The sequence below is a fragment of the Arachis ipaensis genome, chromosome B6 (genome assembly GCF_059453495.1).
Source record: "Arachis ipaensis isolate K30076 ecotype BB chromosome B6, ASM5945349v1, whole genome shotgun sequence".
In the NCBI taxonomy this organism is placed as follows: Eukaryota; Viridiplantae; Streptophyta; class Magnoliopsida; order Fabales; family Fabaceae; genus Arachis; species Arachis ipaensis.
This window is the reverse complement of record NC_142441.1, coordinates 123,068,956-123,131,028: the sequence shown is the minus strand read 5'-3', so window position 1 is coordinate 123,131,028 and position 62,073 is coordinate 123,068,956. Positions and strand designations below refer to the sequence as shown.

General features: G+C 34.8%; 3 protein-coding genes and 4 pseudogenes across 10 annotated transcripts; 5 read left to right on the top strand and 2 right to left on the bottom strand.

The window, feature by feature from the left end:
• Window positions 1–1,983: 1,983 nt before the first annotated feature.
• Window positions 1,984–3,984, top strand: LOC107647229 (protein FAR1-RELATED SEQUENCE 5-like). Its single transcript, XM_016351336.1, has one exon. It carries the CDS (start codon window positions 1,984–1,986, stop codon window positions 3,982–3,984), a length of 2,001 nt encoding a protein of 666 aa, XP_016206822.1.
• Window positions 3,985–7,152: 3,168 nt separating this feature from the next.
• LOC107647228 (katanin p60 ATPase-containing subunit A1-like) lies at window positions 7,153–8,130 on the bottom strand (annotated as a pseudogene).
• Window positions 8,131–9,499: 1,369 nt separating this feature from the next.
• On the top strand, window positions 9,500–11,479 carry LOC107604806 (pentatricopeptide repeat-containing protein At3g29230 pseudogene; annotated as a pseudogene).
• LOC107647227 (pyrophosphate-energized vacuolar membrane proton pump-like) lies at window positions 11,110–13,990 on the top strand (annotated as a pseudogene). The gene is made up of 6 exons (XR_015885739.1): window positions 11,110–11,249; window positions 11,699–12,273; window positions 12,368–12,739; window positions 12,824–12,910; window positions 12,997–13,324; window positions 13,414–13,990. The product of XR_015885739.1 is annotated as a pyrophosphate-energized vacuolar membrane proton pump-like (transcript).
• A 6,998-nt stretch (window positions 13,991–20,988) lies between these two features.
• LOC107604805 (arogenate dehydrogenase 1, chloroplastic) lies at window positions 20,989–29,414 on the top strand. Of its 6 annotated transcripts, XR_015885738.1 has the most exons (7): window positions 20,989–21,674; window positions 21,763–21,870; window positions 21,990–22,146; window positions 24,025–25,327; window positions 25,531–26,526; window positions 27,609–27,772; window positions 28,221–29,414. XR_015885738.1 is itself a non-coding variant. In XM_088489555.1 (5 exons), the coding sequence occupies exons 4-5, from the start codon at window positions 24,210–24,212 to the stop codon at window positions 26,495–26,497; spliced, it is 2,085 nt and encodes a 694-aa protein (XP_088345681.1). In that variant the 5' UTR covers window positions 20,989–21,674; window positions 21,763–21,870; window positions 21,990–22,146; window positions 24,025–24,209; the 3' UTR covers window positions 26,498–26,663. The 6 variants fall into 6 exon arrangements, 5 of the variants coding, with proteins under 5 accessions (XP_088345681.1, XP_016161987.1, XP_088345679.1 ...); XM_088489555.1 differs by lacking the exons at window positions 27,609–27,772; window positions 28,221–29,414 and having other exon boundaries at window positions 25,531–26,663; XM_016306501.3 differs by lacking the exons at window positions 27,609–27,772; window positions 28,221–29,414 and having other exon boundaries at window positions 24,016–25,327; window positions 25,531–26,663.
• On the bottom strand, window positions 27,886–30,430 carry LOC107604807 (heparanase-like protein 3; annotated as a pseudogene). Its single transcript, XR_015885740.1, has 7 exons — window positions 30,058–30,430; window positions 29,713–29,749; window positions 29,409–29,592; window positions 29,140–29,283; window positions 28,665–28,896; window positions 28,382–28,570; window positions 27,886–28,268 (listed from the first exon to the last, which is right to left on the bottom strand). The product of XR_015885740.1 is annotated as a heparanase-like protein 3 (transcript).
• A 4,442-nt stretch (window positions 30,431–34,872) lies between these two features.
• LOC107647226 (uncharacterized) lies at window positions 34,873–36,838 on the top strand. The gene is made up of 4 exons (XM_088490918.1): window positions 34,873–34,924; window positions 34,978–35,193; window positions 35,480–36,472; window positions 36,546–36,838. The coding sequence occupies exons 1-4, from the start codon at window positions 34,873–34,875 to the stop codon at window positions 36,836–36,838; spliced, it is 1,554 nt and encodes a 517-aa protein (XP_088347044.1).
• Window positions 36,839–62,073: the final 25,235 nt, after the last annotated feature.

The window sequence follows — 62,073 nt, the reverse complement described above, 5'->3', positions numbered from 1 at the left end:
TTCAATAGCAAGTCATCCATCAAGGCCAGCGTCCACGTTGGGTCCAAAGGCGAAGCAATAATTGTGGCTTTCCTTTCAAGTAATTTTGTTTAAATGCTCAAATCCTTGATTGTTAGTAGTTAGAGTATTATTGAACGATGATGTATCATCTTGTTATATGGTTAGTAGTTCGAGTGTGATTGAATGATGATGGCCATATTGTGATCTTTTATTTTTATTTTGGGCTGGAATTGAGCATTAGTGATTACTGAAGCAGGGATTGTATGCTATATTTGTTCTGTTCTGTGCTACAAGCATGTTGGTGTAGCTAAGATTCATGCCAATTTAGTCGTTATATGTAGCAATTATAATTCTCCATTATTGTGCTACACTTTTTTCTTTTTTTTTTATGCTTCGGAGGAAAGGGGGGGTTTCAATGCTGTAGTGGTTTGAATAAACATAGATAATTGAAGAGTGCGTGTATAAACAATGAGATGGAGACAATACGATGGACCTTTATTGAAGTAGGAACTAGGAAGCTCAGGTTGATGGTTCCAATAAACTTGTGCATTTTGTAATCTACACCATATTGTGTTGGCATAACTGATTAAAAAAATCAATAACTGCTGCTTAGCTTGATGTTATAATACCCAATCTTAAGTATATGCAGGTTTTTTAGCTTTGAGGGAAGCATATCAAAGAAATCTGATAATATATCTGAGTGATTCTCATGACTACACTAATATGGCTGATATGACTTTACTGATATTTTAACAAGATGTATATCCTGAATATTTTGTTGCACTAGGTTATCTGTATATTTTTGCTAGTGTTTTTTGGTTACTTCTAAAAAATCAACCCTTTTTTTTTTATTTTGCCTGTAAAATATGCCCAGTTGAACATATCTAAGTTACTGTATAGTGCATGTTTGAAGTAGATAGTCATATTAGATGAGTGGAAGAGGAAATAAATGGGAAGATAGAAGGGTGGAGAGAAGCTTTGGAAGCAGTTTTCTTTATCTTATATCATTTATATTTTATATTAATAGAAGTAAAACAAAGTATACAGAATTTAAAGTTTCACAGAAAGCTTATGATTCCTAGCTTAGAGGTGCAAATTGGGAAGATATACTAACATCACAATTCAAACAGTTTGTGTTTCTTGGTTTTTATCTAAGATACTTGTTTTCACACTATGTTTTCTCTTCCCTTTTCACAGAACCCACCTCTACTGCCAATTTATTTGAGAATTCCTTTTTCAGCTTCAAAGTATCGTCGTTCTTTCTGCTTTCATCATGCACCACGTCTTCCCGTCGTCCTCGGTGTCGTCTCCCCCTTCATCGCTACACTTCAAGAGTTTCAATGGAGCGTCAGCCTCAGGTATGAACTTGTTTCATTTAGCTCATTTTTTTATCCCTTTATGTTCTGCTGCATGAACCTATTTCGTTGAATTCATGATTTCAATTTATGGGTTTATGTTTCTACTCAAATCTGGTATTTATTTTTATGATTCTGATTTCAATTTCTGGGTTTATGTTTCTACTCAAATCTGGTATTTGTTTTTATGATTCGGATTTCAATTTCTGGGTTTATGCTTCTGTTCATGCTGTTCTATTTTTTATTTATTATTGCTGTTTGATTTCTGTTCATAATTTTAATTTTTGAGTTTATGTTTCTATTTAAATTTGGTATTTGTTCTATTTTTTATTTGTTATTGTTTTTTGATTTTTTTTAGTGTGTTTGTAAATTCAGAAATTAGTATTGTGATTCTTTTTGAAAATTCAATGGTTATTGGTTAGTTTTTCTTATTCGATTATAAATTGTACCTAATTTATGCTATAAATTGCAGGAAGCATCAAATAGTCAAAGACACACAAGTGATCAAAATGTGCATAATGTTAGTGATCATGTGGATGAAGACGCAACTTCTGATGCGGTGGATATGAATCAATATCGCATAAACTCTTAGGAAGATATTGGTAAGATCGATTTCTCAGGTCTATCTATGGAAAATATTTGTCAATTGCACTTTGCTGATCTTGGCTTGGCATTCGAATTTTATAATTCATATGCCAAGACGAGGGGCTTCAGTGTGCGAAAGAGTAGGAGTAGAATAGTTGATGGAAAAGTTAGAGAAAAAACATATGTTTGTTCTTGTGAAGGGTATAGATTAGAAAAATGGAACCATATGAAAAATCGAGTTAGGGAGCCAAAATCAGAGGCAAGATGTGGTTGTATGAGTAAACTTCATGTGATCTTCAATGCGGTAACTGAGAGTTGGGTAGTGAGAGATTTTTGTGATGAACACAACCATGAGCTTGTTGTTCCAAAGTTAGCAAGAATGTTAAGATCTCACAAGAAAATGACTGAGCCCGACATTAGTCAAATGAACCATATGAAAGAGGTGGGGATCAGCATGCCAAACATATTTGGGTCATTAGCTAGCCAGTGTGGTGGGTACGAGAACGTTAATTTTTCAATTAAGGATATGCACAATCAAGTTGCGAAGCAAAGAAGACAATTACCTGATGATTTAACCTCTGCAATGGCTTACCTGGAAACGCTAGCAGCAAGGGATCAAAACTTGTTCTATAGTGTTGAAAAGGGAAGAGAAGGAGTGTTTCGGCAAATTTTTTGGTGTGATGGCCGGTGTCAGTTGGATTACGATCTGTTCGGGGATGTGCTAGCATTTGACGCCACATATAAGAAGAATAGATACAGATTGCCGGTGGTAATATTCTCGGGAGTTAACCACCATAATCAAACCGTTGTATTTGGTGCTGCGATAGTTTCAAATGAGAGGAAAAGCACCTATGTGTGGTCACTAAAACAGCTTCTCATAGCAATGAAGGGAAAGACACTGACTTCAGTAATTACGGATGGTCATCCATCGATGGCTATCGCTATTCAGGAAGTGTTTCCGAATGCACATCATAGGTTATGTGCATGGCACTTGATGCGTAATGCAACAAGCAATATTCACAAACCTCAGTTTACGAAAATGTTTACAAAGTTAATGCTAGGTGATTACGAAGTTGGTGTGTTCGAACAAAAGTGGGAGGAAATGGTTGGATTCTTTGGAGTGGAAGATCGGGAATGGATAGTAGATATGTATGGGAAAAGAAACATGTGGGCTATCGCTCATATCCGAGAAAAATTCTTTGCTGGGTTTAGAACGACTTCGAGGCGTGAAAGTCTACATGCTGTCCTCAAAAGATATGTTAAATCACGCCATAATTTGACAGAATTTGTTCAACACTTCCAGCGTTGTTTGAGCTACATGCGGCACAGAGAGGATTTGGCAGACTTTAAATCATCAACTGGACAACCTGTGATGCAGACACACTTTCAACAATTAGAAAGGTCAGCAGCTACCATTTATACCCGACAAATTTTTGTGTTGTTCCGTTCAATGCTCCACAAGGCCAGCACATTAAAGGTAACATATGAAGAGGAAACGAGTTCTTGCAAGATTTATCAGGTGTCAAAATTTTACAAGCCTAACATGATATGGCATGTGTCTTTTCACGGAGAGCAAGATGAATTTAAATGCTCATGCATGAGAATGGCCTCGATAGGTATTCCATGTAGTCATATACTTGTTGTTTTGGGTTTTCTAGACATTGCAGAGCTACCAAAATCATTAGTGCTGCGAAGATGGACTAGAAAAGCGAAGGAAGGCATTAGTGGGTATGATGACATGGGCGGCTTGATGGAGGATTCCTTGGCTATCAGTCGGCGTGCATGTTTGGCACATTGGTATAAACAAATTATGAACGAAGGGTGCCTAAAAGGGGATCTTTTTAATGAATCACGAGATGCATTGGTAAATATACTTTCATGTATTAGGGCTCATAGCGGGGACAATAACATCATGGAGGGGCATGCGGAATACATGTATGAAGACCTTGCAAAGAATGGAAGTACTGAGATAGAGACCATAAGGAAGCCTAAGCATTACAGCTACTGTCGCAGGGGGGGCATAACATTGCTATGTGTTCCATGAAGAAAATGGATGAAAGGACTCCCAAATTTGATGATGATGCTGAGGAGAATATTGAGGGTGAAGACTACTCCTTCGTAGATGCTGAAAGTGATGAGTATATTCACACTGAATGGTTTGAGGAGGAAGATGTAAGTTCAATACATTTAAGTTCAAGTATATTTTGTTACATATAATATTGTATGGCTAGCTCATAAGCCTTCCTATTTACTATTTTGATCCAAGAATATTTAAATTCCTCAAGGTATTATGAACAGAGTAGTGGCAATTATATCCATATTTGTAATTATTATTATAGATTCATAATAAATAAAATTATATCAATATTTTAAAGATTAAACGTTTTAAAAAAAATTATTAATAACTTTCTATTTTTAATTTTCTTTCCTAAATACAAGTACTTTTGTATTTATTTCAACAATACTTATACTTAAAACTTCTTAATAAAACGGAAAAATAAAATATTTATACTACTGACCTAGTAGATAACTCGTGTACATTTTCATGGTGCACTGTTGAGGCACGCGGTTTATATTGCTACGTTCGAACTAACAGCTCTGAAAATTTGATAATTAAAGTTAGAAATAATTCAAGCTAAGCTAGAATAGACCAAACTCAACATTAACTCACTAAAATCTCACAAGGTAAGTCGATTATTTGGACATGAAAGAATAATAATAAAAGTTATATTAGGCTAAGTAATTTTAGTTAAGCCAAACCAAACCAAGGTCAAGTTTGACTGAAAGCTCAAAAGTTGCCTCGAGCTCATGAGCTTAGCGGATCGAGTTGTTAATGACTTACTAGTTGTTTAAATAGTTAGATGAACTTCCAGTATTTTTTTAAAATTAATTACTATAGTGTAATTGATAAAAATATTTGATATTTGTTATTTATACATGTTTAATAACATTTATATTAATAATTATGAATAAAAATATGTTATATAGTTTTACCATATAACTAATAAGTACCACATAGAATAGTATAAACCCGTAAAATTATATAACTAATGTGCTATATAGTTTTACTGGTTTATTGGTTTCATCGATGACTTACTAGTTGAACTCGTAGAACCGTTCCCACGTAAATAAAAAATATAAATTGATAAAAAAATAAAAATATAAAATTATAAAATAACATACATTCACTAATATTTTAAGAACAATCAAGTCTCAACAAATTACAATCAACATGTTATAAACCGGTTGTTGTTAAGTAGTTAGATAAACTTCCAGTATTCTTTTATAGTACAAATTTTTAATTTTTTTTAACACTAAGCACCTATTTTTTATTTTAATGAGTAACTAATTAATTTAATATTATTATATTAGTGTATATTATATGTATTTATTCAGAAAATAATATTAATAAATATTGTATAGTCATAAAAAAATTACTAGAGTGTAACATAAATAAAATATTAATATTTATTATTTATACATATTTAGTAATATTTATACTTACCTCCAACTTCATGATTCTTCAATTTCATCCTCACAACCATAACAATTATATAAAAAATCTACAAAAAAAACAGATACAACATAACCATCAATATCACCATGCCTAGACAGAACACCATGGTGCTATTCTTTCTTAGTTACACTAATAATCAAACTCAGCATTATTACATCTTTTTCTCATAAACTACCAACACTACCACCATTGCCAATTCTGCCACTGCCCATCATATTCACAGTTAAAATGGCAACAAAGGGAGATCATAATGTTCCTCCATTTTGGAGTCAACACATTCACAGATAGAGAATGAAAAACAGGCCATGAAAATCATGTAGTATTTAACCCTTCTGGACTCACAAAACATTGGGTCAAGGTGGCAGCAGAGGCAGGAATCTCATTGATGACACTAATTAATTTTTAAGTAGTTAGATAACCAACTAATTAATTTAATTTTATTATATCATTTATTCAAAAAATAATCTTAATAAATATCATTTATTGTATCATGCGCTTTAATAATATCTGATGTGTATTGTTGGATTTGATTTTAACTTTATATTATGTGCTTTAATTAAATGATCTCATTACTTGTAATAAGTAATCAAAATCTATGATATTGAATCATTCTTAGTGCATAATCATTAATATGCAAATTTTGTCCTCTTTCTTGATCATTCATTCTGACTCTTTTAACAGATATCAAGGCAAATCCTCAAATGCATTAAAACTATAACAAAGTTCAAGTTTTATTCATTTTATTGAAAATTATAAATTTGTATCCTGGAATTGAGAAAAATAAAATAAAATAAAAATTTTTATTCAAGTTTTTAAGCCTGTCTTGATATAGTGCAGACCGTTTATGCAAATGGAGCACACTTTGGAAGAATAAAATGAACAGACGAAAACAAAATGAGTGTGACAATCTATTTGGCACCAAAGAATATTTAATGATGTTGTATTGGAGTTTTGTGTTTGATCTTGGCAACACCATTATTTGTTCCACGCTGTTAATAACAAGCTGTCAAGCACTATTCAAATAAGGGAATATTAAAAATTTAAAGGACAAATAATTTTTTGTTCACTTTATTTTGTTCCCCTAAGAAGTTAATGCATGCACTCTGATCTACTGAGTACAAAACAATGAGAAAATGTTAAAAAAAAATCATGGTTAAAAAATAAATAATTCTCTTCTCAATATAAAATTAGTAATTAACTAATAATCTTGCATCTCTCTGAAGAACAGAAATCTAGAATATTAGCATGTAGATAACACGTGAGAATAATTACTCGTACAGAAGTACTTGACAATAACTAAGAAGCTCATGATAATTAATTAATCTTAAATTACTTAGTGTATTAGATTAATTAGACTTGTGCTCATTATAATGATTGTGGCGCTATCAGTTTAGTTAGTTGTTGCCTGTCTTGGTATATTACAGTGCTGTCAACCGTGGGATTGGAATTTACCGCAGCAATATGGTTATATATATGAATTAAGAACTTTAAGATCCTGAACTTTTTAAATGGTCATTGGTTACAAGAAAAGAAAATAAAACATGGTAATAAAACATGACGTTCGATGTCAGCCTGAGAAATCAATGTCATGATAATCTTGTATTTGTTAGATGTTGAATGTCTTTCATCATTTGAATCCATCGAAGAAATCAATTAAAGGCGATACATAATAATAATAATATCTTTAAGATAGTGTCATAGGTAAATCACAACGTCCTAACTTGCCTCCACAGTCTTCAAATTGATACGCAACAACTCTTTACGACTCTCAAAATTCGGAAGAGGAATGTATATACGCTTTTCCAGCCCTCGCCTGATTTGATTTGCATCAACATATTACATTGTATCAGTACATGCACATTAAAAGAGGTTTCCGACAGATATAACTAATTCATCGCATACTTCTATCACTTGCAATGCATATTAAGAAGTATAAGAAAAGGATGCAGAAAAGCAAATACAAACCTCAGTGCCTCATCTATGTCCCAAGGGAAGTTTGTGGCTGCCAAAACCATTACTATTTTACGGGTACCATCTTCATTTGTGGAACTATTGTTTACACCATCAATCCGAACTAGAAGTTCAGACTTCACCCTTCTGGATGATTCATGTTCCCCAGAAGTCCTGATGAATTGAAAGGCAACTCGATCAGAAATCAAATAATCTCAACTGATACTACAAACTCAGGGTGAACCCAAGGGGTAGTTAACAACCATTATCTCCCAACGCAAATAAAAATATGGCATACATGATGCAAAACTCAAGATTTTTATGTAGGGAAAAGAACAGCAAAGACTTACCCCCTAGCATTGCACAGAGAATCAATTTCATCAATGAAAATTGTACTTGGTGCATATGCTCTTGCAAGATCAAACAAACACCGCACCATGCGTTCACTCTCACCACGCCATTTGGAAGCTAAAGTTGCAGAAGAAACATTAAAGAAAGTGGTACCGCATTCAGTAGCAACTGCTTTAGCAAGAAGTGTCTTCCCAGTTCCGGGAGGCCCAAACATGAGAACACCTTTCCACAGTCTCTTAATCCCCTGTAAGAATCACATATAATGAATTGTACAGAAAATGTCTTTCCATGACAACAACAATGGGATAGAAATACAACAACAGCCTGCTTAAGGCCATCGAAGCTCAGCATAACAAGAGAATTTGTGTGCATGACTACACAAGCATGGGAGAATTCCAAGTAAAAAAAAAGAAATAGTAGCATGCAAGATTAATTCAAATTTCAACATATAGCGATACAACTACCAAGGGAATAAAAAGCACCAGACATCACAAAAGATCCGCATAAAATAATCTAAGCTCTATACATTTTACACGGCTCTTAGATACAAGAATCCTCCTCCTAAGTTTTTTATTGTTGGCTTAATTTTCAATTCTGATCTCCATTCTCAGCTTCTAAGGAAGCAAAATCCAACAATGAAAACTGAAGGGTATGCATAAAAAAGGTTAATTAGCAAGGTTTTGCTTTCCAAGAGAATCACGCCCTTCTGTTCTGCTTCTCACAATTCTATGGAATACTTCCCTAATCGAAAAAACTTAATCAGAAAATTCGGAAATTAGAAGTTCAATTATGCACAAAAAAAATAAAAAGAGAGAGGAGAGAAAGCTCACCGAGATAGATCTCTCCAAAGGATCCGCTACCAATTTTTCGACCGATACAGAACTAATTTCCAACTCGAGGCTCCATTAAAGATCAACTTCTTTTGAGCAAAACCCTACAAAAGATTCGAAAATTTGAGAAGATAAACGAAAGCCGAGCAGCAGAGTTTGACCAAAATCCTACCAATTTTCGTTGTGGAAGAAGGCTTAACCTAATAATCTTACTAATTTTGATATATGGGGTCTCTCATCGGTAAAAATGGGGAGCAAGGAGTTTAGAGTCCATCATAGCAACCCTATGATGAGGAGTACAGCCTTCTCTCCCCAGACCCTTGCTGCAACTGGTAGCATCTCCCCTCTTCATGAATCGCTACAGGATTTGAGACCGCCACGAGTTGTTCATAGGTACCAACTGAAATTCGCGCTCGGGTGTGAATTGGTAGCTCACAATCTCTGAATTCGCATCGCCAGAAGGCTTAGAAAGGATAGACAATTCTTCGGTAGACAGTGAGTAGAGGAAGAAGCGGAAGAAAGAGGGGGTAGAAGAAGAAACCGAGGTTCATCATTTGACGAAGAAGACAGAGGAAGTGGGTAGAGGGAAGAGGCAGGGGCGCATAGCTGCAACAAGCAAGGGTTTAGTTCTGAATTTTTATATTGGATAATATTAAAATATTAAAAGAGTTGTTATCTTTTAATGTAATTTTTAATAAATTAATAATGATTTAAATATAAATCATTAGATTGTTTGTCAATCTAATCTAACGCTTTGAATTTAATAATGCATCAAATAAGTTCATAAGAGGTGTGCTGATTTTAGACAGGCCCATAAATCCAAACCCTGGTGAGCATAATTCGAGGGGTTTTGCTGTTTTGAGACATTTCATTTCAAAACCCTTTCACTGCAAAGCCACCGTCAGCGACAGATGCAATTGCCTGCTGCAGCGGCGCGTGCGCCCACATGGTTTTCCACTTGCGCCTTCTCGATGAAAAGCTCTCTGACCTCCACCGCTGCTCAAACCTCAACACCGTGAAGCAAATCCAAGCTCAAGTCGTCAAGCACGACGTCCACCAAGACCCTTACGTCGCACCGAAACTCGTCGCCGCGTTCTCCGTCTCCCGCCACCTTCCCTCCGCCGTCAACGCATTCAACCTCGTAACCAACCCCAACGCCCACCTCTACAACACTCTCTCAGAGCTCAGGCCCAAAACAAGGCTCACCCTTCCGTCGCATTTGAAACCTTCTTCCAGATATAAAGGAACAATGTTTTTTCAGATAGCTTCACCTACACGTGTCTATTGAAAGCTTTTGATGGTTATAACAGTGTCGGATGGTGCAGATGATCCATGCACATGTGGTGAAGTTTGGGTTTTTTTGGGAGTGATATATTTGTGCCAAAGTCGTTGATAGATTTGTATTGTAAATGTGGGGGAGCTAGAATTGATGCGGCAATTTGGTTGTTTTTGGAGATGGAGGAACGAGATGTGGTGTCTTGGAACTCTGTGATTGGTGGGTTGGTGCGAGGTGGTGAGTTTGAGAAACCCTGCAAGGTGTTTGATGAAATGCCTGAGAGGGATGTGGTTAGTTGGAACATCATGTTGGATGGGTATGCTAAGGCTGAGGAGATGGGGAAGGTGTTTGAGATGTTTGAGGGAATGCCTGAGAGGAATGTGGTGTCATGGGCGACGATGGTTTGGGGGTATTGTAGAGTTGGGGATATGAATATGTCAAGGATGTTGTTTGATAAGTGTCCTGGGAAGAACTTGGTGATTTGGACCACTATGATATCTGGGTATGCTGAGAAGGGGCTTGTTAATGAGGCAATAAAGTTATGATAAGATGGAGGGAGTTGGGATGAGGGTTGATGATGGGTTTCTGATAAGTATTTTAACTGCATGTGCCGAGTCTGGAATGGCCGCGTTAGGGAAAAGAATTCATGCTTCTGTTGAGAGGCGGAGGTTTAGGTGTAGCACTAAGGTGTTGTGTGGATGTGTGGATGTTGCCCTTGGTGTCTTTAGTAGGATTGAAAAGAAAGATTTGGTGCCTTGGAATTCCATGGTTCAAGGGTTAGACATGCATGAACGTGGTGAGAAAGCACTTGAGCTTTTCACTAGGATGGTACATGAGGGTTTTGAACCGGACAAATATACGTTCATTGGCCTTTTATGTGCTTGCACCCATGCAGGCCTTGTCAATGAGGGCGTATTACTTCTATTGAATGGAGAAAGTGCATGGGATTGTTCCTCAAGTTGAGCACTATGGTTGTATGATTGATCTTCTTGGTCGAGGGGACACCTGGAGGAAGCTTTTCAGCTTGTGCGCAGCATGCCTATGGAGCCAAATGAAATAGTCTTGGGAACTCTTTTGGGGGCTTGTCGAATGCATAATGATGTAGATCTTGCAAAAGCTGTGTGCGAACACTTGTTTGAGTTGGCACCATTGGATCCTGGAAATTTCAACCTTTTGTCAAACATTTATGCTCAAGTAGGGGATTGGGTGAATGTTGCTAGTGTAAGGTGGCAAATGAAGAACACAGGAAGCCAAAAGCCTTCTGGAGCTAGTTCCATTGAGGTGGAAGAGGAAGTGCATGAATTTACAGCATTTGATCAGTCACACCCGAAATCAGATGATATATATATAGAATGATCGACAGATTGATAAAGGACATTAACCAGGTCTGGAAAATCAAACGGAGGTAGTCCATAGCTCAAGAAAAGAAAATATGACTGTCACAAAATAGCCCATTTTAACATTCCATATATGTAAACTAGATTTGATCTCGATATGAGCAGTATGTGTTTATTGATGAGCTTAGAGTACATGTTTTCTCTATCATCCGTGAAACAGTTTTAACATTTTCGTACTCTTAATTCCTTATTGCGGCTTGAACATGGTTCATATGTAATTTTCTCTCCATTGGCTATATCTTCACAAAAACCTTTTAGCCTTAGGTTTGTTTCAGTTTAATACTACTAGACCTAATCCTAGTTTCAGCTGTTGCTTGGAGTTTTATACATGTCTGCATTTTTTTTTTAAATCTTCAATTCACATTTACGGGATATTTTTCTAACTATTGTTGTGTATTTCTTCTTATGTTAATATATTTATTGTTGATCATCATCAGGAGCAACCTCTTTCCTTTTCACTGAGTACAAGTGTGTGGGAATCTTCATGGTGGCTTTTGCCATCTTGATATTCCTCTTCCTTGGCTCTGTGTAAGGATTCAGCATAAGCCACCAGCCTTGCACCTATGATGAAACCAAGATGTGTAAACCAGCTCTAGCCACTGCCCTTTTCAGCACCATTTCATTCTTGCTCGGTGGCATCACGTCGCTAGTCTTCGGTTTCTTTGGAATGAAAATCGCTACTTATGCAAATGCGAGAACCACTCTGGAGGTGAGGAAGGGTGTTGGAAAGGCTTTCATCACTACATTTAGATCTGGTGCAGTTATGGGATTTTTCCTTGTTGCAAATGGTCTATTGGTTCTTTACATTGCTATCAACGTTTTCAAGGTCTACTATGGTGATGACTGGGAAGGTCTTTTTGAGGCCATAACTGGTTATGGTTTTGGTGGGTCTTCTATGGCTCTCTTTGGCAGAGTTGGTGGAGGTATCTACACTAAGGCTGCTGATGTTGGTACTGATCTTGTTGGCAAGGTTGAAAGGAACATTTCCAAGGATGACCCAAGAAATCCTGCTGTAAGAGAGATCTCCCTGAGCTAGATTTTATTTTTAAGGTACTTTCAACAATTTTCCTGTATATCCGACTCTGAGTCAATCATGTTGTAACCAGGTGATTGTGGATAATGTGGGTGATAATGTTAGTGATATTGCTGATATGGGATCTGATCTCTTCGGTTCATATGCTGAGTGTGCTGCCCTTGTTGTTGCTTCCATCTCCTCTTTTGGGGTGAACCATGAGTTGACTGCTATGTTGTACCCTCTCATTGTCAGCTCTGTGGGTATCATAGTCTGTTTACTTACCACCTTATTTGCAACTGACTTTTTTGAGATAAAGGCTGTGAAGGAAATTGAGCGGCATTGAAAAAACAACTCATATTTCCACTGCTTTAATGACCATTGGGATTGCAATTGTTAGTTAGATTGCACTACCATCTTCCTTCACTATCTTCAATTTTGGAATCCAGAAAGATGTCAAAAACTGGTATGTTTTATAATTCTCCATTAGCAAAATAATGAATGGTACATTGCCTATTTTGGAACTAATGAGATTGCTTTCTGTTTACAGGCAACTATTTTTGTGTGTTGCTGTTGGTCTTTGGGCAGGGCTTATTATTGGATTTGTAACCGAGTACTATACCAGCAATGCATATAGGTAAGGTGTTTTAAGGCATATTTTACACTTTAACATGTTCTCATTTTTAGATGTTACCTTATTTTTTTTCCTACCTGCTTTTGCAGCCCTGTGCAAGATGTTGCAGATTCTTGCAGGACTGATGCTCACTGATGTTATCTTTTGGCTTGCCTTGGGATACAAGTCTGTCATTATCCCAATTTTTGCTATTGCTGCTAGTATTTTTGTTAGCTTCAGCTTTGCTGCCATGTATGGTATTGCTGTTGCGGCACTTGGGATGCTGAGTACCATAGCCACTGGATTGGCCATTGATGCTTATGATCCAATTAGTGACAATGCTGGAGGTATTGCTGAGATGGCTGGCATGAGTCACAGAATTAGAGAGAGAACAGATTCCCTTGATGCCGCTGGAACACAACTGCTGCTATTGGAAAGGTTTGGATTTTTCGACAGTCTGATATCTTGATTTTATGGAAACACCACATTTCCTGATAGGTGCGTGACAATTTGTTATTCTTTTTCAGGGATTTGCAATTGGTTCTGCTGCGCTTATGCCTCTGGCTCTCTTTGGTGCCTTTGTGAACCGTGCTGCTGTCACAACTGTTGACGTGTTGACTCCAAAGGTTTTCATTGGTTTGCTTGTTGGTGCAATGCTTCCATATTGGTTTTCTGCCATGACCATGAAGAGTGTGGTAAGTGATGCACTAAAGATGGTTGAGGAAGTGTGCAGGCAATTCAATACCATTCCTGGCCTGATGGAGGGAACTGCTAAGCCTGACTATGCCACATGCGTTAAGATCTCCATCGATGCTTCTATTAAAGAAATGATCCCGCCTGGTGCCCTTGTCATGCTTACACCCCCCATTGTCGGTATCTTCTTTGGAGTAGAAACACTTTCTGGTGTCCTTGCTGGATCTCTGGTGTCTGGTGTACAAGTAATATTTTGGTTTGGTGTACACATTTTATTGCATGCTCAATATTCAAGTAACCGGTTGTTTTACTTTGGCTCTATCAACAATCTTCTGGATTCTCCTTTTTATTGGAGGCATTTCTCTAGTCCCTGAATGGCACATGCCAAGATAGAAATGATTTCTTATGATTCGAACATGCTGGGTAAGTATTTAGTAGCAATTTTAAGCATACTTTGCTCAACTAAATATATCACTGTGCCAAAATTTTTCAAATGAATATACTTTTTGAATTGAAAAAACATCTAATTAGCATGAATAATAAACATTCAAATAACACATTGTTATAAAATATCTTACAACGAAGGAGCAGCTTATGCAACATACCTTCGACCCTTGTTCTTGAATAACTATTTCACCCGCACTGAATTGTTCATCGCCTTGTGTTGGATTGATCAATGTACAAATCGATCCTTCTTCCGGGGTTGAAAACGCCATGGAATAAGCTCTCTTCTGGAAGTGTTGCACCGCACCCTTCTCTTGGATGGTTGATTGGAGGAGGTTGGCGCCGCTGATGTAACCAGGAGCGAACCATGCACTGTAGCCGTCGAGAGGAAGATAGGATGAATAATCGAAAGCGTATACTTCACTTGAGAATGGAGCGGCGCTTGGATGGTCCGATGGAGGAGGTTGGCACCGTCAATGATATGTAGAGAGAACCATGCATTGCGCCACCAAAGGGAAAAGGAAGTTTGAATGGACTTGATTTTCTGCTCCGTGATCCCCGGAGCAGTTTTTAAAACATATTAGTCAAAAGGTGATTTTAATTAAACAGCAATTAATAACAAATATTGTAAATTAAAAAAATTAAATTAATTAAGATTGAAATATAAATTAATATGGTTTTGTTTACTTTTTGGTTGGTCACCTCTTGGTTCTATATATATTTTCTTTTTTTATAATAAAAATATTGTGTATATAAAAATTAGTTATTAAATTATTCATTAATCATTATATATTTGTATATAAATATATGTATTGTTTAATTTATTTTTAATGTGCGTTTTTTATTTCAATATATATACATGTGGTTATTTTTTATGTACATATAACATGATTAGTTTTTAAAATATCTAATTTACAAATTAAAACACTAAAATAGTAATTTAAATAATAATATATAATTTAAAATTTTATTATTTAGGTTTTATATTTTAAAAAAAATTAACTTTTTTTTAACAATACAATCGAAATATCTCTCTTTTTATATAGAATAATACTACATATTTATGTTATGTACTTGTTATCAGAAAAAATTAAAACTAATAATAAAAAAAAAATAAATAATACTCTTTTTCGATTTCTAAAATAAATACAAATTTCATTTAAATTATGAATTGGTCATTCTAATAACATCTAATATGATATTTTTAAATTGGTTATAAATTATCAAAAATTAAATAAAGTATTATTGTAGATGTTAAATTCAACAATTTAATAAAGACAAATAAATATTATTATCATATACTACTAAAAAAAATTTAAATTATAGTGAGACGTTTGCCCCTACAATATGACACCCTACATCCATTGCTGATTCTGATTCATAGTTTTTCATACGCAAGGATGGTCAGCTCAAACTAAAATGATATGGACCTATACCGAAATACACCCACACGGACCACGAGGCACGTTTTTAACTTGGTACAATTTGCATTGAGTTTTATGTTTTATTTTATCTATTTACTATTTTAGAGTTAGAAAGTTTAAATTCATAACTTTATTTAATGAGCAGGAGTTAGGTGTTTAGTTACTTAAATTAACTGGGGATCATTGGCCTTAGATTTCAGTGTAAAAATTCAGATGTCACAGAGTCGCAAAGAACTAAGGTGAGAAAATTGAATTCTTGATGGGAGTTAAAGACTCCTTTTCAAATTACATGATTAAAAGTAAACTAATTATACTCTCTATTTAAGATAAAATGAAGGACACTCAGTCCAATGCATGAAATAAAAATTCTTTGATTGCGGTGATGTCATCTTAATATTTTTTTGGTTGGGTTTGTGGGTGACGGGTACTGCATTGCATTGCATCGCATCGGGACAAGGACAAGTAGTCATAATTCATAAACATAAACACCGATTTTTTATTTTTCTTTAAATGTCAATATTACTACCCTTTGTGTTATCAATAGTAGAGATGAAGTTAAGTTTCTGTTGGGACGACAACAAGGACCCCACAATAATGCATATCGTTCTGCAAACATTAGGGCAGTCCGGGCAAGACATCTGTTCCTTTTTCTATTTTTCCACATCTCATGCTTTCAATCTTAGTTTTTCCACTTGGTTTTCGTGTCAGATTCTTATTGCTATTTCTTACTTGGATTCACACGAATATCTACTTCTATATACTTTAACTGGAATTGATAACTAGTGACGTGCATATGCAATATTTACACACTTGTTCCATTATTGACTGATTCACAGGATTTAAAGCTTTACATGCTAATGCTACTACAAAATTAAGCATTTTCAACAGACTTTAACCATGGTTTCAAGAAAAATATAATGTTTGGATGTTTGTGATAAAAAAATCTATTTTGTCATGACACTCAACGATAGTTTGAGTGAAGGCAAGAAAGACCTGCTTCTACTATTTACATTGAGCGTCAATAGATAAGTAACATTCTCATTCTATATACTCAGCTAAATTTCTCATATATTATGAATTCTAAAAAATGCTTGACCGTGACAATATATATAACATTGATTTTTTTTTTTTTTTTTTTTGGTGTCTACACCATAACATTGATTATGTAATAAAATGTTTCATTTACATACATTGTAATGAATTTCATGGAGTTTCATTAGTAAATTTTTATATCAGTTATTATAAATAAATAAATTTTAAATTAAATACACTTTTATACGCAAAAGTAGGTAATGAAATGTTACACAATGCAAAGAAAGTATAGCATTTTTTGGACATTAATTTGGTAAAAATAAAAAAGAAATAAAAAATAATTAAACATTAAAATATGTATAATTAAAATTTATTTAATTAATAAAGATTATATATAAAGAATGTTTAAGAAAGAATCAATAATAAAAACATTAAACGTATATTAAATTGCTATATATGATTTTTAATGTAAAAAAAGATAGATTAAAGAATGGCAGCATAACACCTTTCTGGTAATAAACAAAGGATTTAATTAACACGTATTTGAAAATAAGTTAAAATTACTAGTAATAACTTTTTTTAAATATTTTACTTTAACAAATATATAATAAATCATAAATGCATTAAAAATTTAAACTTTGTACATATGTTTTTATGAAGACTTTTTTAATTGGTAATTTTATCGTATGTCATGTTAACTAAACCCATAAATAATTAATAAGATAAATTTATTAAGAAAACAATTATTGCACATTTAAAAAGAAAAGATTGGTGTTTGATTTATAAAGTCATTAAATTTAAAAATAATAAACATGGAAAAATTAAAAATAAGTTTAGCTGATATGTGCATTAAAAGTATATGATAAGATTATTATTATAAAAAAATTTAAATATTTTTTTTAATGAATACAAAAAAAATACATTGAAAATTTTAAATTTTTATATTTTTAATAAAAAAATTTTAATTTACAATTTTAACATGTATTCTTAAGATATAAATTAGTTAAATCTGTTAAAAATATATAAAAATTACGTTCAAATATATAATAATTGTAAATTAGGTGAACAAAGGTAAAACAGAAATTGAGATTAATTAATATTATTCTATCATTTATTATACTGTAAAGTAATTATAAAAAATTTAATTTACCTAATATTTTAAAAAAATTGATTTTTAGACATTATTAATATAAAATAATTTTATACATATATTTAATTTAATAATAAAATAAAAAAATAATTATGTTTTATATTAATACATAAATAATTTAAAATTTAGAATTTAAGATATATAATCATTTAAAAACTTAAATGTATTTGTAAACTATTACGTAAAATATCCTTACATACAAATTAGGATTTTTTTAAAATAAATAATTTAATTATTTTATTTATCGAAATATGTAATTCATAGCGTATTTATCAATTTATATCATTTGGCTTATCTCATTTAAACAGTAAACGAAATATTTAGAGTTTGAAAAAATACATATATCTTGTTTATAGTGTAAACGAGATATATGTATTATTATAAAAAACGATTACACTTAAAAGAATACATTAAATTTATTTTTAAATTTGTAACAGGTATAAAAAATATGTATATTTAAATTTTTAATATTTAGAAGAGTACATAAAAATTTTATTTAAATTTATTCAACTTTCAATTTTTTTAATTTGGTATTTTCTTCCATTACTTATTTAATTTTTTTATTTATTATTTTTCTAAATTTCTATAAATTAGATTTAAAACCGTTCATTATTCTATTTAAAGTAAGTATATGATAAAAAAAATTAAAATATTCTATTAATGTAGAGATTTCCCCTTCACTCTTCTAGAGAAATAGCTTAACGTTTCAAATGAATATGGGAATGTGCTGTTTCAAATTCTCTTTAAAAAATAGTGGGTAGTTTGAAATTTAATTAAATAATAAAATTAAATTTAAAAAGAAAAAAAAAACTCAGAGTTTAAAAATTTGAATGAACTATACGCAAAGAAGATTGACTTTTTAAATAATATAATGTGAAAATTCAGGTACAGTCAACTTTATGTGAAGTTGATAGATAAGTGTTGTTAGATGAAAATTTAGTTAAATTAGTCAAATTATCTAATAATTCTCAACTATCAACTTCACCTAAAGTCGACTGCACCTGAATTTCTACCGTAATATAATAGAAAAGGGAAGAGTTGATTGATACAGGATGTAAAACATGAAAAATTCGAAAATATTTATCAGCGGCACAGGATTTTGACTCCCAATCAAACAAACAAATTGCTCCTATTTTTGAAATTTCTTTAAATTTAATGATGCAATTATAATATTTGTTAATATTTCATTCCTTCTAAATAGTAATAAAATATATCAATCTTTTTAAATCGATCTAAATTAAATTATTAATATTTTTATTATTTTAAAAATTATATTTTTATACTTACAAATATATATTTTGTTTATAGGGTAAACGAATTAATTATAAGTATATCTCATTTACACTATAAACAATACGTGGAGTACGACAATTTTCATATATTATGTGTCTAATCTCGTTTACAATATAAACGAGAGATAATTAATTCGTTTACACGGTAAACGAGATAAATAATAAGATGCAAAAACGTAAATTATGTTTAAACAAGTGTAATAATCCGTGTGATAAGATTAAAATTATAATTTTAAGTTGTGTTGTTAAAATTAATTTTTATATCAGTTATTATATGTAAATTAATTTTAAATTAAATACACTGTTATACGCAAAAGTAGGTAATGAAATGTTACACAATGCAAAAAAAGTATAGCATTTTTTGGACATTAATTTGGTAAAAATAAAAAGAAATAAAAAATAATTAAACATTAAAATATGTATAATTAAAATTTATTTAATTAATAAAGATTATATATAAAGAATGTTTAAGAAAGAATCAATAATAAAAACATTAAACGTATATTAAATTGCTATATATGATTTTTAATGTAAAAAAAGATAGATTAAAGAATGGCAGCATAACACTTTTTGGTAATAAACAAAGGATTTAATTAACACGTATTTGAAAATAAGTTAAAATTACTAGTAATAACTTTTTTTAAAATATTTTACTTTAACAAATATATAATAAATCATAAATGCATTAAAAATTTAAACTTTGTACATATATTTTTATGAAGACTTTTTTAATTGGTAATTTTATCGTATGTCATGTTAACTAAACCCATAAATAATTAATAAGATAAATTGATTAAGAAAACAATTATTGCACATTTAAAAAAAAAGATTGGTGTTTGATTTATAAAGTCATTAAATTTAAAGATAATAAACATGGAAAATTAAAAATAAGTTTAGCTGATATATGCATTAAAAGTATATGATAAGATTATTATTATAAAAAATTTTAAATATTTTTTTAATAAATACAAAAAAATACATTGAAAACTTTAAATTTTTATATTTTTAATAAAAAAATTTAATTTATAATTTTAACATGTATTCTTAAGATATAAATTAGTTAAATCCATTAAAAATGTATAAAAATCACATTCAAATATATAATAATTGTAAATTAGGTGAACAAAGGTAAATCAGAAATTGAGATTAATTAATATTATTCTATTATTTATTATACTGTAAAGTAATTATAAAAAATTTAATTACTAAAATGACTAAGAATTTAATTATAAAAATTAGAATTATATCAATATAATTAAAATGACAAAATATTTTTTATTGATAATTAGTTTAATAATGCATCAAATATTGATTTTATATAATTATAATAAAAATATTTTTTTTAAATTAGTATAATTATGAATTATTCATTAAATGCTAATTATAATATTATAATATAATTATAATAAAGATATTTTTCTAAAATAAATTAAAAAAGATATAAATTAATTATTATTAAATTAATTTTTTATTATTTACGTTATATATCATATATTTGCGTTGTTAATATCATTAGATTTGATCATATTATGATTAGAATCAAATATTTTTTATCATGATTAGAATAACCAGTGTCATTATCATATCATATTATTATTATTATTATTATTATTATTATTATTATTAAAATGATTAAAAATATTTTCAATTGATAATTGATAAGTAGTTTAATAATGCATTAAATATTGATTTGATATAATTATAATAAAAATATCTTTTAAATTAGTATAATTATGTATTATTTATTAAATACTAATTATAATATAATTATATTAAAGATATTTTTCTAAAATAAATTTAGAAGAGAGAATAATACATTCATTTTGGAGAGAAAATGAATTTATGAAGAATTGACACCTCATCTTTATTAGTTAAAAAAAATTCAATTTTAGTATATTAAGTAAAAGTAGATAAGTAAATTACATATATTGATAAATAAAATATTTAAAATATTTATTTAAAAAAAATCCTCCAAATTAAACTTTAGGAAAAAAAAAAAAGAAAAATATAAAAGATTCCTCTTACAAATAACCCCTCATATATTGTACTCAAAGTTCTGGAACGATACGAAGCGGTTGAACTATGAATCCACGAAATTTGTGATTCGATATTTCGATTAGAAACTGTAACTACTAAAATTGAAATTTGTTGTTGAACCGTCGAATCGGTTGAAAAGCAATCGGTCGGACCGAACCAAAATCTGTACGATTTTCAAAAATTTTCCCTAACCAAACTGCAGCACCCTCGCGGCCTCACTCACAAACTCCTCCTTCCAGCCCCTTCCTGATTGAGAAAAGCAACCTCCAACGGCAACCCTAGCCTCCACTCACTCACTCACCCACTCTTAACCAGTTAACCCTAAAGGCCTCCCCAGTCCCGCGATTCATCAACTCATCATCAACACTCCTCAGCCAGCCACCACTAGCTGCAGCAGGCAGCAGCTCCTACCATCGCCGAACTCCTCTCCTCGGCCAGAGCTCGCCGTCGCCACTGGATTTGTGACTGATAGAGAGTGCCGTCGCTGAACGTCTCTGCCCCTCACCCTCTTCTCCTCGCGGTGGAATCTCTGCTCGGAGCTCTTCTCGTTGCCGTCGCGAACTGCTCCTGCTCGGCTGTCGTCTCCTCGCCGTAACGAGCTCTGTTCTCGGCGTCTCTCTCTTCAAGATCTCTTTCTATCTCTACGAGGTCATTGTCAGCGCCGTGTTACTCCGAGCTCACTCTGTCACCGCCGTTCCTCCCTCGGCGTCTCACCAGTAGGCCATTTCTTCAGTTTCATCTTTATTTTTTAGTTAGTTTTTAAGATTCTGAGCTGAGTTTGTGTTCTGAAATTGGATTCTGAAGTTATTGTTGGCATGGAGTTTTCTAGTTGTTGCGGTTGGTTCTGTTGTTGGCGAATTTGTGTTGCTGCTTCATTATAATTACTAATTTGGTCGCCGTCTCAGACCGAAGGTCAGTGCTCACTGCTCACTTGTTCTTCGTTTTTTTTTTTAATTTTTTTAATGCTCTGTTCAGAAATCAAATCACATGATGATTAATTGATTATTGAATGTTTTGTGATTTTATTGAAGAAAACCCTTCTACACTCCAATCTCTTTCCTTCGAGTTCAGAGATCAGAAGCTCAACCAAGAGAAAAATCCTAGCCTCCACCACCGCCGCAGGGAGCAGCCGTGTTTGCCACCGTCCGCTGCAGTCAGGGCTTGTCTCTTTGAGCTTCGTCCGCCACAGTCAGTGCTCACTTGTTCTTGTTTCTTTTTTATGCTCTTTTCAGAAATCATTGAATGATTATTGAGTTTACGTTTTTATTGAATGATTATTGATTAGCTTTCGCTGCTCTGTTCTGCTGTTGTTTTGTGTTTTGTGATCTTTTTGGGTAGTGATGAGCTGATGATGTGCTGGTTTGTGTTTTACTGTTTTGTGATTTAATTATGCATAAATTGTGATTGTCTTAATAATTAATTGAACTCCAATATTTTGTTCAAAACATTCCCAACCTTGCTGTCCTTGAATGCTGGAAATAGACTGCTTCTACCTGGGTTGCGGAAATTAGAGCTTTTATTCTAGCACAATAGCATTAATAAATCTAGCCTTTGAATTATTAGGAATCAGGTTATACTAGTGCTAGGAAATATGAATTATGTTCTATAAGCACCTTTTTATTTGGGCCTTAAGACTGACTTTTGTGTGTCATTAAGTTTCACAAATTATGCTGCATTATGACTGGCTTAATTATGAGATTAATTTATTTGTCTTAGTTTAAGGTGGATATATGAGTTTTTAAATATGGTGATATGGTGAAAAAATTTTATTTTTGATTTACTATCTTATTTTCCCATATACAAGTCCTGAACTATACTTTTGTTGTACAGTGCATCCTGCATAGGTTTTTGTTGCATTGAATGGTGCATTTCAATATTTCATACACTTTCGGAGTACTTCGCAAACATGTATAATGCAGCAGTTGTTAGTCAATTAGATTTGGAATTGAAACTCAGTATATTTTTTTATACTAGCTGGGCTACTTAATCTTAGTCTTAATTAAAATATAAGGTTAAGGATTTTACAATTTTTGTATTTCTAATTTTACATGTTAAAAACTGATTGTACTAAGAAGCTAGTTAAAAGCATATTTTTTAAAGCTTTGGACTAAAACTGTATGCAAACATGAAAAGTAGTTTATTTTACTGAAATTGTAGAGAGTTTGAAGAGAAAAGGGTTCATTTCTTGAATGATTGCTGCTTCTGTTATTTGAAACTTCAAAGATATAACTACAAAACGATTTTTCCGGTTGAACCATGGTTGAACCGGTTAAACTACTAAACCGATGAGCTAATGACTAAAGCGGTTCGATAACCGGTCCTGTTCTCAGAACCTTGATAATTTCTGCTGTTACTGGTTTTAGATCTGAAATTGTGGTTGATGATTGCTGAATTATTGCTTGATTCTGGCAAGATTGAAAGCATGTCTGGTTGTTAGCGATGATTGAACCATCTTAGCTATGCTCCAGTGCTGTTCTGTACTCTATATTCTGTATTTTCGGTGTTGATTGAATCATTGAATGATTAGTTCACTGCTGGGTTTTTTTAGTTAAATTTTGGAAAAAGATTTGTTAATCTTTGTTAAAATTGTGCTGAAATTTTGCTAAAATTGTGATCAGCTGAAAATTGTGTTGAAAATTTTGTTAAAAGTTTTTTGGAGTTTCTATTTGTTCATTATGATCAGTCTTTTGTTAGAGAAGAAATAAATTTGTCATCTTTGTTTTTAATGAAGAAATAGGCGAATTGAATTAACTGAATAAACTCAATTAACCAGATAAGTAGATGATCGAATATTTATTATTGGTTTGGTTAATTCAATGAATTTTTTTTCTTTCTTGTGACTATCTTAAATTTCATATAATATAAATTTTATACTTATATAAGTTTTGACCTTTAATATTTGGTTTTTTATATTTGACTCGTGTTGTAGTTAAATGTGATTATGAGATTTTAATTGTAATTATACTTTTAATTTGTGTATATTTAAGATTTATATCAGAATATATTTATATTTTTGTATATTTATTTATAATTTGATGTTATTTTATTATAATTCAGTTATTTCAGTTGAACAACGGTTGAACCGGTTGAACTTCTAAACTAATGAACCAGTAGCTCGAGCGGTTTGATGATCGGTTTGGTTTTCAGATCCTTGATTGTACTTGTGAGTTGTGACTGCCACAGTTTCGGAGTCCTCTTCACTGTTTCTCTGAGGCCACTGCTAACCACTTAGAACCGCCACCGAAACAATCATGCTCTCCATTGCAACCCTCAACCCTTCAACCCCATTCAATCACTCCCCAAGTTATACTGTATGTTGTATCCTCAACCGTCACTCTCTCCTCCCATCCACATTCTCACTACCATCCAAATCGAATCCATATTGCTCTTCCTCCACCAACAGACCCCTCCGCGTGCGTGCTATTGACGCCGTTCAGCTCTTCGACTACGAGTCAAAGCTCGCCAAGGAGTTCACTATCTCCCAGCGCCTCAAGATCGCAATTGTCGGCTTCGGCAACTTCGGTCAGTTCCTTGCTACCACATTAGTCCGCCAGGGCCACACTGTCCTCGCCCACTCCCGCTCCGACCACTCTGCCGCAGCCAAAAAGCTTGGTGTATTGTTCTTCCAAAACCCCGATGACTTATGCGAGGAGCATCCCGAAGTGATCCTCCTCTGCTCCTCCATAATCTCAACGGAGCGCGTGCTCCTCACGCTCCCTCTCCAGCGCCTCAAGCGCAACACTCTCTTCGTTGATGTCCTCTCCGTCAAAGAATTCCCCAAGAAGCTCCTCCTTGAGCTCCTCCCCTCCGATTTCGACATCCTCTGCACTCACCCGATGTTCGGACCTGAGTCCGCACCTGACAGATGGATCGGCCTCCCATTCGTCTTCGAGAAGGTTCGTATCCTCGACGAGGAGCACCGTGTTTCTCGCTGTGAGAAGTTCCTCAATGTGTTTGCCAGAGAAGGTTGCAGGATGGTGGAGATGAGTTGCGAGGATCATGATCGTTATGCTGCCGGTTCGCAGTTCATTACTCATACCGTTGGAAGGATTCTTGAAGGGTTGATGTTGGAGTCGACGCCGATTAATACGAAAGGGTACGAGAGTTTGTTGGGGTTGGTGGAGAACACTGCTGGGGATAGCTTTGATTTGTATTATGGTTTGTTCATGTTTAATAAGAATTCTTTGGAGATGCTGGAGAAGCTTGATTTGGCGTTTGAGGATCTCAGGAAGCAGCTCATTGCGCGGTTGCATCATGTGGTCAGGAATCAGTTGATGGAGGATGGTGAAAGGTTGCAGCAGCTAGATGGAAGTAACAGCCATGCACTGCTCCAGCGAGCTCGTAATGGATCTGCATTGCTGCATTCCAGGTATTTGATATTTGGAACTTGAAAAATCTCAGGAATTTTTGCTACATTGTGTGAATATTTGTGATTGATGTTTTAGAGAGTATTCGTGTTTGTTGAGATTGAGAGCAAGCAACTTAATCATTTTGAATTCGGAAGATGTTCTTGTGATGGGAAAATGGTTAATACATAATAATGATTAATGAGTAATGATGCTAATAATGCAGATCCAATGATGTTACTCTGCTAAGTAGTTCCGTTTCAAACAATTCTAGCCCGTCTGATGAGAACACAAAGCTCAAGATTGCAATCGTTGGTTTTGGAAACTTTGGTCAGTTTCTTGCAAAAACTATAGTTAGTCAAGGTCATGAGGTTTTGGCGTATTCTAGAACAGACTATTCTGATGTGGCTCGGGAGTTGGGGGTTTCATATTTCAGCAACGCAGATGATCTTTGTGAGCAACATCCAGAAGTGATCTTACTCTGCACTTCCATCCTTTCGACGGTTAAAGTTCTTAAATCATTACCTTTCCAAAGGTTGAAGAGAAGTACATTGTTTGTTGATGTACTATCCGTCAAAGAGTTCCCTAGAAACCTCTTCCTTCAACACTTGCCTCCTGATTTTGATGTTCTCTGCACACATCCCATGTTTGGGCCGGAGAGTGGAAAGAATGGCTGGAAAAACCTTCCTCTTGTTTATGACAAAGTTAGAATTGGGAACGAAGAATCAAGAATATTGCGATGTTGTCAGTTTCTTGACATTTTTGCTAGTGAAGGATGCCGGATGGTTGAAATGTCTTGTGCTGAACACGATTGGTATGCAGCTGGATCCCAGTTTATTACACACACAACAGGAAGATTTTTAGAAAAACTGGGGTTAGAGACAACACCAATAAACACAAAGGGTTATGAAACTTTGTTGAGTTTGGTGGAAAATACCGTGGAGGATAGTTTTGATCTGTACTATGGTTTATTCTTGTATAATTTAAATGCCATGGAGCAACTAGAAAGATTCGATTTGGCTTTTGAATCATTGAAGAAGCAACTTTTCGGACGATTGCATAGTATCTACCGAAAGCATCTATTTGAAAATGAACAACAAATCCTTGCTTTGCCAGAGAGGTCTACGCTGCCACAGAAATCTGAAGACAGTGATGCATCATCACCTCTTTCAAAAACTGTAGACAGCAAATGAATTTATGCCAAAGATTTCCATTCTCATTTGTAAGCATTTCAGGCCCCAATTATTCTAATAGTAGGTTTAAATAAATTTGTTAATTCTAAAATTTCACATTCAATAATTCTCGGAGTTTGGCTGTTCTGTCCCATTGAAAATAAAAGAAAAATGTTGTAATTCTCAATATATTTTAACTCCCCTATATTTCTTAGTTTTCATTTCATGTCTAGCTTGCTGCATCAATAATAGTGGAGCTGGATGATCATGTATTTAGGTGCCAATGCAGTTATTGGCATTAAATGTAGATTTAAGTGTTCTGAATCTTAAGTGAGATAAAAAGCGCAGTCCAGTGGATAAGCATCCCGTGTTAGCGCAGGGTTCGGGAAAGAGTTGCACCCAAAGGATATGATGTACGCAGGCTAACCTAATAATTAAATCAGTGGCTGTTTTCACAGCTTTAACCCGTGATCTTGGGTTCACACGGAGACAACTCAATCGTTGTTCTAAAGCTCCCCTTCTGAATCTGAAGTGAGATATTCATTGAAATGAAAAATATAGATACTTTAGATAAAAGTGGGATATCTGTAGGAATTGAGTGACTTAAAATGCAAATATTCACTTGGTATAACGTGAAAGCAGGAAATGATCATGAAAACTGCTGTGAAGTGTGATCATGGACAATGCTGAGGGATGGCAAAAAAATCCGCGCCCATGGATACCCGCTGGGATTACCTACGACGGGGAGGTTAACAGGGACATGCAAAATTTCTATAGGGACGGAGACCCACCCCATGAATAAATGGAGATGGGGGAGGGGATTGAGGTACCCACCCCACGGGGACCTGTGAAATCTCCACAAAAAATAATTTACTTAAATGTCCTTATGTATATAAGTTGTAAGTAACTCTAATTCATTTTATTTTAATTTATATGTTGGAAATTTTATGTGTATGTTATTATGTTAAATTTGTGTTTGAATTATGTGTGATTTTATATATTTGGTTGAATTATATAAGATTTTATTATAGTTCTGTTAATTATCTTTTAAAAAAATTTAAAACTTAATAATATCCAATTATTCATAGATTTTGAATCATCTCGTTAGTAACAAGTTTAACATTAATGATAGGTATATTTCAGGGCTAAGGGCTAAGGTTATCTTTGGATTGAATGCTCTTGTTGGAAGAACCATACAATCTGATTCTGCAGTTGGACCATGGAACTTCTTCGATGCCGAATCTTTTATCCGTTACATTGTAAGAAAGAATTACAGCATTGCTGGTTGGGAATGTGGTAAGTGTATGCTCCCTCATTACATATATGCCGAAGTAGCAAGCATCAGTGTAATTGATTCAATAAGAGTAAAATTAAAAATGGTGATTTTGACATAGTTGGATTTCACATAGTTTCTAACACAAACATTGCAAATCTTTGTACCCATTTTTATTTTATATATCTAAACAATGCATCTTTTCACCATTGGATAGAATGTGTGATCTGCATATGATATCTACACCCTCAACCAATGGTAGAAAGGTATGTGCGAGTTTGTATAATGAGCACACAATATTTTTCTGAAGAGAATGACACTTGAAAGCTAAAATGAAATAGTCCACAATAATATGCTGGTCCTCCTTCAACTATGAAATTTAACATTTGGTATCTATAATAATCTGGATTTGACACAAAAGTAGTAGTGTTTAGTAAACCATAGTTTCCTCCAACCAAACTCTGTCTGCAGTATGTTCTGGTGTCATAAACAGCCGACATTCCAAGCTGATCCAAATACCTGTGTTATGATGTATTAACATTAGAGCAAATGCTTGTAGAATCTCCAATGACAAAAAAAATAAAAACAAAAATAAAAATGAAAAAAAATCAAGGTGAGTTAGTTGAACTAACCAGAAGCTGTAGACAAATGCATCAGACACAAGATGGTGGCCACTGTTGTAAGCCCCTCCTGCCTCACCAACCCATGCTTTTGCTTTGGTTGCTGATTTTTTAAGTATGTTTTTGAGGCCACTGAATGTGCTAGCCACTCATCAAGATATGATGGATCAAGAATTTTTTCAATTAGGTGCTCATCAACTCCTGAATGTAAGATAAAGTAGTAGCTTTTGTTATAACCAAAATTCATAAACATTGGTCAAATATTATATTAGTATTCCTATTTGGTGGATGATACCTGGTCCGAGGTTATATATGTGTGATGAGATACCACATCAACAGATTTATCAGATTTGTTTACAAATTCCTGGAACCAATTTGCATCATAGAAGCCACTTGGAGCAATGACCAGTGGCTTATGCCTAATCCCTCTATATACATCATGATTATGTTTCTTAGAGCAGCAATATCAGAAGCATATTGATCTGCAGAAACACTTGTTCCAACTCCAGTCCCGCACAATTCATTGCCTGCACAAGCAAGAAGGAATTCATTTATACAATTAAATCTATCGAGGCAGACATGCTATTTTTGTTTTGCAAAAAGTACTTGAAAAGACTTGCAATGTTTGTGTTAGAAACTCAATGTGAAATCCTGCTATGTGACAAAGATAATGAGTCTTAAAATCACCATTTTTAATTTTAGTCTTATTGAATCAATTACACTGATGCTTGCTACTTTGGCATATATGTAATGAGGGAGCATACACTTACCAAATTCCCAACCAGCAATGCTGTAATTCTTTCTTAGTGTAACGGATAAAAGATTCAGCATTGGAGAAGTTCCATGGTCCAACTGCAGAACCAGATTGTATGGTTCTTCCAGCAAAAGCATTCAATCCAAAGATAACCTTAGCCCTGAAATATACTTATCATTAATGTTAAACTTGTTACTAACAAGATGATTCTTGTTTAGTGCTAAAAAGATAGACAGACACACAGAGATGGAAGGAAACAACTTAAAAGGGAGAACTGATTTTTACCCTGCTTTTTGGAAAAAGCTGTTTTGCTCATCCCATGTATGCATTGGTAAGCATCCTTCAGTGAATCCAAATATCTCAGAGGACCTGTTAACAAAAGGAGTACATGGTTTTGGACTTTCTTCACTCCCATATATGACCTTATCTTGCAAGGTGCCACCTAACCTAATCTTCAATGGTGAAAATGCTGCAGAATATTCAGAAGTAATGATCCTTAATAAGCTCCCAGGAAAAAGGTGGTCCCCATAAGAATAAAAGAAAGAGGTAACTTCTTCTGAATATTATAGAGATGTCTATTCTTTCTGACCTTTTACTGCATTTAACAATATTTTGTTGTTGAGGTCCTGCAAGAAATGAAAATTAAAAGGTGTAAATTCCTCTCTCTCACTTTTATGCTACATACAGATTCTAAATGTATGAATGTTAGTCTGAGAAGTCACTACAGCGTCATTCCATAAATGGGAAAAAAAAGAATATCATCACAGAATGATATTTAGAGCTCAAGAAAAAGAAAGTATAACACAGCAGCAGAAACAATCTTTAGTTATCATTATGTTGCAATGATTTGCAGCAGTGAAAAATTTAAGCGGAAAAAAGAATAATAATTAGATAGATTCAAATAGCACAGTACAAAGAAAGAAAGAAAGAATACCAGGTTGAGAAGAAAAGCATGACCCCAGCTAAATGTTCCATAGTCACATTTCTGAGGACGCCACCAATCAAGAGTTGCACAGCCAAAATCATCATCAATCCTTCCAATGTGAGATTTCCCATGTATCATTATTCCTTTAACTGCTTCATGTCCACTACTTTCCCTTCCATGCATAGCTCCAGTGAAGCTCAACAAACTGACCACCAAGTAGAACAGACCCATAAGCCTTATCATCAAAGAACCCGCACTATTTTTTCTTTTTTGGTTAACGGTGTCAACTTAAGTTGGAACCATTTCAGCATGTATAATGTTAGGGACTTGGGAGAACGAATACAGGCCCAAATTTAAGTGGGATTAAACATTAAAATTGTGGGTCGTCTTCACCAAAACGAATGTTGTGGGTCTTATGCATCTTTCTGAATCACTATCAAATATTTAAAACCTTCTGCAGGCACCAAAACTTAAGCCAACTAGGTGTACCACTTTGGACTTACATTGACCACAAACGAACAATTTACAAAAAGAAAAGAAAATTATTAATCCATTTTTTTTCTCGACAAAGAATTATATGATCTAGAATCTTGTTTAATCGAATTTCACCTAACCAGCAAGGGAAATTATTTCACAACGATAAAGTACTAAAATAAACAATGTACTACTTAATATTAAATTTTATATTTCAGCTTAGTTAACGATAGGTATCCGGATTTTGCATTGTTCATTTGCAGTGGTACTTAATTGTTAATTATTATAGGGTAGATCAACAATTCACATGGTGTATAATTCACTATATTATAAAATAGGAAGTGGTTCTAGTATTCTTCTGTACGGAAGCAGAATTTTGTTGTTCCGTTCAATATAGTCACTAAGATATACTATAAATTATTCATACGGTGGAAATACAAAAAAGCCGTCATTGAGTGGAAACAATGAGAATGAAGCTCAAGGATGTCATGCAATCGGTTAAAAAGTTTTTAAGTGTGTTAATATACAATTTTTACACTAACAACTTCTTTAATATCATCATTATAATATTTATGTCATAATATATAATTTACAAACCAAAATTAAAGTATTATAATTTTAAAATTTAACATTTTAAAAAAGAAAACGGCAAAAAAAATTCGATTATTAGTGAAAAATAAACATCAATCCTAATAGTACATCATTTGGTTAATATAAATGGTCTGTTAAGTCAGAATAAATCTAAAAAAAATGTCAATTTTAGAAAATATATAAGTAGGTATTGGTAAGGAATTTTAGTCTTTAATAATTTGGACTTCTTTTGGACATATAGTAAAAAAATTTAGGCGACAAAAGATCTGAAATTATATACAACTAGATTTAGATCCATGTAAAATTAAAATAAATTAATTTATATATAAAAAAATTATTTAATAAAAAACTTAAAAATTAATATTAAATTTATGGTAAAGTATACTTTTTGTCCCTAAAATTTGACAAAAGTTTTAAAAATACGCGTAAGTTTTATTTTGTTTCAATTTTGTCCAAAAAATTTTCGATTTGTATCAAATATGGTTAAACTCTACTGCGGTGATAATACTGTAGGGGAGGTCCTGTGAAAAAATAGCTCGGCGCCAGGATGATATAAAGCTTAAGACCTCTCTTATTACTTTTTCATACCTTTGACGGCTAATTTTTCAAAAAATTTAAGACCAATTCAACAACAATTTCATAAGAACAATGCTCAACACAAGCAAATCAAGCATACTTTTCATGCATTATTGTTAAATTAGTCTTAAATTTTTTGAAAATTTAGCCGTCGAGGGTATATTTGATGCAAATCGAAAACTTTTAGGACAAAATTGAAACAAAATAAAACTTAGGGGTATTTTTGAAACTTATGCCAAACTTTAAGGACAAAAAACATACTTTATCCTTAAATTTATTTTTATTAAATTATTTGAAAAATTTATATTTACTTAGAATTACTTGTATAAATTAACTAATTGTTTGTATTAGTAAGTTAAAAGTAATAATTTATTTTTTTTTTTTGTAGTGTAAGATTGCAAGAATAAACTTTCTTCTAAAAAAATTATAATTAGTTAGATAAATACTATAGTTATTCATGTACAAAAACACATTAATAATAATATCAATATATATGAATACAATTGGAGAAAAAACAGTTGTTTTTGTATTTATAACTATAGATAAAATTGATAGATATTATTAGAGTATAATTAGGATCAATTAGATCAATTAGCATTATTTAGCATATCTAAATATTTATTATAAGATATTACGTCTTTATTATTTCGATTCTTTTAGCACCTATAAATACTCTTCTATATTATATCATTCTCAACAACCTGAATAATACACTCTTCAGATTACTTTCTTATTTCTAACATGGTATCAAAAGCATAGGTTCTTTTTTTTTTTTTTCCATGAATATTCGTTCATAGCCCCTTTATTTTTCTCTTCTGGTAGTATTTTTTGCCCTCGTTTTTCGATCCTTTTCCAACGCTTTGGTTAGTCACCGCCGCCACCAGTGTATTCCTCTCGTCGTCACGATTCTAACGCCTCTAGACTCGCCACCAGCTGCCGCCAGACGCGCTCTCACGCACCACCTGAAGATTGGTGTTCGCTTCAGGTTCTTCTCTCTCCAGACACCTCCAGCACCGTTGGATTCACGTCCAGGATCAACGGTACTTAGCGCGCCACGTGTCAAAGCCATCAAAGCATGTGGACCCGCTCCAACCCGCGTAGAACCCGACCCGGCCTGCCTCTCCGACTCGCGTGCCACCTCCCTTTTCGCGTCAGCGCTGACGCGTCCTCCTTCTCCTATCACGCGTTGCCACGTGACCTACCCCTGTTGACGTGGCAGATCGTGGGATCCTCTCAGCTTTTTTGGTGAGATCTTTTTGATTCTGCCGTCCGTTTCTCATTTTCGACCCCGAATTTGTAGTTTTTCTCTCATCTCTTTGATCATTGTATCTACTATTACGGAAGAATCAGATATTTTTGCTGCCAAAGATAGAAAAGATAAATTTTGTCGAAACTGTAACCGTTTTAGGCATCTCTTCTCCGACTATCCTTCTGTTGAATGTCTCAAATGCCAATAGAAATGTCACATTAGCTACAATTGTCCACAACTGTTCTGCCATTACTGCAAGCTCTTGGGATATTTGATTACTACCTGTCCTACTCGTCCACCACGTCCTGATCACCTCCAGTATCATTCTCATCCCAAATTTTTAAAAAATGTGTCTGCTTCTGCTGTTGCTGTTGCTGTTACTATTGAATCTGCCACTTCTACTCCTCTCAATTCGTCTTCTGTCTCTCTATCTGATATTGCGTCTCTTATTAAGAATCTTCTTTCCCTTTTTGGTAACACTCCTGCTACTTTTTTAACATTAATATAATTTATTCTAATTATACTCTAATAATATTAAGACAGTAGGATGTCTGGAGCATAAAAAGTATTTCAACTTTCAAGTATTTTAGGAATTATGGTATTTCATTAATTTTAGTTATTAATCTCAATTATAAAAAATATATATAGTTAAGATTAATATATATAAAATGTATTTCAGGATTTAAAATTCGGACATTTTTTTGGAGAAATAATGTTTTTTTTTATAGTAGAAAATATTCATTACTAATAGTATTAGCGATATAGAAAATAACAATAATAATAAAAAAGAAAACATTTCACATGACATGGCTTTGTTAATTAGTGCGTACCCCTGTAAAGTATATATTTTGTTAGTTAGTGGTTACCCTTATGAAGTAGAAGCAAGGCATTTTTGAAAAACAAGCAAAAAAATTTTAGAGTTGCATTTTGTTGTTATTATGTGCCCCAAGCGGCCAAGCCCATGAAGCTGGTCCATGCATTGCATATTATTCCTTCGTTTCTATGGATGGTCATTTGGAGTTATCATTGCATAATTTCTGAGCTATATTGTAGCCACTAGCCGCTCACAGGCATCAAATTATACGCTAGTATGTTAAAGTTTTTGTTCTACCCGACCAATACTGGCTCATTTTTTATATGATTTATTGGTGTGAGTTTAGCTGGATTATGATCATTACAGGTGAATTACACTGTTATGACGGCGTTGAGTTTGGAATCTTGTGGGAAAGAAATCGAACCTACCGATTTCAAGCAATTTGAGGAAGGAACACAAATCGGTGGGTCCGAATTGTGTGAGGTTGTTGAGCTAGAAATCGGTGCAACCGATTTGTGGGTTAACAAAGAGGAAGGAAATCGGTCCAACCGATTTCAAGGGAGAGGAAATTTTTTTTAATCCGTGAGGGGACCGGTCGGACCCACCGATTTCTGATGCGCACAAATTTCGATACGAACACGGTCGGTCCCTACGATTTGCCTGTAAGTGCATTCCTAAGATGAAAAATATCACAGAAGTCGCATTCAATTCTTCGTAGCCGTCCCAACTGTTCTTCCTCTCCTCGTCCCAGCTGTTCTTCGTCTCCTCCTCTGATTTTTCTTTCTTTTTCCCTCCCTGTTGAAGTAGAATAAATTTCTGGAATAGTGAGTTTAGTCAGGTACGTATACTATTATGGATGATAGAGTTGTGTTGAAAATTTATTATTACGGGCAGATTTTATTGGAAACATATGAGGGGGTTCAATTTGTGTGTGAGAATCCATTAGATGTTGTTATTCCGTTCATATTATCATTTGAGGAATTGAAAGGGGTGATTTGTGAGAAGATAGATTCTCAAAGATTTAGGAGAGTATCGTGTATTTTGTACCGGTATCCGTTATCTGTGTTTGGTGGGTTCGTTCAATTTCAGACCAAGTATGTCACAGATGAAGCGAGTATGCATGAAATGTTTTCATTGTATATGGATAATCGCCACCGAATGTCGTGCATCGAGTTGTATATTGAGTTTGAGCAATCCGAAGCAGACCGTAACATTGAGTTGGAAGATTATAATAGTGAAAGCGAGGATGAATTTGAAAGTAACTACGAGATCGTTGGTCCAGGTGAAGACGAAGATGAAACTGGCGGTGATATGAACGCAGATGTGGTAGAAGTTGCAAATGCAGTAGCAAACCCGCATCCGTTTCAGGAGCCTTCTTTCATGCGGTCGTTGGATTTGGAGGCTATGCACGCATCGGAGTTTCCGCAATATATGAATTCAGGTGCGTAAAGCTAGATAGACATGTGAAACTCTGATGTAGCTGATAAATAAGTCAGATGCATAACATATGTGGATAGTCATTTGTGACCATAGCATTTGATTTTTTTTTATTAATAGGTAGTTCTTTATTATGAATTGTATTTAGTGGTTCTTTGCATAGATAGATCAGCGAAAAAAAAAAGACTATTATAGGCTTATATAGTTCTAGTGTGTTTAGTATTTGAGTTGTAGTAAGTAATTTATTACTGAGGACATAATAAAGGATTTCTTTCTTTTGCTGTATGCAGCCCTTCCTGTTGTGGCGGATGGTGAGTTCACAGTGGGGATGAAATTCAGTTCAAGGGAGGCAGTAATCAAGGCAATGAAAGATTATACCATCCGAAGAAGTGTAGACTATCGGGTATATGAGTCGGAACCCACGACATTCTATGCCAAATGTACAGAATATGGCAATGGTTGTGACTGGTTGATCAGGGTAACCAAAATGCAGAAGAAGTACTGTTGGGAGATAAGCAGGTACAATGGAAGTCACACGTGTACCAGGTCAACTATTTCTCAAGACCATTCGAAGCTGGATTCGAAGACAGTTGCAGAAGCAATTAAGCCGTTGGTAGAAGTTGACCCGTCTATAAAGGTGAAATCAATCATTGCTGAAGTCCAGTCAAAGTTTAACTACACCATCAGTTATCGCAAGGCTTGGTTAGCAAAGCAGCAGGCGGTGGAATCAATTTTCGGTGGTTGGAAAACATCGTATGAAGCTTTGCCCATATGGTTTGAGGCCATGTGTCAAAAGGAGCCATCCGCAGTGGTTCACTTTGAAACAATGCCTACTTACCAGGGGGATGATTTGGTTCCTGATATACGTGTACTGCATAGAGTCTTTTGGAGCTATTATCCTTGTATAAGGGCCTTCAGACACTGCAAGCCAGTGGTGCAGGTGGACGGGACTCATTTGTATGGAAAATACAAGGGTTGTTTATTGGTTGCAATCTCACAGGATGGTAATAACAACATAGTACCTATTGCATTTGCCATAGTGGAGGGAGAGACTTCGGATGCATGGTACTTTTTCCTGAGTAACTTGCGTCAACATGTGGTGACACGTGATGGAGTGGGACTTATCTCTGATCGACACGATTCTATTAGGTCAGCTATTGAAAGAAGTAATGGTGCTTGGTCTCCTCCTAGAGCATTCCATATGTTTTGTATCCGGCATATTGAGTCAAACTTCTTGAGGAAGTTCAAGGCACCTTACTTGCAGAAGCTCATCGTCAACATTGGTAAGTGTGAAAACAATGAAGTTTGATGTGATTGTAAGTACGAGAAAGTATAATGATTTCCATCATTGGCAAGTGTACGTTCATGATGTATACAAGATGGACCAAGTTCGAAGAGTATACAGGGCTAGGTTTAGGCCACTCGAGAATCCTGCAACATGGCCTGCTTACCAGGGGCCTCGATTCGTTGGAAACCCGTTCCTCAGACGTGTTGCCAAAGGTCGTCTGAAGACGACCCGCTTCTTGAATGAGATGGACACTCGTATGTTACGTCGCCCTAGGCGATGCAAGCAATGCGGTGGCGAGGGTCATAATCGAAGTAGATGTCGTCAAATTGGTGGACCTAGTGCTGGACCAGCCGACGATTAGTAACAACTTTTGTTACATTTCATTTTAATTTATGTATGACAATGACATATGGATAAACTTTTGCTAATTTTCGTGCTTGTAGTCATTTCCAACGTCATTAACATACTTCATGGAAAAATAGTAATAACAACATAAGTTACATAGACTTATTAATCAAATATTAATAACAACCAATGTGACATACTGAATAATTAATAAGTAACAGCACCCTTATAGTAACATCGTCAATAATTAATAACAACACCTTAATAGTAACATACCCAATAGTTAATAAGTAACAACACCCTAATAGTAACAACACCCTTAATAGTAACATACTCAATAGTTAATAAGTAACCACAACCTCATAGAAACATACTCAATAATTAAATAGTTACAAGTTTTTTTTTTAATTACTGATAACTACCTAATTAAAAACAAAAAAAAAATAATAATAATAATAATAATAATCAATAAAATTATTAGAGATTATTTTATAAGAAATTTAAGGTTAAAATCATTTGATATTTTTGTATTTAATATAATCAAAAGATGTACTATTTTAAAAAATATGTTTGTATTAAAAAAATATGTATTTAATATAAATTCAAATTAAAATATTTTATTTTAATACATATTTTTTAATATAAACATATATAATTTTTTTTACATAGGACATCTTTTGATTATATTAAATACAAAAATATCAAATAATTTTAACTTTGAATTTCTTGTAAAATAATATCTAATAATTTTATTATTATTATTATTATTTCAAACAATTCTATTATTATTATTATTATTATTATCATTATTATTATTATTCCTAACACAGCTTACTATTAATTAATTTCTTAATCTAAATTTACTTATTACTAATTTATTGTCTAAATTTTACTGAATTAAAATTCAATTATTTGTCATCATAAATAAAATAATTTATTATATTGTTATTACTATTAATCATAATAACTTATTAAACTCAGTTATTAATACTAATAAGATAATAACAACAACAACATATTAATATTAATATCTATTCTAATCTATGATATACAGATCTCCTTTTTCTTCCTCATTCATTCCAACTCAACGGTTAAAAAATTTCAACCATTTCAGACATACAACATACAGGATTTATTTTTTAGTTTCTATTTCTAACTACTTAACAAACAACACATACATGATTAGATTAATTTTTATTTAGTGCCATTATAATATACATTACTACTAACTAAAACCTACTATTATGACTATTATTATCAATAAATTAGAATATTAAAAAAAATTAAAAACTTACATAATCTGGATGCCCAAGATAGTTGACAATATGAAGTTTCGGTTGATTTACTTCTTTAATTTTTCTTTTTTTTGGCATTTTCTTCAAATTTTTTTGAACCTTTCTTGTGGTTCAACAATGGTAAAGAAAGAAGGGAAAGAGGTGGGGTTCAGAGAGGAAAGTGTGGGGTTGAGAGAGAGATTCACGAAGAAGAGTGAAAATGATATGTTGGGGGGAGGGGTTTACATCACTTGCATTAGGAGAAGGAGTGTCACGGGCCAACCAGGACCTGCGTGCATGCGTGACACCTGGCCATTGTCCTCAAATCGGTGGCACCGATTTGCGACCCATCTCCACCCTGAAATCGGTCCATCCGATTTCTGCCCACCAAATCGCTCCGTCCGATTTGTTTTACCACGCCGTCACATTTCTGTAATACACCCTAAACCTTCATAACGCTGTTAGACTCCATCAGAATCCCCATATTAAAATTAAAAAACTCACCAATACTAGCTGCCATCCCCTAGGTTTGAATTCTCTTTTTTATTTGACATAATTTTTTCTTACTACATTTTTTATTAAATCATAAAATTACTATTAAGTATTTAACATAAGTTTAATAAAATAAAGTTCGCTCTGTAATAAAATAAAATTAAATAGTCCCAAATGGATATAGATCAATTTGGTGTGATCACATGTTCTGATAGATTCAACAAATGTCTGTTAGTCTGTAACAGAAATTCTATCACCGATCTAATAGTCTCAAATGTCACCCTCCCGGTGACATCAAGAACAAGCTTCCTATTGCTTGGAACTACCAAAGTGGATGAGACTCCGCTGATCCAGCTACTTTCATTCTCATTCTCATCATCAGAATCACTTTCCCATTTGAATTCAACAAATGATGTCTCTACATCTAATGCCTCAATTCTTGAAGGAGTAACACTTGTATCTTCTTCGAAACTGGGATTTGGGTCTCTCAACACCTGGTGCAATGTTTTGATCAGAGAAAAAATCATCATAGGTTAATATGCATGGTCTTGTCAAGATAAACAGCAATGATCGTGCTTACAAAAATCTAAACGCAACTCCCAATGAGCTTTGCACACTTACTAAAAAATCACACACATTACTAATGTACCTTCTAAATTTAAGAGTTTATAATTTTAAACACTTATATAGTCTTGTGTTTATCTTAGTTTCATGAATATTTACGAGAATAAAATCTCTAAAATTTTCGATTAAAACGGTACAACTTCTATATTCATATAGGTGGAATCTTTTGATAAATAACATTATCATTCCATTAAGAGTTTTAACTCACCCTCCTAATTTATTGTCAATAGTACTAAATCCTATACCGTAGTGCTCCAATTGTTAAATAACTTGTTATTATCCATTAAACTTTGAAATTAGTAGTCTACTAGAATAATGTTGGGTTCCCATCATTTAGCAATAATAGGGTTTAATCCCATTTTAGCAGTAGTCTCTTTGATTTTATTCCTTGACAAACTTTTAGTCAAAGTTTGCTAAATTTTCTTGAGATCTTACATAAGTGATGGTAATTACACCATCATCTATTAGTTGCCTCACAAACTCATGTATTAAGTTTATATGTCTAGACTTTCCATTATAAATCTTATTATATGCTCAAGACATGGTCGATTCACTATCACAAAATATTGAAATGGTTGTCGTCTGCTGTGGCCACAACTTTATATCATATAACAAATTTATTAACCATTCCGCTTCTTTACCTGCGGCTGATAAAGCTACAAACTCAACCTCCATAATAGATTGTGTAATACATGTTTGTTTCTTTGAGGCCTAACTTATTACTCTACCACCTATAGTAAAAATCCATCCTGAAGTGGATTTGTTATCACTAAGATTTGTAATCCAACTTGCGTCGGAATAACCTTCTAAAACTGCGGGATAATCACTATAATGTAATCCCAAGTTTATGATTTTCTTGAGATAACCAAGAACTCTTGTTATAGCTTTCCAATGTTGATTGCTAGGCTTTCCTGTAAACCTTGATAATTTGCACAAAACAAATGATATATCAGGTCTAGTACAATGTATTGCATACATTAAACTTCCTATAACACTAGCATATTCTAATTGTGCTATAGGTCTTCCCATATTTCCTTCTAATTTAAAATTAGGATTGTAGGGTATATTGGATTCTTTAATTGTGAGATTATCAAACTTTTTCAATACTTTTTTGATATAATGAGATCGACTTAAAGTAAATCCAACTTCATTCTTATGCACTTTTATGCCTAATATTGTATCAACTTCATTCAAATCCTTCATCTTGAATTTAGAAGTTAGATACTCCTTCGTTATACGAATTTCTTCTAAATTTGTTCCGATGATTAACATATCATCAATATATAGACAAATGATTACTCCATAATCTTTAGTAAATTTTGAGTAAATACATTTATCCGCACAAGTATGTGAGAAGCCATTTGATAACACCAATGAATCAAACTTCTCATACCATTGTTTAGGCGCTTGTTTTAGGCCATACAAAGACTTAATTAAATTGTAAACTTTTTTTTATTTCCGAGTAGCACATAACCTTCCGGTTGCTCCATATAAATTTTTTCATGAAGATCTCCATTTAAAAAAGCCGTTTTAATATCCATTTGATATATGTGAAACTTGTGAATGGATGCTAATGCTATAAGACTCCTAATAGAAGTCATTCTTGTCACAGGTGCATAGGTATCAAAATAGTCTAGACCTTCTTGTTATCTAAACTCTTTGGTCACTAACCTTGCTTTAAAGGTTTGTAATGAACTATCAGTATACTTTTTTTCTAAATACCCAGTTACATCCTATAGACTTTGATCCTGGAGGTAAATCAACCAAGACCCAAGTATTATTTGATAATATTGAGTCCATTTTATCATTTGTTACTTCTTTCCAAAAGGCAGAATTCCTTGAAGTCATAGCCTCTTTGAACTTTTGAGGATCACCCTCTATGTTCATCAAAATAGGAATCCTGTTTGTCATATAATTCCTAGTTCCTTCTACAAAAAAGATGATAGCTCGAGAAGAAATAAAATCTATACTCAAGTCCTTTTCTTTTCTCCCTCTCAAACTCTTCCTTAATTCAATCAATTCTTTGTCACTCAGATATTTATTATTTTGATTATTTATTTCTTGTGAAATGTTAGTATCATTTTGGGATATTCTAAACTAGAAGTTGAATCATTGATAAATTTATTTTCAATAAATTCTACCTCTCTTGATTTAACAACTATATTAGACACTAAGTCAAGTATTCTATATACTTTAGAATTTTGAGCATATCCTATGAAAGTGCCTTTTATGGCTCTTGATCCCAATTTGGTCCTTTTTTGATCAGGAACTCGATAAAAGGTTAAATACCCCCACACTTTTAGATAATTCAAAGTAGGTTTTCTTTCTTTCCAAATTTCATAAGGAAAAATATTTCTATGTCTTAATGGTATCCTATTATGGATATGACATGATGCCAATAATGCTTCATCCCACAAATTGTAAGGCAATTTTGCATTTAGTAACATTGAATTAACCATATCCACTAAGGTACGATTTTTTCTTTTCGCCAAACCATTTTGTTGCAGAGTATATAGAGCGAAAGATTCATGCACAATACCATCTAATTCACAAAAGTTATCAAATTCATTAGAAAAATATTCTCCACCTCAATCACTATGAAGAACTTTTATTTTCTTATCATGCATATTTTCTACTTCCATTTTATATTTCTTAAACATTTTACAAGTTTCGTCTTTATTTCTAAACAAATACACATAAATAAATCTAGAACAATCATCAATAAAAGTTATAAAATATCTTTTTTCTCCTCTAGTAATATTTTTATTTAATTCACAAATATTACTATGAATCAATTCTAATAAATTTGTATTTCTTTTAACTTTAGGAAAAGATTTCTTAGTAATTTTAGATTGTATGCAAATATCACATTTTCTATTAAAATCCTTGTTACTAAGATCAATATAGGTTTTTTTTTTTCGCATATATTCAATTGATTTGTAATTTAAGTATCCTAATCTACTATGTCATAAATCACAAGAATCAACAACATACAAAGAAACATTCACTTTATTAATACTAAGTTTAAACATGCCTTTAGTACAATATCCTTTTCCTATGAATACATCATTCTTAAGCAAGATCACTTTATCGAATTCCATTACAACTTTGAATCTTTTCTTACACAAGAGACCAACAGAAACCAAATTTTTTCTTAAATTCGGAACATGAAGTACATTTATTAAACTCAATTTCTTTCTAGATGTAAAATTTAATTTCACAGTTCCTTGACTACAAACTTTGGCTGAGTTGTCATTGCCTATCAAGACTTCTCTATTGTTCACTTCTTCATATATTTTGAATTGGTTGCAATAATTGCAAACGTGAATAATAGCCCTAGAATCTAACTACCACTCAAATAATTTTTCTTGTGTTGCTATGTTGATTTCTGTAACTATGCCAATATGTATATTTTGTACTTTTTCTGCAACCATAGCAATTAGATCCTTCTCTTCCACTAAGTTGGTCTTTGGTGCTTTCTTTTTCAGAAGTCTACATTCTTTGATGTAGTGTCCTTTCTTGTGACAATGATAACACTCTTTTTGTCTCTTCTTATCTTGCTTTGAATCTTTAAAGAACTTTCTTTTCTTCTTATTGGTGTTATTTTCACCAATATAATTCACTTTAGAACTTTGAGAAAAATACATAGCATCACGTTTTTGAGTTTCCTCCTCTATAGGTATATGCCTTAGTAATTTCTCAATTGTGAAGTCCTCACCAAGATGTAAAAGTTTCTTCCTATAACCATTCCAAGATGAAGGCAATTTTGAAATAATTGCTCCAATTTGTAATGATTTAGGGATCACCACTTGTAGATTACGAAGTCTACTTACAAGGATTTGTAATTCATGAATTTGATCCATAACAGGCATAGTATCATCCATAATAAATTCGAAATATTTCATCATAATAAACTTATATGTTCCTTGTTGTTCAATATTGTATTTTTCTTTCAAAGATTTCCAATTCTCCAATGGTGATTGAATTGACATAGAGATCATAGAGTCGGTCGGATAAAGTATTGAAAATATGTCCTCAACATGCAAAAGTATCTTCATCACATTTCTTCTTCAATTGAACAATCTTTTCTTTCTCTTTCGGTGTGAAATTTTCAATGGCATCGATAATTGGTGTAGTCTTTGGGTTAATCGCATATGCAAAATTGAGAACTGAAATAAAAAGAGAGAATGATTCTGAGTTTTAATGATGAATGAAAAGAAGGTAATTATGTATAAAAGACACCCCACGAGCCATAAAAATACTCATGTGAAACTGTCGGAGTTTATAAAAATCCATGATAGTTCACATGATACAAGGGATTAGAAAATCTCACTCTCCCGAGGTGATTTTTCCTTGCGAACAAAAAACCAAACCTCGTTTGTAGTGAGAAAGTTAAATGAATATTGCTATGATTATGTGTATTGTATAGAACTTAGAGGATTAACTGATGGACTAGCCTTAGCATGAAAAGATAGTACTAATGTGAAAGTAAAAGACAGTAGTGAGTTTTATATTCAGTTCACAGTATTAGATCAAGAAAAATAGATTATGTGAAAAATCCATAGAAATGAATAGTATGAAACTACTTGATTTAATACGGAACATGGGTGATAAGCATCTGATTATAGGTGATTTTAACGCCATACTTTCAGTGGATAAAACAGAAGGTAATAGAGATAAGGCTCCTCAATCGATTTAGCAATTCCACAATTTCATCAGTAGAGGAGGTCTTATAGATATAGATTATGTGGGAGACAAATTTACATGATAGAATAAGAGTGATAGAATAAGAGCTTTCAGTAGAGATCAGTCAAAGAGAATTGACAAGGGTTAATCTTAACCACACTTCAACGAGAATATGATATAAATACAATCACACACCTTGAGGACTTTAGATTTGATTATAGACCATTGCTATTATATTCAAATTCGGTATTTTCAAAGGGTACAAAACGTTTCAAATTTAAAAAAAGATGGTGCGAAAACGAGTTTGTTGATAATATTATAGTAGAAGGGTGGAAAGAAGACATATTGGGACCACCTATTGTATCTTATTCATTTTGGTCAATGCAATAAAATGATTAATACTTTTGAAAAAAAAAAGAAGAATAAAAATTAACAGCAGTGTTAGAGAGCTAGCATGTTTTTAGATTTTAGACCAGCAAACAACCAGCATTTAGAAAGGAATGAACAACAAAAGTAAAGTTTGTAAATCATTTAGAAAGGAATGATACTTGCCCGCTAAATGATGGCTAAAGAAAAAGTCTCAATAACCAACAGTTTTAATCAAATTTAGCCATCATTTAGCCAACATGTATTATTTTTTTTCAAATGACTCAAATTTTATTTTTATTGTTCATTTCCTTTTAAATGCTAGCTATTTGCTGGTCCAAAATCTAAAAAAATATTGACCTTCTAGTACTGTTATTTTGGTAATAAACAAAGAATTTGATTAACACATTTGGATATAAGTTAAAATTACTAGTAGTTAATTTTTTAAAATATTTTACTTTAATAAATATATGATAAATACATTAAAATTTAAACTTTGTGCATCTATTTTTTTGAAGACTTTTTAATTTGTAATTTTATCGTATGTCATTTTAACTAAATCCATAAACAATTAATAAGATAAATTTATTAAGGAAGCAAGTATTGCACATTTAGATTGATGTTTGATTTATAGTCATTAAATTTAAAGATAACGAACATGGAAAAATTAAAAATAAGTTTAGTTAATACGTACATTAAAAGTATATGATAAAATTATTATTAATAAAAAATTTTAAATATTTTTTTTAATGAATAAAAAAATACATTAAAAATTTTAATTTTTTTATATTTCTAATAAAAAAATTTAATTTACAATTTTAACATATATTTTTAGGACACAAATTAGTTAAATCCATTAAAAATATATAGAAACTACATTCAAATATATAATAATTGTAAATTAGGTGAATAAAGGTAAAATAAAAATTGAGATTAATTAGTATTATTCTATCATTTATTATACTGTAAAGTAATTATAAAAAAATTAATTTACCTATTTTTTAAAAAATTAATTTTTAAACATTATTAATATAAAATAAATTTATACATAAATTTAATTAAACAATAAAATAACAGATAATTATTTTTTCTATTAATACATAAATAATTTAAAATTTAAAATTTAAGATATATAATCATCTAAAAATTTAAATATATTTATAAACTATTATGAAAAATGTCCTTACATCCAAATTAAACTCTAGATAAAAAGAAAAGGATAGAAAATTCGTTTTACAAATAGCCATATTTTGAGAAGTGAACCGGTCAGGTTATTAGGTCACTGAGATACTAGTTCAACTGGTGGATCACTGGTTGAATCGGTTGATCCGGTCCCACGTAAATAAAAAATATAAAATAGTCAAAAGTTTAAAATTAAAATTCAAAATATATATCTTTACTAATATTTTAAGAATGATCAAGCTATTCTAAAACAATATGAAACAGAAACAATAAGTATTTTATTATTTTTATTATATCATAAGTACTTTTATTTTTATACTAAAATAACTATTATTTTCAAATTTCAATAATTTATTAATTTGTTTATACCTATTATACGATTATATACTATAAGTATTTATTGAAAAAATAATACTAATAGATATTGTTACGAGAGGTAATCGGAGATTATTGAGTTGGATTCGTTTGGCTGGCCCAATCGTTGGAATGAGGGAGTATCCAAGCGGATTGATGCTCCAAGGCCCCCGTCCGACTTCGGTATGAGAGAATGGGGGGTGGTACCTGCAAAGACACTCCGATGCCAAAGTCAGCAAAGGGAGCAAAACAGGTCTAGAGAGTATTGGGCTTAGTGATACCTGAGAAGTGTCAGTGTATTTATAGTGGTAAACCCATAACCACCGTTGGTGTAGTTCCGTTATTCATAGAGAATAACCGTCCCTTTATCTTAGGGAGGTTGAGATATGGCTCCAGGAAGTGGGTAGAGAGATTTTAGGGGCAGTTACTCATTTGAATGGGTGTTTATCTGCCAGCTAATCTTCGTCCCGACTTCTTTAGAGCAAGTCGTGGTAGGAACCGACTTCGTGGGGTGAAGGTCGGTATAGAGCAAGGATTAATCCTTTGGATTGGGCCTTTCGTTTGGACCTGGGCCTTATCATTGGGCCAGGGTATGAACAGTGCCCCTACTCGAGCCCAATTTCTTTCAATATTTGGGTTCGAGTATTCTACTCGGGGTCGTAGCCGACTTGGGAGGGAACTGACGTGATTGTTCGGAACCGACGTGACTTTCGTGACTTTTGGTTTTCATAGTTACGTCTAATCAAACGTCGCGTCCGTTAGGGGGTTTGCGTAGGTTTTAATTACCTTGGTAACGGTGTGCCCATTAATGACCGCTTTTTATTTTTACCATTATGCCCCTAACGTGCCTATAAATGCCTTCCCTCTCTTTCATTGTTTCGTTTCTGCATTTTTCAAATTTTCTTCTCTTCTGTACGTGGGGCATTCTTTGTTTGAAAGCTTGCATCTTCCTCTACCTTGTTTCCAGGAAAAGTGGTGCACGAAATTACAATCACACTTTTGTAACTCCGCACAACTAACCAGCAAGTGCACTGGGTCGTCCAAGTAATACCTTACGTGAGTAAGGGTCGATCCCACGGAGATTGTCGGCTTGAAGCAAGCTATGGTTATCTTGTAACTCTTAGTCAGGATATCAGTAATTCTCAAGTTTGATTGTAAAAAGTAAAAGAACATGAAATAAATACTTGTTATGCAGTAATGAAGAACAGGTTGAGGCTTTGGAGATGCTTTGTCTTCTGAACCTCTGCTTTCCTACTGTCTTCTTCTTCATGCACGCAAGACTCCTTCCATGGCAAGCTTTATGTTAGGCATCACCGTTGTCAATGGCTACATCCCGTCCTCTCAGTAAAAATGTTCCAAATGCGTTGTCACCGCACGGCTAATCATCTGTCGGTTCTCGATCATGTCGGAATAGGATCCATTGATCCTTTTGCGTCTATCACTACGCCCAACACTCGCGAGTTTGAAACTCGCCACAGTCATCTCTTCCCAGATCCTACTCAGAATACCACAGACAAGGTTTAGACGTTCCGAATCTCAGGAATGGCCGCCAATGATTCTAGCTTATACCACGAAGACTCTGATTTGAATCATGAGGCTAAGAGATATGCATTCAATCTAAGGTAGAACGGAGGTGGTTGTCAGGCATGCGTTCATAGGTGAGAATGATGATGAGTGTCACAGATCATCACATTCATCAAGTTGAAGTGCGAATGAATATCTTAGAATGGAAGCAAGTGTAATAGAATGGAAAACAGTAGTAATTGCATTAATTCATGAAGAACAGCAGAGCTCCTCACCCCCAACAATGGGGTTTAGAGACTCATGCCGTAGAAAATACAACAAGAAACGTGTAAAGTGTCATGAGGTCCAAGATGAATCACTGAAAGTAGTATTTATAGTAAACTAGTGACCTAGGGTTACAGAAAATGAGTAAGCTAGGGTGTTTATTGTAAAATTCCACTTCCGGGGCCCACTTGGTGTGTGCTTGGGCTGAGCATTGAAGCTTTCATGTGTAGAGACATTTTCTGGAGTTAAACGCCAGTTTTTATGCTAGTTTGGGCGTTTAACTCCAGCTTTTGTGCCAGTTCTGGAGTTAAATGCCAGAATTCTTGAGCTGACTTGGAATGCCTGTTTGGGCCATCAAATCTCGGAAAAAGTATGGACTATTATATATTGCTGGAAAGCCCAGGATGTCTACTTTCCAACGCAATTGAGAGCGTACCAATTGAACTTCTGTAGCTCCAGAAAATGCACTTTGAGTGCAGGGAGGTCAAAATCCAACAGCATCTGCAGTCCTTTTTCAGCCTCTGAATCAGATTTTTGCTCAGGTCCCTCAATTTCAGCCAGAAAATACCTGAAATCATAGAAAAATACACAAACTCATAGTAAAGCCCAGAAAAGTGATTTTTATTTAAAAACTAATAAAAACATAATAAAAACTAACTAAAATATACTAAAAACATACTAAAAATAATGCCAAAAAGCGTATGAATTATCCGCTCATCACAACACCAAACTTAAATTGTTGCTTGTCCCCAAGCAACTAAAAATCAAATAGGATAAAAAGAAGAGAATATACAATGAATTCCAAAAACATCTATGAAGATCAGTATTAATTAGATGAGCGGGGCTTTTTTAGCTTTTTGCCTCTGAACAGTTTTGGCATCTCACTTTATCCTTTGAAGTTCAAAATGATTGGCTTCTATAGGAACTCAGAATTCAGATAGTGTTATTGATTCTCCTAGTTAAGTATGTTGATTCTTGAGCACAGTTACTTTATGAGTCTTGGCCGTGACCCTAAGCACTTTGTTTTCCAGTATTAACACCGGATACATAAATGCCACAGACACATAACTGGGTGAACCTTTTCAGATTGTGACTCAGCTTTGCTAAAGTCCCCAATTAGAGGTGTCCAGAGCTCTTAAGCACACTCTTTTTTTGCTTTGGACCACGACTTTAACCGCTCAGTCTCAAGTTTTCACTTGACACCTTCACGCCACAAGCACATGGTTAAGGACAGCTTGGTTTAGCCGCTTAGGCCAGGATTTTATTCCTTTAGGCCCTCCTATCCACTGATGCTCAAAGCCTTGGATCCTTTTTATCACCCTTGCCTTTTGGTTTAAAGGGGTATTAGCTTTTTCTGCTTGCTTTTCTCTTCTTCTTTTTTTCATGCAAGCTTTCTATTCACTGCTTTTTCTTGCTTCAAGAATCAATTTTTTGATTTTTCAGATCATCAATTAACATGTCTCCTTTTTCTTTCATTCTTTCAAGATCCAACAATTTTAACATTCATAAACAATTAAATTAAAAAATATGCACTGTTCAAGCATTCATTCAGAGAACAAGAGTATTGCCACCACATCAAAATAATTAAACTGTTTTAAAATTCGAAATTCATGTACTTCTTTTTCTTTTTCAGTTAAAAACACTTTTTATTTAAGAAAGGTGATGGATTCATAGGACATTCATAGCTTTAAGACATAAACTCTAATTTTATTGATTATGGAATAAAAATAAGACTCAAAGATAAATATAAGAGCAGACCCATAATAATAGAAGACAGAAAATTAAAAGCAGAAAAATAAATGACTCTTAAAATAGACTCTTAATAATAAAGGTTATCACAGAGTTAGGACTTAACAACCTTGATTTTGAGAGGTTGATGCTCCCTCTTTTTGTGGGGTGCTTGGTCCTTCAAGGGAGAGCTTCTGGCGCTTCAGCTCCTGTAGCTCATGCCCCTGCTTCTCCTGTTCCTTCAGCAGCTTGCAGAGCATGCAGTTTTGATTCTGCTGTTCTTCCTTAAGTTGTTCCATAGCTTCCTGCAGCTTGGTACCAGATGCTTCTAAGCGGGTCCAGTAGTCAATTTCAGGAATTTCTGGGAGGAACTCCTGCGCCCTCTTTTTGATGGAGTTGTCTTACACTTGTCCTTCCATTGACTTCTTGGTGATTGGGTGTTTAATTGGGATGAATTCATCTACTCCCATCCTCACCCCAGCATCTTTACATAGCAGAGAAATTAAGCTTGGGTAGGCCAGTTTGGCTTCAGTGGAATTCTTGTTTGCAATTGTGTAAATCTCACAAGAAATCAGATGATGAATCTCCACTTCTTTTCCAAGCATAATACAATGAATCATCACTGCTCTTTTGACAGTGACCTCAGAGCGGTTGCTAGTAGGCAATATAGAACGCCCAATGAAGTCCAGCCAGCCTCTTGCAACTGGTTTGAGATCTCCTCTCTTGAGTTGGTTTGGGACACCTTTGGAATTGGTTATCCACTTAGTTCCAGGGAGGCATATGTCCTCTAGAACTTGATCCAACCCCTTATCTACTCTCACCATTCTCCTATTAAAGGATTCAGGATCATCTTGTAGTTGAGGTAGTTTGAAGACCTCTCTTATTTTGTCCAGATGGAAGTAAATAATTCTTCCTCTGACCATGGTTCTGTAGGTATGAAAGGCGGTTCCAGTCATTCTCTGCTTATCTGTCAGCCACAGATTTGAGTAAAATTCCTGAACCATGTTTCTTCCAACCTTTGTCTCAGGATTGGCTAGAATTTCCCATCCTCTGTTTCGAATTTGCTCTTGGATCTCTGGATATTCATCTTCTTTCAGATTGAATTTAACTTCCGGGATCACTGACCTCAGACCCATTATTTTGTAGTAATGGTCTGCATGTTCCTTGGTTAGGAACCTCTCTTGATTCCAAAGACTCTTTGGAGTATTCTCTTTCTTGCCTCTTGATTTGGTTTGTTTTCCCTTGGGTGCCATGATCTTGATGAGTCTTAGCTCAGTGATCACGGAAAAGCACACCAAACTTAGAGGTTTGCTTGTCCTCAAGCAAAAGAAAGGAAAGGGAGGAGAGAGGAGAAGAGGTAAATTCGAATGGTATAGAGGAGGGGATGGCTGAAACTATATTTATAGGAGGAGGGGATGGCTTTCGAAAAATGTGAGAGAGATATGAAAAGATATGGAAAGAAATTGAGAAGATATTTGAGTTTTTGAAGAAGATATGTAAAGGATTTGAAAGAATTTTGAGAAATAATTTATAAAATTATTGAATGATGGGAATTGAGGGTGAATGATGAAAGTTTGAAACATGTTTATGCAGAAAATTATGAGTCAAAATATGAAAATTTGAAAAAAATTGAAGTTGGAAACAAAATCTCCTCCCCCTGTCTATCTGGCGTTAAACGCCCAGAATGGTATCCATTCTGGCGTTTAACGCCCAGTTGTTGGCCATTATGGGTGTTTAACGCCCAGCCAGGTACCCTGGCTGGCGTTAAACGCCAGAAACTCCTTTATCACTGGGCGTTTTGCTGAACGCCCAGGATACTGCAAATCTGGCGTTAAATGCCCAGAATGGTACCCATTCTGGTGTTTAACGCCCAAAATGGTACCTTTACTGGCGTTAAACGCCCAGAATGATACCCATTCTGGCGTTTAACGCCCAAAATGCCCTTTACTAGCATTTTCTTGCCAGCAAGCTCCTTTTCTCTGCTTTTTGTACTGAATCCTTCTGTAACTCTGTGAATTCCTTCAATTTTGATGCTTAGCCTTTGATGAAAATGTATATCAAACCTCTACAAGTATTAATTAAAATAAATAACTTGCTAATGGCTGGGTTGCCTCCCAGGAAGTGCTTCTTTATTGTCTTTAGCTGGATTCTTACTGAGCTTCATTCAAGCCTCAGTTTTGAGCATTCTTGCTCAAAATTACTTTCAAGATAATATTTTATTCTCTGTCCATTGACAATAAACTTTTTGTCAGAATCAATATCTTGAAGCTCAACATATCCATATGGTGACACTCCTGTAATCACATATGGTCCCCTCCACCGGGATTTTAATTTCCCAGGGAATAATCTGAGCCTAGAGTTGAATAGTAGAACTTTTTGTCCTGACTCAAAGACTCTGGATGACAATTTCTTGTCATGCCACTTTTTTGCTTTTTCCTTATAAATTTTTGCATTTTCAAAAGCATTGAGTCTGAACTCTTCCAGCTCATTTAGCTGGAGCAATCTTTTCTCACCAGCTAACTTAGCATCCATGTTTAGGAATTTGGTTGCCCAGTAGGCTTTATGTTCCAGTTCCACGGGCAGATGACAAGCCTTGCCATACACAAGCTGGTATGGAGAGGTTCCTATAGGAGTCTTGAATGATGTTCTGTATGCCCACAGAGCATCATCCAAGCTCCTTGCCCAATCCTTTCTACGGGCAATTACAGTCCGTTCTAGGATTCTTTTTAGTTCTCTATTAGAGACTTCAGCCTGCCCATTTGTCTGTGGATGATACGAAGTTGCTACTTTGTGGCTAATTCCATATCGAACCATAGCAAAGTAAAGCTATTTATTGCAGAAATGGGTTTCCCCATCACTGATTAGTACTCTAGGAACACCAAATCTGCTGAAAATATGTTTCTGGAGGAACTTCAGCACAGTCTTGGTATCATTAGTGGGTGTCACAATTGCTTCCACCCATTTAGATACGTAGTCTACTGCCACCAGAATGTAAGTGTTTGAGTATGATGGTGGGAAAGGACCCATGAAGTCTATACCCCATACATCAAATAACTCAATCTCTAAGATCCCTTGTTGAGGCATGGCATAACCATGAGGCAAGTTACCAGCTCTTTGGCAACTGTCACAATTACGCACAAACTCTCGGGCATCTCTATAGAGAGTAGGCCAATAGAAGCCACATTGGAGGACTTTAGTGGCTGTTCGCTCACTTCCAAAATGTCCTCCGTACTGTGATCCATGACAATGCCACAGGATCTTCTGTGCCTCCTCTCTAGGGATGCATCTACGGATCATTCCGTCAGCGTATCTCTTAAAGAGATATGGTTCATCCCGTAAGTAGTACTTTGCATCAGAAATTAGTTTTTTCTTTTGCATCCTGCTGTACTCCTGGGGTATGAACCTCACAGCTTTATAATTTGCAATGTCTGAAAACCATGGTGCCTCCTGAATGGCAAAGAGTTGCTCATCCGGAAAGGTCTCAGAGATCTCAGTGGAAGGGAGGGATGCCCCAGCCACTGGTTCTAACCGGGACAGGTGGTCAGCTACTTGGTTCTCTGTCCCTTTTCTGTCTCTTATTTCTATATCAAACTCTTGTAGAAGCAACACCCATCTTATGAGCCTGGGTTTTGAATCCTGCTTTGTGAGTAGATATTTAAGAGCAGCATGGTCAGTGTACACAATCACTTTTGATCCTACTCAATAGGATCTAAACTTGTCAATGGCATAAACCACTGGAAGCAGCTCTTTTTCCGTGGTTGTGTAATTCTTCTGTGCGTCATTTAGAACACGACTGGCATAGTAAATGACGTGCAGAAGCTTGTTATACCTTTGTCCCAACACTGCACCAATGGCATGGTCACTGGTATCACACATTAATTCGAATGGTAATGTCCAGTCAGGTGCAGAGATGACTGGTGCTGTGACCAGCTTGGCTTTCAGGGTTTCAAACGCCTGCAGACACTCTGTGTCAAACACAAATGGTGTGTCAGCAGTTAGCAGGTTGCTCAAAGGTTTTGTAATTTTTGAAAAGTCCTTTATGAACCTCCTATAGAATCCTGCATGCCCCAGAAAGCTTCTGATTACCTTTACATTGGCAGGTGGCGATAATTTTTCAATTACCTCTACCTTGGCTTGATCTACCTCTATTCCCTTGCTTGAAATTTTGTGCCCAAGGACAATTCCTTCAGTCACCATAAAGTGACATTTTTTCCAGTTCAAGACCAGGTTAGTTTCTTGGCACCTTTTCAGGACAAGTACTAGATGATCAAGACAGGAGCTGAATGAGTCTCCAAATACTGAGAAGTCATCCATGAAGACTTCCAAGAATTTCTCTACCATATCAGAGAAAATAGAGAGCATGCACCTCTGAAAGGTTGCAGGTGAATTGCAGAGACCAAAAGGCATTCTTCTGTAAGCAAATACTCCAGATGGACATGTGAATGCTGTTTTCTCTTGGTCTTGAGGATCCACTGCAATTTGGTTGTAGCCTGAATAGCCATCTAAAAAGCAGTAGTATTCATGACCTGCTAGTCTTTCTAGCATTTGGTATATGAATGGTAAAGAAAAATGATCCTTTCTGGTGGCTGTATTGAGCCTTCTGTAATCAATACACATACGCCACCCTGTGACTGTTCTTGTGGGAACCAGTTCATTCTTTTCATTATGGACCACTGTCATGCCTCCCTTCTTGGGGACAACTTGGACAGGGCTCACCCAGGGGCTATCAGAAATAGGATAAATAATCCCAGCCTCTAATAACTTAGTGACCTCTTTCTGCACCACTTCCTTCATGGCTGGATTTAGCCGCCTCTGTGGTTGAACCACTGGCTTAACATCATCCTCTAATAGGATCTTGTGCATACATCTTGCTGGGCTAATGCCCTTAAGGTCACTTATGGACCACCCAAGAGCTGTCTTGTGTGTCCTTAGCACTTGAATTAGTGCTTTCTCTTCCTGTGAATTTAAAGCAGAGCTTATGATCACTGGAAAAGTGTCACCCTCTCCCAAAAATGCATATTTCAGGGATGGTGGTAGTGGTTTTAGCTCAGGTTTAGGAGGTTTCTCCTCTTCCTGAGGGATTTTTAGAGGTACTTTTATTTCCTCTGATTCCTCCAGATCAGGCTGAACATCTTTAAAGATGTCTTCTAGCTCTGATTCAAAGACTTTCAGTCATATTGATCTCTTCCACTAAAAAGTCAACAATATCAGTGCTCATGCAGTCATTTGATGTGTCTGGATGCTGCATAGCTTTGACAGCATTTAACTTGAACTCATCCTCATTGACTCTCAGGGTCACTTCCCCTTTTTGTACATCAATAAGAGTTCGTCCAGTTGCTAGGAAAGGTCTTCCTAGAATGAGAGTTGCACTCTTGTGCTCCTCCATTTTCAGCACTACAAAGTCAGTGGGAAAGGCAAATGGTCCAACCTTGACAATCATGTCTTCAATGATGCCTGATGGATATTTAATGGAGCCATCAGCAAGTTGAAGACATATCCGGGTTGGTTTGACTTCTTCAGTCAACCCAAGCTTTCTGATAGTGGATGCAGGTATTAGATTGATACTTGCTCCAAGGTCACATAGGGCTGTCTTGGTACAGGCATCCTCTAATGTGCATGGTATCATAAAGCTTCCTGGATCTTGAAGCTTCTCTGGTAAGCTTTTCAGAATGACTGCACTGCATTCTTCAGTGAGAAACACTCTTTCAGTTTCTCTCCAATCCTTCTTATGACTTAAGATCTCTTTCATGAACTTAGCATAAGAGGGTATTTGCTCAAGCGCCTCTGCAAATGGAATCTTTATTTCAAGAGTCTTGAGATAGTTTGCAAAGCGGGCAAATTGTTTATCCTGTTCTGCTTGGCGAAGTTTCTGAGGATAAGGCATCTTGGCTTTATATTCTTCAACCTTAGTTGCTGCAGGTTTATTCCCTACAGGAGTGGTTGGAGAAGCCTTCTTAGAGAGGTTACTATCAGCACTTGCAGGTGTATGATCCCTCATTGGCGTTTGAACGCCAGGATTGGGTGCTGGATGGGCGTTTAACGCCAGCTTCCCATCCTTTTCTGGTGTTTGAACGCTAGAACTGGACAAGGAATGGGCGTTTAATGCCAACTTTTCCCCCTTTTCTGGCGTTTGAACGCCAGAGTTATTTCTCTCTGGGCTCTTGATGTCCTCAGAGGGATTTTGGGCAGTGGTTTGGTCATCCTCTGTCATTTGTTCCTTTCTTGACTTTTTGCTACTTTGGGCTGAGTTATTCAATGTCTTCCCGCTCCTTAGTTGGACAGCTTGACATTCTTCTGTTATCTGTTTAGATAGCTGCTGTCTTGTCTGATTCAATTGTGCTTCTCTATTCTTGTTAGCATTTTTAGTGTCTTGGAGCATCTCTTTGAATTCTGCTAATTATTTTGTCATAAGGAGTAATTGCTGATTAAGTTCCACAATCTGTTCTTTAGGATTGGGATCAGTAGTTACTGCCATAGCCTCTTCTTTTATGGAGGACTCACTGTTTGAGTACAGATGTTGATTTCTAGCAACTGTATCTATGAGTTCTTGAGCCTCTTCAATTGTTTTTCTCATGCGTATAGATCCACCAGCTGAGTGGTCTAGGGACATCTGAGCTTTTTCTGTAAGCCCATAGTAAAAGATGTCTAACTGTACCCACTCTGAAAATATTTCAGAAGGGCATTTTCTCAGCATCCCTCTGTACCTATCCCATGCATTATAAAGGATTCATGATCCTCTTGTTTAAAGCCTTAGATATCCAGCATTAGCTGTGTCATCCTTCTTGGAGGGTAAAATTGATTCGGGAATTTGTCTGTTAATTGCCTCCATGTTTTTATGCTTGATGTGGGTTGGTTATTTAACCACCTCTTAGCTTGATCTTTTACAGCAAATGGAAACAACAATAATCTGTAGACATCCTGATCCACTTCTTTATTACATACTGTGTCAGCAATTTGTAAAAACTGTGCCAGAAACTCAGTAGGTTCTTCCTGTGGAAGATCGGAATACTAGCAATTTTGCTACACCATGATAATGAGCTGAGGATTTAGCTCAAAGCTGCTTGCTTTGATGGGAGGTATACAGATGCTACTCCCATATGCAGCTGTAATGGGGTTAGCATATGACCCTAGAGTCCTTCTGAACTGTTCACTTCCACTTATGTCCATGATGGAGAAAAGAGAATTGATATGAATTATTTTTTTTAAAGTAACCGAAAATAATAAGTAAAATAAATGGAAAATAAAATAAAATTTCGAAAACAACAAGAAAATAAAATAAAAGCAAATTGAAAACTACATTAATTAATTAATTAAAAAGATTTTGAAATTAGCAATTAAAAAGATATGATTGAAAAGATATGATTGAAGAAATTAAAAAGATTTGATTTTTGAAAAAGATTTGAAAAGATCAATTTTTGAAATTAGAATATTGACTTGACTAAAAGAAAAATATGATTTTGAAAATCTTTGACTAAATCAATGCAAAATTTAAAAATTTATGAGTAAAATAAGGAAAGGATATTTTTTTATTTTTGAATTTTAATGCGGGAAGAGAAAAATAACAAAATGACACTAAACTTAGAAATTTTAGATCAAAACACAGAGAACAAACAAGAAAACTTTGAATGTCAAGATGAACACCAAGAACACATTGAAGATCAAGATGAACATCAAGAACAAATTTTTGAAAAATTTCTAAGTAAATAAAAGCACAAAAACACCAAACTTAAAATTTTTAGAAATAAAGCACAAATTTTCGAAAAATTAAAAGAAAACACAAAGAAGACACCAAACTTAGACTTTTTTAAAAATCAAGAAAGAACTAAAGACATGCAATTTCGAAAAATTAAAAGAAAATAAAAGCATACAATTGACACCAAACTTAAAATATGAAACTAAACTCAAATAAAAGACTCTAAACCAACAAAAATAAAATATTCCTAATCTAAGCAACAAGATAAACCGTCAGTTGTCCAAACTCGAACAATCCCCGGCAACGGCGCCAAAAACTTGGTGCACGAAATTACAATCACACTTTTGTAACTCCGCACAACTAACCAGCAAGTGCACTGGGTCGTCCAAGTAATACCTTACGTGAGTAAGGGTCGATCCCACGGAGATTGTCGGCTTGAAGCAAGCTATGGTTATCTTGTAACTCTTAGTCAGGATATCAGTAATTCTCAGGTTTGATTGTAAAAAGTAAAAGAACATGAAATAAATACTTGTTATGCAGTAATGAAGAACAGGTTGAGGCTTTGGAGATGCTTTGTCTTCTGAACCTCTGCTTTCCTACTGTCTTCTTCTTCATACACGCAAGACTCCTTCCATGGCAAGCTTTATGTTGGGCATCACCATTGTCAATGGCTACATCCCGTCCTCTCAGTGAAAATGTTCCAAATGCGCTGTCACCGCACGGCTAATCATCTGTCGGTTCTCGATCATGTCGGAATAGGATCCATTGATCCTTTTGCGTCTGTCACTACGCCCAACACTCGTGAGTTTGAAGCTCGTCACAGTTATCCCTTCCCAGATCCTACTCAGAATACCACAGACAAGGTTTAGACGTTCCGGATCTCAGGAATGACCGCCAATGATTCTAGCTTATACCACGAAGACTCTGATTTGAATCATGAGGCTAAGAGATATGCATTCAATCTAAGGTAGAACGGAGGTGGTTGTTAGGCACGTGTTCATAGGTGAGAATGATGATGAGTGTCACGGATCATGACATTCATCAAGTTGAAGTGCGAATGAATATCTTAGAATGGAAGCAAGCGTAATAGAATGGAAAACAGTAGTAATTGCATTAATTCATGAAGAACAGCAGAGCTCCTCACCCCCAACAATGGGGTTTAGAGACTCATGCCATAGAAAATACAACAAGAAACGTGTAAAGTGTCATGAGGTCCAAGATGAATCACTGAAAGTAGTATTTATAGTAAACTAGTGACCTAGGGTTACAGAAAACGAGTAAGCTAGGGTGTTTATTGTAAAATTCCACTTTTGGGGCCCACTTGGTGTGTGCTTGGGCTGAGCATTGAAGCTTTAATGTGTAGAGACATTTTATGGAGTTAAACGCCAGTTTTTATGCTAGTTTGGGCGTTTAACTCCAGCTTTTGTGCCAGTTCTGGAGTTAAACGCCAGAATTCATGAGCTGACTTGGAATGCCTGTTTGCGCCATCAAATCTCGGGCAAAGTATAGACTATTATATATTGCTGGAAAGCCCAGAATGTCTACTTTCCAACGCAATTAAGAGCGTGCCAATTGGAATTTTGTAGCTCTAGAAAATCCACTTTGAGTGCAGGGAGGTCAGAATCCAATAGCATCTGCAGTCCTTTTTCAGCCTCTAAATCAAATTTTTGCTCAAGTCCCTCAATTTCAGCCAGAAAATACCTGAAATCACAGAAAAATACACAAACTCATAGTAAAGCCCAAAAAAGTGATTTTTATTTAAAAACTAATAAAAACATAATAAAAACTAACTAAAATATACTAAAAACATACTAAAAACAATGCCAAAAAGCGTATGAATTATCCGCTCATCACAAAGGTTAGTTTTTTTTTCTCCTCTTCTCTTTTATGAAATGCTTCTGTTTGCATGTCTTTATTCTTTAGAGAGAAGTTAATTCGTAGGCTCTGATTCTGTATTCCCCTTAGAGACCATGTTTTTTATTTTCTTTTCTTTTTCCTTTGTAGGTTTCACTCACCTTTTTAGGAAAAGAAATGTCTTCCGTAGAAATTCTTGCTCAGTGGGTCGATGTCACAGTCTTAGGAGAGGAACCTCTGGTTGACACTGATTTTATTACTGACTTTCGTACTCGTCATCGGCTCTGCACCTCTGATGAGGATGAGCCAAAGTATGAACTGCTTGCCCCGAGTCCGGAAGACCGGGTTTGCTTCGGGAGGGCTACTAAGACGGCCCCTCATTTCTTCTTTATGCATGAGAGCATGATTACTCGTTTGGGTGTTTTTCTTCCATTTTCTGATTTCGAAATTGCTGTTTTACGTCACTGCCGTGTTGCACCTACCCAGCTTCACCCCAATTCCTGGAGTTTTCTGAAAATCTACCAGTTTATCAACCATGCTTTAGACTTTCCGAATTCTTTGAGGATTTTCTTCTTTATTTTTCACATGACCAAGCCCTTCAGTGGGCAAAATAACAAGCAACAATGGGTGTCTTTCCGAGCTATACAAGGTCAGAGAGTTTTCACCCTCTTTGATGAATCCTTTCATGACTTCAAAAATTATTTTTTCAAAGTTCAAGGCGTAGAGGGTCACCACCCCTTTTTCTTGGATGAGAATTCTTCCCCTCGCTTTCCCTTGTACTGGTTAGAGGCTTCCCCCTGTGAGAAATATGGTTTGGAGGATCTGGATGAGGTGGAGGCAGCCATTGTAGGATTCCTCCGAGAAGTATGGGGGAGGGCCCCATATCTGGATACCAAAAAATTTCTCCAGGGGTCGTCGTCTTTTGTCCAGACACAACTAGGTAGCTTTTATCTACTTTGTTTCCGATTTATTTCTACCGACTTGAAGTTTACCGACTTGTTTTACTAATTGTTTTCTTTTACAGAGATGGCGAGGAAGAATTCCAATGAGTCTTACCAGAGAGTCCAGGAGGCCAAGGCGAGGTCTCGCGCCAGAACCGGTGGTGCCAAGGTAACTAGCTCTCATCTTCTTCTTTCTCTCCCTTCTTCCCGAAATTTGGGGACTCCTTCTCAACCCATTGTTATCCCTGCTTCGGCTTCTTCTCAGTCGTCCCCTCCTCCCGACTTCTCCTGAGCCAGAGAAGAAGAAGCGCAAGGCTTTAGAGTCTAGCTCTTCTTTTGAAGGTGAAGCTAAGGTGGATGCTCCTGCATTTATCCAAAAGTTCATCTATCTCCATACCCGTATAGGTATGGATGATGTTTCTATTCAGAACCACCTCACTATTCTGGCTGAGGAGAGCATCAGGGCGGCGGGATTTGTGCCAAGTTCCTTGATATTTTTGAGAAGACTCCTCTTAGCTCTCTGGGTTCAACCTCTAAGGTTGAAGAGTTGGAGGGAAGGCTTCTCATATATCAGGAACATGAGTAAGAGTTGAAGAAGGAGGTTGCCAAATTGAAGGAGGAGAGGGATAGCCTCCGAGAGAAGGAGAGAAAGTTACAAGCCCTATGTAACATGGAGGAGGGCTTGAGAAAGAAGGCGCAGGAGAGTTATCAGAGTTTATTTGAGGACCTCGTGGCTGTAAGGAGGGACTTATTAAACTCTCGGACTGCCTATGCCGAGTTGGAGGACTCTATTGCCGAGGGGGCCGAGGAGGCCTGGAGGATTTTTAAGGAGCAGGTAGGAGTTCTTGCTCCCGACCTGGATCTCTCTCCTTTGGATCCTGACAAGGTCGTTATTGATGGTGCCATAGTTTATCCCCCAGCTCCCGAGGTCATCACCGAGTCAGATTTGAAGACTCGGGGGCAGAGAATTATTGAGTCCCCTCCTCGTCAGAAGGATGCTCCGAGCTCCTCAAGGTCTCATGGAACCTCCTCTCCTTCTCCTATGGATACTTCTCTCCCTGGTACTGATGGCACTCTGACTACCCTTCCTGGCTCTGGTGGTGATCCTCTTTAAAAATTTGTTGGCTATATGGGGCCCGGCTTGTGGGTCCCCTCTTTTTTAAACTCTTTATATTTGTGGTGGTGGTATGTTGACATTTGCCTTGGCCTTTTATGGCCGTAAACAAAAATATTTATAATTGCCCTTTTTTGGATAAGGGTTTTATTTAACAAAAATACCCTTTTTGGTATAAGAGTTTCAGCTACCTTTTTGTGTGCATGCTTTTTGATTTTGATTTTTCGAAGTTCCTTTAATCTTTTCTGAAAACCTTTTGCTTGTCTGTCTTTCTAAGCCTTTTCGCTTTAAGGACTTTAGGATAGCCTTTAAGCTTTTTCCTAGGTTTTTCGATCTCTTTTTTGTTATTTCTTATACTCAACTTTGTTTTATTGAGTTCTATGACTTAGGTTATTTTTGCGATGCGTTTTCTTTTCTACTCGGTTTTTCATTTCGACTTATGAGTCGGAATGTCTCCGAGTTTCTCACGATCAACTTTTATAACCTCTTTACACCGACTTGTACCTCGTCGTTTTATCCTGACGACCATCTAGGTCGGTTCATGGGATTTTCACGTTTTGTCGAGCTTAAGTCGGCGCGTTTCGTAGGAAGAAAAATAAACGAGAAGGAATTTATAAGAGATATTGTAAAAGATCTTTATTAATTTGGGAAGGTACTTTACTGCTACTAAGGGTTTTTAATAATCTTTTCCCCCTTAGCCTCTACTATGATGCCTCATTAAAAACCCTTCTTCAGAAAAAACCCTTTAATGTTTGGGAAAAAAATCGTGAAGTTGGGAAAAGAGTACATCAGGGAGTAGAGTTCGCTTTTAACTATAGTACCTTTTCATATTACAAGCATGCCACAATCTTGGTAACTCGGTGCCGCTTAGGTCGGTCACCTTATAATAACCTTTTCCTAAGACCTCGCTAACTTTGTAGGGTCCTTTCCAATTGGCAGCGAGTTTTCCTTCCCCTGATTTGTTGACTCCTATGTCGTTTCTGATTAAGACCAGATCGCTTAGTGCGAAACCTCTTCGAATGACTTTCTTGTTGTATCTGGTAGCCATCCTTTGTTTCAGCGCTGCTTCTCTTATCTGGGCTTGTTCTCGGACTTCGGGGAGCAACTCGAGCTCCTCTTTGTGCCCCTGTATGTTTTCGATTTCATCATGGAGAA

Excerpts from the sequence above, each read along its gene's own strand:
- LOC107647229 (XM_016351336.1), top strand. The coding sequence starts at position 1,984 with ATGGAAAATATTTGTCAATTGCACTTTGCTGATCTTGGCTTGGCATTC.
- LOC107604805 (XM_088489555.1), top strand. The coding sequence starts at position 24,210 with ATGCTCTCCATTGCAACCCTCAACCCTTCAACCCCATTCAATCACTCC. Across the intron at positions 25,328-25,530 it reads TCTGCATTGCTGCATTCCAG|ATCCAATGATGTTACTCTGC; the intron begins GTATTTGATATT and ends CTAATAATGCAG.
- LOC107647226 (XM_088490918.1), top strand. The coding sequence starts at position 34,873 with ATGAAATGTTTTCATTGTATATGGATAATCGCCACCGAATGTCGTGCA. Across the intron at positions 34,925-34,977 it reads CACCGAATGTCGTGCATCGA|ATTATAATAGTGAAAGCGAG; the intron begins GTTGTATATTGA and ends TTGAGTTGGAAG. Across the intron at positions 36,473-36,545 it reads GAAGCTCATCGTCAACATTG|TGTACGTTCATGATGTATAC; the intron begins GTAAGTGTGAAA and ends ATCATTGGCAAG.